General features: G+C 52.3%; 2 protein-coding genes across 2 annotated transcripts in view; one reads left to right on the top strand and one right to left on the bottom strand.

Annotated features, from left to right (window-relative positions):
* Window positions 1–34: 34 nt before the first annotated feature.
* On the bottom strand, window positions 35–34,917 carry rnpc3 (RNA-binding region (RNP1, RRM) containing 3; the record flags this gene model as incomplete). The annotated part of the gene is made up of 11 exons (XM_055666051.1): window positions 34,850–34,917; window positions 30,457–30,667; window positions 23,447–23,494; window positions 22,268–22,389; window positions 16,293–16,382; window positions 13,411–13,522; window positions 11,796–11,864; window positions 6,919–7,055; window positions 3,300–3,425; window positions 2,265–2,395; window positions 35–128 (listed from the first exon to the last, which is right to left on the bottom strand). Coding segments are annotated over exons 2-11 (1,094 nt in total), but the record flags the coding sequence as incomplete, so codon positions are not given.
* Window positions 34,918–54,477: 19,560 nt separating this feature from the next.
* The window catches only part of LOC129716177 (leucine-rich repeat and IQ domain-containing protein 3-like), a 49,981-nt gene continuing 32,369 nt past the window's right edge, over window positions 54,478–72,089 (top strand). The window contains 4 exon segments of the mRNA XM_055666050.1: window positions 54,478–54,604; window positions 60,195–60,473; window positions 66,680–67,000; window positions 72,016–72,089. The exon segment at window positions 72,016–72,089 is cut by the window's right edge and continues 60 nt beyond it. Of these exon segments, the coding sequence (XP_055522025.1) occupies window positions 54,545–54,604; window positions 60,195–60,473; window positions 66,680–67,000; window positions 72,016–72,089 (734 nt within the window). The 5' untranslated portion in view covers window positions 54,478–54,544.

Here is a 72,089-nt window from a genome sequence, read left to right on the forward strand (position 1 = left end):
ATCGGACGGTTATATCCCTTCTAACATCCCTCACCATTCCTCTTCCTCCGCCTCACTCCTCACGGTGACCGGGGCCGGCTGCATCTTGCCGAAGCCCAGACTCTGGGACTCGCCATCGTCCCGGCTCTCTGTGTGGGGCAAGTGTGTGTGAGGGCTACGTAACTACCCGCTCCCCAGGCTTGGGGCCTACTAACAGGCCCTTCCACCCAAACTCTGTCCAGTACACGGTGGTGCAGCGGGTAGAGCTGCTGCCTCACCGCGCCACCGACCCGGGTTCCATCCTGACTACGGGCGCTGTCTGTACGGAGTTTGCACGTTCTCCCCGTGACCTGCGTGGGTTTTCTCCAGGATCTCTGGTTTCCTCCCACACTCCACAGACGTGCAGGTTTGTAGGTTAATTGGCTTTGGGTATAAATTGGAAATTGTCCCTAGTGTGTGTAGGATAGTGTTAGTGTGCGGGGATCGCTGGTCAGGACGGACTCGGTGGGCCGAAGGGCCTGTTTCCGCGCTGTATCTCTAAACTAAACTAAAACTCAGTGGATCAGGCAGCATCTGCAGAAGGGTAATGTTTCGGCAAGGTTAGGGGTTGTGATTCTTGGAGTAAAGGGGGGAGAGCAGATGGAAAGATCAGAAGGGGTGGGGTGAAAGGGGTTGAATGGCAGAAACATAGACAATAAGTGCAGCAGCAGGCCATTCGGCCCTTCGAGCTAGCACCGCCATGCAAAGTGATCATGGCTGATCATCCAGAATCAGTACCCCATTCCTGCATTCTCCTCATATACCTAGATTCTGTTAGCCCCAAGAGCTAAATCTAACTCTCTCTCGAAAGCATCCAGTGAATTGGCCTCCACTGCCTTCTGTGGCAGAGAATTTCACAGATTCACAACTCATCTCAGTCCTAAATGGCCTGCCCCTTAATCTTAAACTGTGGCCCCTGGACTCCCCCAACATCAGGAACATGTTTCCTGCAATGAACATGGCCTGTCCAAATCTCTCAGAATTTTATATGTTTCAATAAGAGCCCCTCTCATCATTCTAAATTCCAGTGTATAGAAACATAGTCAATAGGTGCAGGAGTAGGCCATTCGGCCCTTCGAGCCTGTACCGCCATTCAATATGATTATGGCTGATCATCCAACTCAGTATCCTGTACCTGCCTTCTCTCCATACCCTCTGATCTCTTTAGCCACAAGGGCCACATCTAACTCCCTCTTAAATATAGCCAATGAACTGGCCTCAACTACCTTCTCCGGGAGAGAATTCCACAGATTCACCACTCTCTGTGTGAAAAATGTTTTCCTCATCTCCGTCCTAAAAGATTTCCCCTTATCCTTAAGCTGTGACCCCTTGTCCTGGACTTCCCTAACATCGGGAACAATCTTCCTGCATCTAGCCTGTCCAACCCCTTAGGAATTTTGTAAGTTTCTATAAGATTCCCCCCTCAATCTTCTAAATTCTAGCGAGTACAAGCCGAGTCTATCCAGTCTTTCTTCATATGAAAGTCCTGACATCCCAGGAATCAGTCTGGTGAACCTTCTCTGCACTCCCTCTATGGCAAGAATGTCTTTCCTCAGATTTGGAGACCAAAACTGTAAGCAATACTCCAGGTGTGGTCTCACCAAGACCCTGTACAACTGCAGTAGAACCTCCCTGCTCCTATACTCAAATCCTTTTGCTATGAATGCTAACATACCATTCGCTTTCTTTACTGCCTGCTGCACCTGCATGCCTACCTTCAATGACTGGTGTACCATGACACCCAGGTCTCGCTGCAACTCCCCCTTTCCTATCTGTCTTCGCCTAAAAACAATATTCAAAGGGGTTTGTTTCCAATCACGTTGAGGAAGAGTGTTTCACACACACAATGGAGGAAAAAGAATCGCCTCATCTATTTTAAATAGGTGACTCATCGTTAAATTAAAGCCTCTCCTCCCACACCGCAAACCGCAATAACTTTAGAGAAGAGATGTATGGAGTTTGTACGTTCTCCCCGTGACCTGCGTGGGTTTTCTCCACGTGCTCCGGTTTCCTCCCACACTCCAAAGACGTGCAGATTCGTAAGTTAATTGGCTTGGTGTCATTGTAAATTGTCCCCAGTGTGTGTAGGATAGTATTGATGTGCGGGGATCGCTGGTGGGCACGGCCCCGGTGGGCTGAAGGGCCTGTTTCCGCACTGTCTCTCCGCACTGGAGCCTACCAGCAGGGGGAACGTACATACCTGCTTGCTGCTCCCCTCCTGTGTCCAGCAGGGGGAACGTACATACCTGCTTGCTGCTCCCCTCCTGTGTCCAGCAGGCCGCTCACGTCGGCCGAGATGTGGAACTCGATCTTCTTCTGGCCCTGGGTCAGCGGGCAGGTCAAACACCCTCTGACGGGGGGCACGGCAGCGTGGGGAGCGAGGGGGGGGGGGGGGGAAGCACAGGTCATGGGTCAGAGCACCGTGGTAACCGCACCGCGGCTCCACTCACTGGCTGCAGACCCAGGGTCCAGTGGACGTGCAGGGGGTGACGGGGAGGTGAAGGGTACGGTGGGGGTCATGGGGAGAGTAGTCTACAACAGGCCGGGGTTGGGGGGGGGGGGGGGGGAGGGGGTCAGTGCACGGGGCCTTGGCCACGTGTGGGGGGGGGGGGGTTGGGGAGTGGGGAAAGGGGCTGTTAGTGAGCTCAACATGACGGAGAGGTTGGCCACGAGGGTTGTGGGGGGGGGGGGGGGGGGGGCTGAGCGTTCACCTCTGTGAGGGGGTCTTGGGCCACAGGGGTCACGGAGGGGTAGATGGGGGAGGGGGTCGAGGAGAGGGGGGGGAGACGGGAGGCCAGGGGGGGTGGGAGCTGGGTGATGGGGTCAGCGGGGGGGGTGGGGGGTCAGCGGGGGGGGCGTGGGCGTTAATGTCAGCGGGGGGGGGGGGGGGGGGGGGGGGGGGGGGGTCAACGTGTCCACCTCTGTGACGGGGTCTTGGGCCACAAGGGTTGTGTGGGGGGGGGGGGGTGGGGGGAGGGGAGGGGAGGGTCGGGGGGGGTGGGGTCAGCGGGGGGGGAGGGGTCAGCGGGGGGGGGGTGGGGGTCAGCGGGGGGGGGAGGGGTCAGCGGGGGGGGGTCAGCGGGGGGGGGTCAGCGGGGGGGTCAGCGGGGGGGGGGTCAGCGGGCCCACCTCTGGGGGGGTCTTGGCACAGGGGTTGTGAGGGCGGGGGAGGGGGGGGTCAGCGGGGTCAGCGGGCCCACCTCTGGGACGGGGGGGGTGGCCACAGGGGTTGTGGGGGTGGGGAGGGGGCGGGTGTCTGCGGGGGGGGTCAGCGGGCCCACCTCTGTGACGGGGTCTTGACCGGGCCGATCAAGTCCTTGATGCGCGGCTGCTTGCGAACAGACACTCGCTTCCTCTTGCGTGAGGGTCTCGGTGGCTGTGACGCCAGCCCCATCAGTCGCAGCATTCTGCAGGCACAGCAGCAACACAAGGTCATTAGGGATAGGAGAAGTATTAGGCCATTCGGCCCATCCACTCTACGCCATTCAATCATGGCTGATCTATCTCTCCCTCCTAACCCCATTCTCCTGCCTTCTCCCCATAACCCCTGACACCTGTACTAATCAACAATCTGTCTATCTCTGCCTTAAATATATCCACTGACTTGTGGCCTCCACAGCCGTCTGTGGCAAAGAATTCCACAGATTCACCACCCTCTGGCTAAAGAAATTCCTCCTCATCTCCTTCCTAAAGGAACGTCCTTTAATTCTGAGGCTGTGCCCTCTGGTCCTAGACTCTCCCACTAGTGGAAACATCCTCTCCACATCCACTCTATCCAGGCCTTTCATTATTCTGTACGTTTCAATGAGGTCCCCCCTCATCCTTCTAAACTCCAACGAGTACAGGCCCAGCGCCGACAAACGCTCATCGTATGTTAACCCACTAATTCCTGCGATCATTCTTGTAAACTTCCTCTGGACCCTCTCCAGAGCCGGCACATCCTTCCTCAGGTACGGGGCCCAAATTTACTCACAATTGCTCACACAGTGGGATGGGGATGGGACAGGGGCTGCAATAATGCAGCGGGACGAGGACAGTACAGCACGGGGACAGGCCCTTTGGCCCACCACGTCTGTGCTGGACATGATGCCAAGACACAAAAAGCTGGAGTAACCCAGCGGGTCAGGCAGCATCTGTGGAGAACGTGGATAGGTGACGTTTCGGGTCAAGACCCTTCTTCAGTTTCGAACGGAAACGGCACCTATTCCTTCTCTCCACAGATGCTGCCTGAGCCGCTGAGTTACTCCAGCATTCTGTGTCCGTCTCTGCCTATAGACTGCGGCTGGAGCTGTGTGTGTGTGCGTGTGTGTGTGTGTGTGTGTGTGGTGTGTGTGTGTGGGTGTGTGTGTATGTGTGTGTGTGTGTGTGTGTATGTGTGTGTGTGTGTGTGTGTGTGTGTGTGTGTGTGTGTGTGTGTGTGTGTGTGTGTATGTGTGTGTGTGTGTGTGCGCGCGTGCGGGTGTGTGTGTGTGTGGGTGGCGGGTGTGTGTGTGGGTGTGTGTGTGTGTGTGTGTGTGCGCGCGTGCGGGTGCGTGCGTGAGTGTGTGCGTGCGTGTCTGCGTGCGTGTGTGCGTGCGGGCGTGTGGGCGGGGGCGTGTGGGTGCGTGCGTGCGTGTGTGCGTGTGCGTGTGGGTGCGTGTGCGTGTGTGTGTGCTTGCGTGTGTGCGTGTGCGTGTGGGTGTGTGTGCATGCGTGTGTGCGTGTGCGTGTGTGCGTGTGTGTGTGCGTGTGCAGGGGCTGCTGTCGCCTGGCAGAGGAGGCTGTGGGAGTGAGGGTGAGCCCTGTCTCTGGGACCATGTCTACACACACACACACACACACACACGTACGTACACGTGGCTCTGCACGCAGCTTCTGAACATTAACCAGAGGAACCTTGAAGCAGACGGAGACTGAGAGCCACCCAGCTGATCACAGTGAGAAAAACACCAGCCTGTCAACCCAGAGCTGGGGATAGTCCAACCACAATCATCCCACCACAACCCACGTGCAGCGCTGAACTACTGTCTCCCTCAGTGGCCACCCTCGCACTATCCTTGATCAGACTCTGATCTTGACGGGGAGCTAGAGAGTTAGGTTTAACTCTTAGGGCTAACGGATTCAAGGGATATGGGGAGAAAGCAGGAATGGGGTACTGATTGTAGATGATCAGCCATGATCACATTGAATGATCGAAGGGCTGAATGGCCTACTCCTACACCTATTGTCTAGGTTTCTTAACCCCAGCAGTATGAACATTGACTTCTTTAACTTCAAGTAGCCCTTGCTTTCCCTCTCTCTCTCCATTCCCTCCCCGTCCCCCATTCCCCGACCAGTCTGCGTGTCTCCGACTACATTTTATCTTTCTTTGTTCTCGCCTTCTACCAACTAACGCTGATCTATTCTACATTTTCCTTGATCTCCGATCCCTTTCTCCTGTTTTCACACCTTGCACTTCCTTATCTATGTACCTCCCCATACACTATCATCAGTCTGAAGAAGGGTCTCGACCTGAAACGTCACCCGTTTCTTCTCTCCAGAGATGTTGCCTGTCCCACTGAGTTACTCCAGCATTTTGTGTCTGTCTTGATCGGCCTTTGCTGGCTTCACCTTGCACTAAACGTTATTTCCATATCATGTATCTGTACACCGTGGACGGCTCGATTGTAATCATGTGTTATCTTTCCGCTGACTGGTTAGCACGCAACACAAGCTTTTCACTGTACCTCGATACACGGGACAATAAACTAGACTGAACTGAATTGCACAGATTCACCACCCTCTGACTAAAGACATTTCTCCTCATCTTCCTAAAGGAACGTCCTTTAATTCTGAGGCTGTGCCCTCTGATCCTAGACTCTCCCACTAGTGGAAGCATCCTCTCCACATCCACTCTATCCAGGCCTTTCACAAATCGATGTCCCCCCCCTATAATATCATAGATGGCAAATTAAACTAATCCCATCGACCTGTACATAGTTCATGTTCTATTATTCCCTGTCTCTTCATGTGCCTGTCTTAAAGAGTCTTAAAACTGCCTGTCCCCCCAGAGTGCTGGAGTAACTCAGCGGGTCAGGCAGCATCTGTGGAGAACATGGATAGGTGGCGTTTCACAGAGTGCTGGAGTAACTCAGCGGGTGCAGCAGCATCTATGGAGCTAAGGAAATAGGTAACGTTTCGGGTCGAAACCCTTGCGGGTTTCGGCCCGAAACGTTGCCTATTTCCAGGAGGGTTTCGGCCCGAAACGTTGCCTATTTCCTTCGCTCCATAGATGTTGCTGCACCATAACTCAGCGGGTCAGGCAGCATCTGTGGAGAACATGGATAGGTGACGCTTCACAGAGTGCTGGAGTAACTCAGCGGGTCAGGCAGCATCTGTGGTGAACACGGATAGGTGGCGTTTCACAGAGTGCTGGAGTAACTCAGCGGGTGCAGCAGCATCTATGGAGCTAAGGAAATAGGTAACGTTTCGGGTCGAAACCCTTCCGGGTTTCGGGCCGAAACGTTGCCTATTTCCAGAAGGATTTCGGCCCGAAACGTTGCCTATTTCCTTCGCTCCTTAGATGTTGCTGCACCATAACTGAGTGGGTCAGGCAGCATCTGTGGAGAAGAACATGGATAGGTGGCATTTCACAGAGTGCTGGAGTAACTCAGCAGGTCAGGCAGCATCTGTGGTGAACATGGATAGGTGACGTTTCAGGTCCAGACCCTTTATCAGATTATCTTTGACGTAAACCAGCATCTGCAGTTCCTTCTTACACATTTTGCCTGCTGAACCCTCTAATCCCAGCACCGTTGTGGTGGCCCTACTCTGCACCGTCTCCAAAGCCTCCACACCCTGTAATGGGGGCGACCAGAACTGCCCCAATACGCCACGTGTGGCCCTACAAAGCTACATGGTGACTTGCCGACGTCAACATACCTCTCTTTATCCTCTTCGCTCCCACTTTCATACTCGGACTCCTCCTCGCTGGAGACTTCCATCTCTTCCTCTGGGATGGGGGGCTGATCGGGGGGGAAGGGGGGCATGGGCGGGGGGGCAGGGACATATTCCTCGTACTGGGGAAATAATCGAAGAACATTTATCAGATCACACTCGCGCAACACTGACCACCACAGCTGACCATGAGCGGAGTCAGGGGATATGGGGAACTGATTGGGGATGATCAGCCATGATCACATTGAATCCTGTACCAGTAGGATGAGGAACAGCTTCTACAATAATACCATCACATTGCTAAACTCGGAGTCCTGCCGATAGACCTCTCCGTCCACATTGTTCGGTTATTGTTTGATTATTCTGTACTTTTACTTTTATTTCTATATTTCACTATACTAGGGACTGACGCTAAACTGCATTTCGTTGTACCCATACCCGTATTTGTGCAATGACATTAAAGTTGAATTAAATTGAATTGAATTGAATGGCGGTGCTGGTTCGAAGGGCCAAATGGCCTCTACTCCTGCACCTATTGTCTACTGACCATGTGCAGTTGTGAAACCCATTCCTTCTCTCTGCAGATACAGGTACAGGAGCCTGAAACCTGTAATGTCCAGGTTCAGGAACAGCTTCTTCCCTACAGCCACCAGGCTATTCAAACACAACAAATAAGCTCTGAGCTCTGAACTGCTAAAGACTATTGCTATATCTGTCATTTATTGAACTTTTTATTTTTCCCCGTTATATACAATGTTTACATATTCACATATTCTGTTGTGCTGTAGCAAGTAAGAATTTCATTGTCCCGTCTGGAACATATCACAATAAAACACTCCTGACTCTCCACAGATTCTGCCCGACTCGCTGAGTTACTCCAGCATTTTGTGTCTTTCTTTGGCTTAAACCGGCATCTGCAGTTCCTTTCTACACATGCAATTGAGAAGCAAATCTAGTGCAGGAAGGGACTGCAGATGCTGGTTTACACCAAAGGTAGACACAAAATGCTCAATACTCAACGGTAGGCGGCGGCGCGACTTTCGTCAGCAGCGGCCTCTGCAGCCCGTCTGCGTTTTTATTATTTTTTGATTATGTTTTTATGTAGTTTTTATTATTTTATGTTGGGGTGTGTGGGGGGGGTGGGGGTGGGGGTGGGGTGGGAGGGAGTGGGGTAACTTTAAATCTCTCCCTGCACGGGAGACCCCGACCTTTTCTTTGTCGGGTCTCCGTTGTCGTTGGGGGGCTGCAACGAGGAGCGGCCTCCAACAGGAAGACCGGGGGCTCTGGTGCCGGCTACTCACCTCACCGTCGCGGAGCTGGCCGAGTCCAGAGCGGGTGGAGCGGTGGAGGAGTGCTGCTGCTGCTGCGGCCCGACCTCCGGAGATTCGGAGGCTGCAACTGCGGGTCTGGCGGACGGCAGCACCGGGAGCCCGCGGGTCCCTGGAGGGAGACCGCTTTTCAGGGCTCCCGCAATGGCGACTTCTCCCGCCCGAGTTGCGGGGTCGAAGAGCTCCTGGAGCGGGGCCTTACAGCACCGCCCCGCGCGGCTTGGAATGGCCGCGGGACTCTGCGAGCGCACGCCGGGGGCTCTAACATCAAGAACCCGGTGTGCGACCTTGCATCACCCGGCGTGGCTTTAATGGCCGCGGGCCAATCGCCATCGCCAGCCGGGGGGCTTTGACTTTGACTCTGACATCGGGGGGGGGGGGGGGGGAGGGATGCAGTGGAGAGATAAGTTTTTTTGGCCTTCCATCACAGCGATGTGATGGATGTTTATGTAAATTATGTTGTGTTTTGGGTCTATTTGTTTGTAATGTATGGCTGCAGAAACGGCATTTCGTTTGGACCTCAAGGGGTCCAAATGACAATTAAATTGTATCTTGAATCTTGAAAATGCTGGAGGAACTCAGTGGGACAGGCAGCGTCTCTGGAGAGAAGGAATGGGTGACATTTCGTGTCGCGATCCTTCTTCAGACTTGTTTAGTTTAGACTTGACGACAAACAGACTTAAATTGTTGAAGGTACACAAAAATGCTGGAGAAACTCAGCGGGTGCAGCAGCATCTATGGAGCAAAAGATTGTTGAATTGTTGAAATTCTCAGTTCAGATTCTGGTTTGCTTTGCTTTGTTTTTTAATTTATTTTATTTTTATTTTTATTTTATTATTAATTTTTTTTTTCCTTTGGTTTCGGGGGGTTTTGATTTTTCCTTTTTTCCTTTTCTTTTTGTCTTTTTATCTTTGTGCTTTTTTCCTTCTTTTATAAGTTTTCTTTTAAAGAGTTAACTATATTTACATAGAGACCGGGGAGGTCTATATTCAATGTGTATTTTGACACTGGACCGATAGTAGGCTGTACATGTTATTAATGTAGTCCTGTGTATCAATATCATTATTCTTTTTGCTGTTTTTATGTTTTATTTTTGTTTGTTTGGGGGAAAAAAAACAATAAAAAGATTTTAAAAGAAAGCAAGTTTAAAGTTGCAGTGCAGAAAGAGGCTTTTTGGCCGACCGAGTCCTCGCCGACCAGCGACCCCCGCACACCACCACTCCCCGACACATAGGGGGGACAATTTACATTTACACTGAGCCAATTAACCTACACACCTGTACGTCTCTGGAGTGTGGGGGGGGGGAAACAGGAGAACCCAGAGAAAACCCACACAGGTCACGGGGAGATCGTACAAACTCCGTACAGACAGCACCCGTGGTAAGGATTGACCCCGGGTCTCTGGCGCTGTGAGGCAGCAGCTCTACCCGCTGCACCACCGTGACGCCCCTGGCATCTCTGGGTGATAATCGCTCCGCGTCTTGGACAAGTTGGAGCGACTCATGGAAGGAGCATGTCCTGTCCTGAAGGGAAACCTAAACCGCTGCAGGTCTCACTCCTCCTCCCCTCCCCCCCCCCCCCCCCCCCCCCCTCCCCCCCCTCCACCAACAACCCTCAAACCCACCCTCATAGGGTCTCCTCCACCCTCTCACCATGCAGAAGCACACGCCTCAAACGCCCTACTAATCCCGGAGAAGCCTTTGATTAGGCCTCAAAAGAGTAGATGTGGAGAGGATGTTTCCACTAGTGGGAGAGTCTAGGACCAGAGGGCACAGCCTCAGAATTAAAGGACGTTCCTTCAGTAAGGAGATGAGGAGGAATTTCTTTAACCAGAGGGCGGTGAATCTGTGGAATTCTTTGCCACAGACGGCTGTGGAGGCCACAAGTCAGTGGATATATTTAAGGCAGAGATAGATAGATTCTTGATTAGTGCAGGTGTCAGAGGTTATGGGGAGAAGGCAGGAGAATGGGGTTAGGAGGGAGAGATAGATCAGCCATGATTGAATGGCAGAGTAGACTTGATGGGCCGAATGGCCTAATTCAGCTCCTATCTCTTATGAACCATTATGAGTGGATAGAGAACTGGCTTGCAAACAGGAAGCAAAGAGTAGGAGTAAACGGGTCCTTTTCACAATGGCAGGCAGTGACTAGTGGGGTACCGCAAGGCTCAGTACTGGGACCCCAGCTATTTACAATATATATTAATGATCTGGATGAGGGAATTGAAGGCAATATCTCCAAGTTTGCGGATGACACTAAGCTGGGGGGCAGTGTTAGGTGTGAGGAGGATGCTAGGAGACTGCAAGGTGACTTGGATAGGCTGGGTGAGTGGGCAAATGTTTGGCAGATGCAGTATAATGTGGATAAATGTGAGGCTATCCATTTTGGTGGCAAAAACGGGGAAAGCAGACTATTATCTAAATGGTGGCCGATTGGGAAAGGGGGAGATGCAGCGAGACCTGGGTTTCATGGTACACCAGTCATTGAAGGTAGGCATGCAGGTGCAGCAGGCAGTAAAGAAAGCGAATGGTATGTTGGCTTTCATAGCAAGAGGATTTGAGTATAGGAGCAGGGAGGTTCTACTGCAGTTGTACAGGGTCTTGGTGAGACCACACCTGGAGTATTGCGTGCAGTTTTGGTCTCCAAATCTGAGGAAGGGACATTATTGCCATAGAGGGAGTGCAGAGAAGGTTCACCAGAACTGATTCCTGGGATGTCAGGACTGTCTTATGAAGAAAGACTGGATAGACTTGGTTTATACTCTCTAGAATTTAGGAGATTGAGAGGGGATCTTATAGAAACTTACAAAATTCTTAAGGGGTTGGACAGGCTAGATGCAGGAAGATTGTTCCCGATGTTGGGGAAGTCCAGGACAAGGGGTCACAGCTTAAGAATAAGGGGGAAATCCTTTAAAACCGAGATGAGGAGAACTTTTTTCACACAGAGAGTGGTGAATCTCTGGAACTCTCTGCCACAGAGGGTAGTTGAGGCCAGTTCATTGGCTATATTTAAGAGGGAGTTAGATGTGGCCCTTGTGGCCAAGGGGATCAGGGGGTATGGAGAGAAGGCAGGTACGGGATACTGAGTTGGATGATCAGCCATGATCATATTGAATGGCGGTGCAGGCTCGAAGAGCCGAATGGCCTACTCCTGCACCTAATTTCTATGTTTCTATGAACATTAACCAAATACACTACCCTGCACAGTAACTGTTTGTGTCTATAGAACTTTGGAAAATGATCAGCAATGTGTCCATGTTTAACAAAGAACTGTAGATGCTGGAAAAATCGAAGGTAAACAAAAATGCTGGAGAAACTCAGCGGGTGTTAGTGTACGGGATACATTCAACTCTTCAGTCTGAAGATGGGTCTCGACTCTAGTCCTTCCCTCCATAGATGCGGCCTCACCCGCTGGGTTTCTCCAGCATTTTTATCTACCAATGTGTCCACGATATCTAGGGCCAGCCACCTCCTTGAGTAGCCTGGGATACAGACCATCAGGCCCTGGGGATTGGTTCTTTTCTCTTCACCTTACCATTGGGGGGCGAGCAGTGATGGGGCCAAATGGAGACGGCAAGTTCATCTTGTTCATCAGATGCAGCACCTGCAACAATTAGTCACATTAGTCACACGGCACAGAAACAGGCCCTTCGGCCCAGCTTTCCCATACTAACCAACAAGTCCCATCTACACTAGGCCCACATTTGGCCCATATCCCTCTAAACCTTTCCCATCCATTCCAGTTGCCTTGTCAACCTCAGGATTGGTTCAGCCATGATCACAGTGAACGGCGGTGCTGGCTCGACGGGCCGCATGGCCTACTCCTGCACCTATCGTCTATTGTCAATTCATCAGCCTGTGTTTAGCTTAGTTTAGATAGACACAAAATGCTGGAGTAACTCAGCGGGACAGGCAGCGTCTCTGGAGAGAAGGAATGGGTGATGTTCCGGGTCGGGACCCTTCCTCAGACTTTTTAAGTTTAGAGATACAGCAAGGGAACAGGCCCTTCGGCCCACCTAGTCCATGCAGACCTGTGTGATCCCCGTACACTAACACTATCCTACACACTAGAAAACCCACACGGTCACGGGGAGAACGTGCAAACTCCGTACAGACAGCACCCGTAGTCAGGATGGAACCCGGGTCTCTGTCGCTGTGAGGCAGCAGCTCTACCCGCTGCACCACCGTGACGCCCCCAAACTGTGTAAAGTTCAAAATATGTAGCCAAGTAGTTTTAGGGCGAGTGTGAAAGGCAGTTTGTATTAGAAAACATAGAAACATAGAAATTAGGTGCAGGAGGAGGCCATTCGGCCCTTCGAGCCTGCACCGCCATTCAATATGATCACGGCTGATCATCCAACTCAGTATCCTGTACCTGCCTTCTCTCCATACCCTCTGATCCCCTTGGCCACAAGGGCCACATCTAACTCCCTCTAAAATATAGCCAATGAACTGGCCTCAACTACCTTCTGTGGCAGAGAGTTCCAGAGATTCACCACTCTCTGTGTGAAAAAAAAGTTTTCCTCATCTCGGTTTTAAAGGATTTCCCCCTTATCCTTAAGCTGTGACCCCTTGTCCTGGACTTCCCCAACATCTTCGGGAACAATCTTCCTGCATCTAGCCTGTCCAACCCCTAAGAATTTTGTAAGTTTCTATAAGATCCCCTCTCAATCTCCATATTCCTTCGTTATCACCTCGTCCCCAGCCAACAATGAACCATTGTGGGCTCCACCTTTCGCCGAGTCATCAATGCCGACTCTGATGACTCGGGTAAGGTGGAGCCCACAATGGTTCATTGTTGGCTGGGGACGAGGTGATATGTTACGCGTAACAAAGATATCATGTGACAGGTCACATGTGACAATAAAATATCACTCATTCATTCAACATTTTATGCAAGTTCATGTGACGGCAGAATCAGGCCATTCGGCCCATCTAGTCTACTCCGCCATTCAATCATGGCTGATCTATCTCCCCCTCCGAACCCCATTCTCCTGCCTTCTCCCCATAACCTCTGACACCCGAATCTATCTATCTCTGCCTTAAAAATCACCACTGACTTGTGGCCTCCACAGCCGTCTGTGACAAAGATTCCCACAGATTCACCACCCTCTGGCTAAAGAAATTTATCGAACACAACACTGCCTCACCTGTACATAGAACTTGGGCACGCTGGCCATGGCATTGGCGATGTTGGCCAGGATGATGCTGGTTGGTGGCGGGTAAAGATACCTCAGGCACGGGTTTGTGGAGTAGCTCAGTCTGCAACAGAGAATGGACAAAGGACGTCAGTCCCACAGGAACCTGATACCACACCATCGCTACCAACAGTCACAACAGGACAATGGTGTCACAAGATTGATGCCGACAGTCACCACAAACAAAGCTCAGCGGGTCAGGCAGCATCTGTGGAGAACATGGATAGGTGACGTTTCACAGAGAGCTGGAGTAACTCAGCGGGTCAGGCAGCATCTGTGGAGAACATGGATAGGTGACGTTTCACAGAGTGCTGGAGTAACTCAGTGGGTCAGGCAGCATCTGTGGAGAACATGGATAGGTGACGTTTCACAGAGTGCTGGAGTAACTCAGCGGGTCAGGCAGCATCTGTGGAGAACATGGATAGGTGACGTTTCACAGAGTGCTGGAGTAACTCAGCGGGTCAGGCAGCATCTGTGGAGAACATGGATAGGTGACGTTTCACAGAGTGCTGGAGTAACTCAGCGGGTCAGGCAGCATCTGTGGGGAACATGGATAGGTGACGTTTCACAGAGTGCTGGAGTAACTCAGCGGGTGCAGCAGCATCTATGGAGCTAAGTAAATAGGTAACGTTTCGGGTCGAAACCCTTCCGGGTTTCGGCCCGAAACGTTGCCTATTTCCAGAAGGGTTTCGGCCCGAAACGTTGCCTATTTCCTTCGCTCCATAGATGCTGCTGCACCAGAACTCAGCGGGTCAGGCGGCATCTGTGGAGAACATGGATAGGTGACGTTTCACAGAGTGCTGGAGTAACTCAGCGGGTCAGGCAGCATCTGTGGAGAACATGGATAGGTGACATTTCACAGAGTGCTGGAGTAACTCAGCAGGTCAGGCAGCATCTGTGGAGAACATGGATAGGTGACGTTTCGAGTTGAGACCCTTCTTCAGTGTGGGAGTCAGGGGAAGAGGGGAATTAGAGATGTGAGAGGGTTCAGAACCATTCAGAGCCGACGTGGATCACTCAGGAACGATGGGTCACACAATTTTACAGCAGCATGAAGATTGATTTGTCGAACTTCAAGTGACCCTGTACCCCCTCTCCCCCCTGCCCCTCCCCCCCACCCTAGCCCCTTGTGTACCCCCTCTCCCCCCCACACCCTCTCCCCTCCCCCTCCCCCACCCTAGCCCTTGTACCCCTCTCCCCCTGCCCCCCCCACCACTGCCCCTACCCCACCCTAGTCCTTGCACCCCCTTCTCCCCCTGCCCCTCCCCACCCTAGCCATTGCACCCCCTCTCCCCCTTGCCCCTCCCCCACCCTAGTCCTTGCACCCCCTCTCCCCTGGTGCCCCTCCCCCACCCTAGTCCTTGCACCCCCTCTCCCCCCCCCACTGGGTGGGTCACCCCTCCCCCACCCTAGCCATTGCACCCCCTCTCTCCCCCTTCCCCCCCCCCCCACCTAGCCCTTGCACCCCCTCTCCCCCCCTGCCCCTCCCCCACCCTAGTCCTTGCACCCCCTCTCCCCCCCTTGCCCCTCCCCCACCCTAGTCCTTGCACCCCCTCTCCCCTTCCCCCTCCCCCACCCTAGCCATTGCACCCCCTCTCCCCCTGCCCCTCCCCAACCCTAGTCCTTGCACCCCCTCTCCCCCTGCACCCCCTCTCCCCCTGCCCCTCCCCCACCCTAGCCCTCTCGTGAACTTCACCGTTGGTATTCCTTCGTTATCACCTCGTCCCCAGCCAACAATGAACCATTGTGGGCTCCACCTTTCGCCGAGTCATCAATGCCGACGCTGATGGCTCGCATAAGGTGGAGCCCACAACGGTTCATTGTTGGCTGGGGACGAGGTGATATGTTACGCATAACAAAGATATCACTGTGACATGTCACATGTGACAATAAAATATCACTCATTCATTCAACATTTTATGCAAGTTCATGTGATAGCAGAATTAGGCCATTCGGCCCATCTAGTCTACTCCGCCATTCAATCATGGCTGATCTATCTCTCGCTCCTAACCCCATTCTCCTGCCTTCTCCCCAAAACCCCTGACACCCGCACTAATCAACAATCTATCTATCTCTGCCTTAAATATATCCACTGACTTGTGGCCTCCACAGCCGTCTGTGGCTATGAATTCCACAGATTCACCACCCTCTGGCTAAAGAAATTCCTTGAGACACAAAATGTTGGACTAACTCAGTGGGACAGGCAACATCTCTAGAGAGAAGGAATGGGTGATGTTTCGGGTCGAGACCCTACTTCACACTCGAAAGAAATTCCTCAGCTCCTTTCTTAAAATTCTTAAGGGGTTGGAAAAATTCTTAAGGGGTTGGACAGGCTAGATGCAAGAAGATTGTTCCCGATGTTGGGGAAGTCCAGGACAAGGGGTCACAGATAGGATAAGGGGGAAATCCTTTAAACCCGAGATGAGAAGAACTTTTTTCACACAGAGAGTGGTGAATCTGTGGAACTCTCTGCCGCAGAGGGTAGTTGAGGCCAGTTCATTGGCTATATTTAAGAGGGAGTTAGATGTGGCCCTTCTGGCTAAGGGGATCAGGGGGTATGGAGAGAAGGCAGGTACGGGATACTGAGTTGGATGATCTGCCATGATCATATTGAATGGCGGTGCAGGCTCGAAGGGCCGAATGGCCTACTCCTGCACCTAATTTCTATGTTTCTATGTTTCTAAAGGAACATCCTTTAATTCTGAGGCTGTGCCCTCTGGTCCTAGACTCTCCCACTAGTGGAACCATCCTGTCCACATGCACACTATCCAGGCCATTAGCCATGGGGCTGCCACACAGAGCCACACAAGGTGGACCATGGCAACAATACTCACCCCAAACTGGGAGCAATGCCATTCTCTATAACTGGTAATTTAGGTTTTACAATCTCCTTCTCATCCTTGCCGCTTGAAGATTTGTCTGTCCTATAAATAAAAACAGATGATCATGGTTACAGAGTTACAGAGATAGGTTGAATAAGTTAGGTCTTTATTCTCTGGAGCGCAGAAGGTTAAGGGGGGACTTGATAGAGGTCTTTAAAATGATGAGAGGGATAGACAGAGTTGATGGGGACAAGCTTTTCCCTTTGAGAATAGGGAAGATTCAAACAAGAGGACATGACTTCAGAATTAAGGGACAGAAGTTTAGGGGTAATATGAGGGGGAACTTCTTTACGCAGAGAGTGGTAGCGGTGTGGAATGAGCTTCCAGTGGAAGTGGTGGAGGCAGGTTCATTGGTATCATTTAAAAATAAATTGGACAGGCATATAGATGAGAAGGGAATGGAGGGTTATGGTATGAGTGCAGGCAGGTGGGACTAAGGGGAAAAAAAGTTGTTCGGCACGGACTTGTAGGGCCGAGATGGCCTGTTTCCGTGCTGTAATTGTTATATGGTTATGGGAGAAGAAGCGTGCAAGCTTCCAACCAATTGAGCGGGAGGAGCGGGTGGAGCTGCTGCCCGACTGGCTGTGCCAGAGACCCGACATGCAATCCCCATCTCAATGCTTCAATCGGCACTCAGGTAGCGTGAGTTATTTTATGCGTACAGTTCAGTGGAGGGTATTACGATTCATACACGCTGCACAATGGCAGTCGCGTTAGTGTTGGCTGTTTTAAGTCTGTAGTTAATGTTGTTTTAAAGCCCTTGTCCCACCGTGCGAGTTCACCCAAGAGCTCTCCCGAGTTTTAAAAAACATCAAACTCGTGGTAAGCAGGTAGAATGGACGTAGCGGGTACGTCGGAGCTCGGGGACGGATCGGGAAACGTGGTAACTCGTGAAGATTTTTCAACATGATGAAAAATGTCCACAAGTAAAATATACTCGGGATGGAAAAATGTGATACTTTTTAACTCCTAGTTATACCGTAGTAGCTCGTGAGTTTACCGTGCGTAGTGGGACCTGGTGCCCTATATCACTATTGTATGTTCATAGAAACATAGAAAATAGGTGCAGGAGTAGGCCATTCGGCCCTTCGAGCCTGCACCGCCATTCAATATGATCATGGCTGATCATCCAACTCAGTATCCTGTACCTGCCTTCTCTCCATACCCCCTGATCCCTTTAGCCACAAGGGCCCACATCTAACTCCCCTTTAAAATATAGCCAATGAACTGGCCTCAACTACCTTCTGTGGCAGAGAGTTCCAGAGATTCACCACTCTCTGTGTGAAAAAAGTTTTCCTCATCTCGGTCCTAAAAGATTTTCCCTTTATCCTTAAACTGTGACCCCTTGTTCTGGACTTCCCCAACATCGGGAACAATCTTCCTGCATCTAGCCTGTCCAACCCCTTAAGAATGTTGTAAGTTTCTATAAGATCCCCCCTCAACCTTCTAAATTCTAGCGAGTACAAGCCAAGTCTATCCAGTCTTTCTTCATATGAAAGTCCTGCCATCCCAGGAATCAGTCTGGTGAACCTTCTCTGTACTCCCTCTATGGCAAGAATGTCTTTCCTCAAATTAGGAGACCAAAACTGTACGCAATACTCCAGATGTGGTCTCACCAAGACCATGTACAACTGCAGTAGAACCTCCCTGCTCCTATACTCAAATATCATGATGGAAATAAGAACATTCTGTATATTCATTATCTTTGAATTGTACTTTTATGTAATCCTCCCATAATTTCTGAGTTCCATCTCACAATATCTATCAGACACACAGAATGTTACAAGGTAATATCTTGCCCAAACTCAGTTGTATCTTTCTCAATAAATATCACAAAATATGCCATTGTTTCAGCCACATTATGACAAAATATAGAATGTGGTTTATTTGTTATCGGTCACCCCCAGCCCAGAAATAACAGTACCCTGTACTTACAAAATTCTTAAGGGGTTGGACAGACTAGATGCAGGAAGATTGTTCCCGATGTTGGGGAAGTCCAGGACAAGGGGTCACACAGTTTAAGGATAAGAGGGAAGTCTTTTAGGACCGAGATGAGAAAATCATTTTTTACACAGAGAGTGGTGAATCTGTGGAATTCTCTGCCACAGAAGGTAGTTGAGGCCAGTTCATTGGCTATATTTAAGAGGGAGTTTTATGTGGCCCTTGTGGCTAAAGGGATCAGGGGGTATGGAGAGAAGGCAGGTACAGGATACTGAGTTGGATGATCAGCCATGATCATATCGAATGGCGGTGCAGGCTCGAAGGGCCGAATGGTCTACTCCTGCACCTAATTTCTATGTTTCTATGAGAGAAGGCAGGTACATGATACTGAGTTGGATGATCAGCCATGATCATATCGAATGGCGGTGCAGGCTCAATGGGCTGAATGGCCTCTACTCCATAGTCCGTTGATCCATATCCAGCATAATGTTGCGATAATTGCATAAAAAGTCTAAGACATTTGGTGTGGAATGATAATCCATCTCATTGAGGCAAGTCCCAAGTTAGAGATACTTTTCCCCCAGCCCCAATCCCCCTCGCCCGATCTTCATTGAACCTACCATTTGACCGATCTTTACTCAGCTGCTGTAACGTTTTCTTCCTATCAAATACTGTTTTATAACTCTCCCACCTGTCCACGTGGAGAGCATGCCTGGTTGGAGATGCTATCTAAATCCAATTTCTTGTTATTGACTAAGATCATTTCTTTGCTTTTGCAGAATATTTGTTCAGGCTTCTGAGAAAATTTGAAAGCAACATAATAATCAATATACTAATCGCGTTAAAAAGGTTGGATCCGGCAAATATAAATTGAGAGCATCTTGTATCCGAGGCGCAGTGAAACCATGTTAAATGTCGTTTAACCTGTCATAGTCTTTAAACAAAGGAGGGATCTTTCACAAGTGGTTCAACCGATTGGCAATTAACAACCTGCGTTATTGTGACATGATGGATGTCGTTCAAGTCGCTATATAAATGCAAATATATGGTATTTTATCCTAGCATTCCCCCCCCCTACCACCACACAAGAAGCGTAACTTGAAGCGTTTGCATTTGGAGAAGTTCGATACGGACCAGGAATTAAAATTAATAGCTGTGAATCGATTAACAGCGAGCTACATGGTGAGATTGAAACACCTGTCAGAGGGCTAAGAAATAACCCTGAGTCAACCAGGTGTGAAAATTACACTGAATCGAACGATGATAGAAAATGCGAGGGTATCAACTCATCGTGATACTGCTGTGAAATATTTAAGTAGAAAGTTGTATTTTACTTCGGAGTCACGTGAGTGACTACGTGAAGAACCCCGCTTACGACGCATGCGTGTTATATAACAAACCAGTTATTGAACCTGGAAGAATTGCAGAAACAATTTTAAGTTCTGCATATAATTCACCGCATAAATAGGGGCAATAATTGGATTTAATATTTTACAGTTGGGTTTCAATATCGTATTATGTTTAATGATGTTAACATCATTTCTCCCCACAACCAAGGCAGTTGTGAAGCATAGACTCGTTCCACGGCATGAGGTCACAGAGCTTTGAAATCTTCACGTAGTCACTCACGTGACTCCGAAGTAAAATAGTAAGATTAAACGAGAACTTACCAGTTTGAAGTTTGATCTTTATTTTATGAGGAGGAACGTTGAGGGATTACGTGCCCTCCGCTCCCACCCTCCTATGATCATATCAAAAACTGGTATCTCTTTCATAATCTTACTATGTGAGGTCAATATAGGATATCTGTGACCTCACACCGCTGCTTTGAAGGATGACACGCATGCGTCGTAAGCGGGGTTCTTCACGTATTCCCTCAACGTTCCTCCTCATAAAATACAGATCAAACTTCAAACTGGTACGTTCTCGTTTAATCTTACTATTTTATTTCAAAGTGGGAATTTTAAGATTGTCCCAGGGACAGAGATGCTACGTAGAGATTTTGATAGGAAGCAAACGTTACAGCAGCTGAGTAAAGATCGGTCAAATGGTAGGTTCAATGAAGATCGGGCGAGGGGGATTGGGGGTGGGGGAAAAGTATCTCTAACTTGGGACTTGCCTCAATGAGTACTGAGATGGATTATCATTCCACACCAAATGTCTTAGACCGTTTATGCAGTTATCACAACATTATGCTGGATATGGATCAACGGACTATGTATGGTACATGCTGTAAATTAGTCAAACAAATGTTCTTCTTTAGGTACTGTTGTTTCTGGGATGGGGGTGACTGATTACAAATAACCCACAATCTATATTTTGTCATAATGTGGCTGAAACAATGGCATATTTTGTGATATTTATTGAGATAGAAAGATACAACTGAGTTTGGGCAAGATATTACCTTGTAACATTCTGTATGCCTGATAGATATTGTGAGATGGAACTCAGAAATTATGGGAGGATTACATAAAAGTACAATTCAAAGATAATGACTATACAGAGTGTTCTTATTTCCATCATGATATTTGAGTATAGGAGCAGGGAGGTTCTACTGCAGTTGTACAGGGTCTTGGTGAGACCACACCTGGAGTATTGCGTACAGTTTTGGTCTCCTAATCTGAGGAAAGACATTCTTGCATAGAGGGAGTACAGAGAAGGTTCACCAGACTGATTCCGTGGGATATCAGGATTTTCATATGAAGAAAGACTGGATAGACTCGGTTTGTACTCTCTAGAATTTAAAAGGTTGAGGGGGGATCTTATAGAAACACAGAGAGTGATGAATCTCTGGAATTCTCTGCCACAGAAGGTAGTTGAGGCCAGTTCATTGGCTATATTTAAGAGGGAGTTAGATATGGCCCTTGTGGCTAAAGGGATCAGGGGGTATGGAGAGAAGGCTGGTACAGGATACTGAGTTGGATGATCAGCCATGATCGTATTGAATGATCGAAGGGCCGAATGGCCTACTCCTGCACCTATTTTCTATGTTTCTATGAACATACAATAGTGATATAGGGCACCAGGTCCCACTACGCACGGTAAACTCACGAGCTACTACGGTATAACTAGGAGTTAAAAAGTATCACATTTTTAAATCCCGAGTATATTTAACTTGTGGACATTTTTCATCATGTTGAAAAATCTTCACGAGTTACGACTTTTCCACAGTACCCGCCGTTAGCGTTACGAGCCGCTCAGAGACATCCCGAGCTCCGACGCACCCACTACGTACATTTGGTGTGCTCTTGGGTGAACTCGCACAGTGGGACAGGCAGGGCTTTTAGTGTAACTTTAGTGTTAGTTTAGGTTAGCTGTTGTGTGTGGTGAGACTGTGGAGCTGCTTAAGGCAGCTCGTTGCTGCCCCCCAGTGGCATGGCTGGGCAGTGCCGGCACAGGGAGCACTGCTCACTGAAACCTTCACACTAAACCTTCACCTCCCCTCCCCATCTCACCCACAGAAACAAGGGGCAACTCCAGCACCTCACCACCCACTCCCCCCCCCCCCCCCGCAGAGAATCACCCCCCTCACTCCCCCCCCCCCCCTCCCACTCCTGCTTGCCCCCTCCAGCACCTCACTCCCCATATACAGAGGGCTTCTCCCTCACTTCCGGCACACCACCCCTCTCTCCTCTCCCCCCTCTCACAGTGTGTGGCTCTGGGTGTCGGTGCTGGACGTTGGTGGAGGGGTATCGAGGGCGGTGGTGGGGTCGGCGCTGGTTGTGGGCCGGAGATCGGACACGCCCTGTGGCAAGGGTCAGCGCGCTGCCCACTGCCTGGTCACCCAGACCCCAGCGGTCCCCTGCCACAGAGTGTCCATCACACGGACCCTGAGGGGCCCCAGTTCCAGCGTGGACCCCTGCCCACATCCCCGCGGTCCCCAGGCACAGAGAGAGTCGGGGCGAGGCACGGGGCACGGTGGCGGCGGCACGGGGCACGGGGAACGGGGTACGGTGGTGGCGGCGGCAGGGATGGGCGTTACGTACGGTTTGCTGCCTCCAGACCGCTGCTCCGAGTCCGGTGTTGCCGCTGGCCCTTCCTGCTCCTTGGCAAACTCCACCACCAGCGTGTGGCCCAAACATCGCAACTGGTGCAGCCGGGACAGCGCCTACAACACACACGTCACACAAACATGCACGCACACGCCACCGTCACACACAGGCACACGTCACACATGCACACACACACCACATCACACATACATGCACGCACACGCCACCATCACACACGTCACACATACATGCACATACACGCCACCGTCACACACGCAGACACACACACGCACACACACGCCACGTCACACATGAACGCACACGCCACCATCACACAGGCACACGTCACACACGCACACACGCACATGTCACACATGCACACACACGCCACGGCACATATACATGAACGCACACGCCACCGTCACACACGCAGACACACACACGCAACCGCACACATGCATGAACGCACACGCCACCGTCACACACGCACACACACCACCATCACATGCACACGTCACACACACACACGTCACACAAACACACGCCACGGTCACACACACACGTCACACAAGCAAACACACGCCATGGGCACACACGTCACACACACACGCATGCATGCAAACATGCACCACAGGCACACACGCAAACACACACAGATGCACACGCACAGACACACACAGACAACAGTCATTAGTCATAGGAGCAGAATTAGGCCATTCGGCCCATCTAGTCTACGCCGACATTCAATCATGGCTGGCCTATATCTCCCGCTCAACCCCATTCTCCTGCCTTCTCCCCATGACCCCTGACACCCGCACTAATCAAGAATCTATCTATCTCTGCCTTAAATATATCCGCTGACTTGTGGCCTCCACAGCCGTCTGTGGCAAAGAATTCCACAGATTCACCACCCTCTGACTAAAGAAATTCCTCCTCATCTCCTTCCTAAAGGAACATCCTTTAATTCTGAGGCTGTGCCCTCTGGTCCTAGACTCTCCCACTAGTGGAAACATCCTCTCCACATCCACTCTATCCAGGCCTTTCACTATTCTGTACGTTTCAATGAGGCCCCCCCCCCCCCCCCCTCATTCTTCTAAACTCCGTCACTCTGGTGAATCCCGTTTACTGAGGCCTTCAGAATGGTGGTGGGTTTAACACTGACACAACACCTACCTTGGCCGCTGCATGGGTGGACGAGAAAGTGGCAAAAGCCGTATGTTTCTGCAAAAGAGAACAATTGTACACATTTAGTTTACACATTCAGCGCAGAAACTGCCCCTTCAGCCCACCGAGTCCCCACCGACCAGCGATCCCCGCACATTACCACGGGCGGCGCAGCGGGTAGAGCTGCTGCCTCACAGCGCCAGAGACCCGGGTTCCATCCCGACTACGGGTGCTGTCTGTACGGAGTTTGTACGTTCTCTGCCTGGGTTTTATCCGGGCGCTCCGGTTTCCTCCCACACTACAAAGACGTGCAGGTTTGTAGGTTAATTGGCTTGGTGTATGTTGAAAACAAATTGTCCCCAGTGTGTGTGGGACAGTGTTAATGTGCGGGGATCGCTGGTCGGTGTAGACTCGCTGGGCCGAAGGGCCTGTTTCCATGCTGTATCCCTAAACTAAACTATCCCACACACACTCGTGATAATTTACATTTACACCAGCTAATTAACCTACAAACCTGCACGTCTTTGGAGTGTGAGAGAAAACCGGATGTCTTGGAGAAAACCCACGCAGGTTACGGGGAGAACGTGCAAACTCCGTACAGACAGCACCCGTAGTCGGGATGGAACCCGGGTCTCTGGCGCTGTGAGGCAGCAGCTCTACCCGCTGCTCCACCGTGCCACTGGTAGTGCTGCTGCCTCAATAGACAATAGACAACAGGTGCAGGAGTAGGCCATTCGGCCCTTCGAGCCAGCACCGCCATTCAATGTGATCATGGCTGATCATCCCCGTTCCTGCCTTCTCCCCATATCCCCTGACTCCGCTATCTTCAAGAGCCCTATCTAGCTCTCTCTTGAAATTATCCAGAGAACTGGCCTCCACCGCCCTCTGAGGCAGAGAATTCCTCGGTGACAGAGAGACAGGTTAGTTTAATTCCCCCCCTCGATTCCACCCCTCACCCACACACTGGGGGCAACTTACAGCGGCCCATTAACCCCCTCAACCCGCACGTTATTGGGATGTGGGAGGAAACCGGAGCACCCGAGGAAAACCCACGCGGTCACAGGGAGAACATGCAAACTCCACACAGACAACAATAGAGGTCGGGATCCATTCCCAGTCTCTGGAGCAGTGAGGAAGATGCTCTATCAGTGGCTCCACTGGGTCACCCTGAGTAATGTCTATTCATCGTGTTGCTGCTTGTGGGACTTGCTGTGAATAGAGCAGAGAGTGGTGGATACTGGCCGGTCCATCACAATACTGACCCCCCCACCATCGAAGGTCCATCACAGTACTGACCCCCCCACCATCGAAGGTCCATCACACAGTACTGACCCCCCCACCATCGAAGGGATCTACAGGAGTTGCTGCCTCAATAAGGCAGCCAGTATCATCAGAGACCCACACCACCCTGGCCACTCTCCCATCTCGCTGCTACTATCGGGGAAGAAGGTACAGGAGCCTGAAAACCGTGACCTCCAGGTTGAAGAACAGCTTCTTCCCAACACCATCAGGCTGTTGAACACTGCACAACACTAACCTCTCATTACCCTTTCCCCTGACTAGTCTGAGGAATGATCTCGACCTGAAACGTTACCTTCCTTCTCTCCAGAGATGCTGCCTGTCCCGCTGAGTTACTCCAGCTTTTTGTGTCTACAGCAACTATGATTTTCTCTGCACTGTGGCTGCACTCCGGACCTCAGTTAGCATCTTTATGACTACCTAGTACTGCAGATTATGATGTTATATTATTGATTTTGTATATTATTGCACCTTTTTATTGCAGTTGCAAGCCTGTGAAGCTGCAACAAGTAAGAGTTTCATTATTCTGTTGCCGGATCAGATGACAATTAAATAGTTGACTGGAGACTCAACAACTGACTGCGTTTAAGAGGATTTTGGATACATGGATATGCAGGGAATGGCAGTATAGAATGGATTAGGTGCAGGCAGATACAGATTGGTCTCGCCATCTTGCTCAGCACACACATAGTGGGCCGAAAGGCCTCTTCTTGTGCTGTACTGAAGATGCACACATAATGCTGGAGTAACTCAGCAGGTCAGGCAGCATCTGTGGAGGGAAGGAATGGGTGTTCATATGTGATGGGGTAGAATTAGGCCATTTGGCCCATCAAGTCCTTCACCGCCATTCAATCATGGCTGATCTATCTCTCCCTCCTAACCCCATTCTCATGCCTTCTCCCCATAACCCCTGACACCCGCACTAATCAACAATCTATCTATCTCAGCCTTAAATATATCCACTGACTTGTGGCCTCCACAGCCGTCTGTGGCAAAGAATCCCACAGATTCACCGTCCCTCCGGCTAAAGAAATTCCTCCTCATCTCCTTCCCAAAGAAACGTCCTTTAATTCTGAGGCTGTGCCCTCTGGTCCTAGACTCTCCCACTAGTGGAAACATCCTCTCCACATCCACCCTATCCAGGCCTTTCACTACTCTGTACGTTTCGATGAGGCTCCCCCTCATTCTTCTAAACTCCAGCGAGTACAGGCCCAGTGCCGACAAACGCTCATCGTATGTTAACCCACTCATTCCTGGGATCATTCTCGTAAACCTGCTCTGGACCCTCTCCAGAGCCATCTCACGATGTGTTGGGTGGAGACCTTCTTCAGACTGTTGTACTGTTCTATGTTCAAGTAAGTAAGTTTATTGGCCAAGTATTCACATACAAAGAATTTGCCTTGGTGCTCCGCCCACAAGTAACAACATGACATACAGTGACAGTTACGAATGACTCAGAAAACACTAAACATTAATAATAATAAAACATTAATAATAAAACACCATTGATCAAGCATGTAAACCAACAAAATACCAGATCAAAGGGAGGCTACAGATTTTTGGCTGTCGTAGAGCAACTACTCGTGGATAAAAGCTGTTTTTATGTCTGGCTGTGGCAGCTTTGACAATCCGGAGTCGCCTTCCAGAGGGAAGTGATTCAAAGAGTTTGTGGCCAGGGTGAGAGGGGTCAGAGATGATCTTGTCCACTCACTTCCTGGCCCTTGCAGTGTACAGTTCACCAATGGAGGGAAGGTTGCAGCCAATAACCTTCACAGCTGATCGGACAATTCGCTGCAGCCTCCAGGTGTTGTGCTTGGTGGCTGAGCCAAACCAGACCATGATGGAGAAGGTGAGGACAGACTCTACGATGGCCGTGTAGAATTGGACCATCATTGCCTGTGGCAGATTGTGTTTCCTCAGCTGCCGTAGGAAGTACATCCTCTGTTGTGCCTTTTTGACTGTGGAGTTGATGGTAGCCCCCCCACTTAAGGTGTGATTGTAATTGTTAAATATTTTATATCAGGGGACTGAGAGCAATGCACGGTATTCAGGCTCAGTCTAGACTCAAGAGTCAATAGTGTTTTATTGTCAGGTGTCCCAGATAGAGGCATGACGTTCGAGCTTGCAGCAGCACGACACAATATGGAGACATAGAAACATAGAAATTAGGTGCAGGAGTAGGCCATTCGGCCCTTCGAGCCTGCACCGCCATTCAATATGATCATGGTTGATCATCCAACTCAGTATCCCGTACCTGCCTTCTCTCCATACCCCCTGATCCCCTTAGCCACAAGGGCCACATCTAACTCCCTCTTAAATATAACCAATGAACTGGCCTCAACTACCCTCTGTGGCAGAGAGTTCCAGAGATTCACCACTCTCTGTGTGAAAAAAGTTCTTCTCATCTCGGTTTTAAAGGATTTCCCCTCTATCCTTAAGCTGTGACCCCTTGTCCTGGACTTCCCCAACATCGGGAGCAATCTTCCTGCATCTAGCCTGTCCAACCCCTTAAGAATTTTGTAAGTTTCTATAAGATCCCCCCTCAATCTTCTAAACATGGTGAACTGTAAACAATACAATAAATAATCACAAACACATACATATACATGGATCATCTATATGTAGGGGGGGTGGGAGATTGCAACCTTCACGTGGTCCACCCTGTTTCGACGAATGCAATCAACCCGGCGTGCACAATCAAATAAGATCAAATAGAACAAGTTGTCCTACATCGTTAGGCTGTGCCGCTGTAAGCAAGAAGAAGGTAGACGAAAATGCTGGAGAAACTCAGCGGGTGCAGCAGCATCCATGGAGCGAAGGAAATAGGCAACGTTTCGGCCCAAATCATAAGGAAATAGGCAACTTCTCCAGCACTTTTGTCTACCTTCGATTTTCCAGCATCTGCAGCTCTTTCTTAAATACGCACGAAGATCTCTATATATATACACACACTCATTCACACACACACACACACTAATAGTGCAACAACAGTGTTAGTTCAGAGTGTGTTTGAGGTTATCGTGTTTAATGCTGAATGGCTGTTGGGAAGAAGCAGTTGCCTGGAGCAGGACGTTCCAGTTTTCAGGCTGGTGTACTTTCTTGCCACTGGTGTGTGGCCAGGATGGTGTGGGCCTGTGACAGACAATGCTGGCTGCAGTCTGAAGACGTCTGTGTGTCTCTGTGTCGTCAGTAGTGCTGTGTGCGGGAGGAGCGGTGTGTGGGGGTCTGTGGCCAGGGTGCTGTGGGTCTCTGGGAGACGATGCTGGCAGCACAGTCACCGTCTGTGTGTCTCTGTGCCGTCAGTAGAGCAGTGTGCGGGAGGAGCGGTGTGTGAGGGGTTATTGGGAGGTGTGAGAGAGGAACATATGTTGTGGATGGTGGAGGCACAGAGCTGCTGCCGGCAGCTGACAAGATGCTGCAGCAAAGGTCACTGCAAAAATAAACCTCATGGTGTAGGAGGCAACAGGCTGATGCGATTACAAGGCTGGCTGACAAACAGCAACATCAGCCATACAAATCTGGTGAGCACCATCAGTGTAGTTTATTGTCCCGTGTACCGAGGTACAGTGAAAAGCTTTTGTTGCGTGCTAACCAGTCAGCCGAAAGACAATACATGATTACAATCGAGCCGTCTACAGTGTACAGATACAGGATCACGTTTAGTGCAAGGTAAAGACAGCAAAGTCCGATCAAGGATAGTCCAAGGGTCCCCAATGAGGTAGTGAGTAGTTCAATACGAAAGATAGATACAAAATGCTGGAGTAACTCAGCGGGACAGGCAGCATCTCTGGAGAGAAGGAATGGGTGACTTTTCGGGTCGAGACCCTTCTTGAGAACCCTCACTTCTAATCCTAATGCATGGTCTCAACCTGAAGCATCACCCATTCCTTCTCTCCAGAGATGATGAGTTCCTCCAGCATTTAGTGACTGTGTTCGGTTTAAACCAGCATCTGCAGTTCCTTCCTACACAGTAGGTCAGGACCGCTCTCTAGTTGGTGAGAGGACGGTTCAGTTGCCTGATAACAGCCGGGAAGAAACTGTCCCTGAATCTGGAGGTGTGAGTTCGTTTTCACACTTCTGTACCTCTTGCCCGATGAGAGAGGGGAGAAGAGGGAGTGACCGGGGTGAGACTGGTCCTTGATGATGCTGCTGGCCTTGCCGAGGCAGCGTGAGGTGTAGATGGAGTCAATAAAATTCAAGATCCTTCTTTTATGTTAACAAAGCCCTTAACGGGCTTGCCCCCACCTACATCAAAAGTCTGCTTACCCACCACACCACCTATGGGGGGAGGGTGTGTGTGTGTGGGGGGTGGGGGCGTGTGTGGAGGGGAGGGGATGTGGGGGGGAGGACGTTTGGGGGAGGGGATGTGGGGGGGGGGGGGGGGGGGGGAGTACATTGAGGGAAGGTGAGACAGTGGCAGTGGCTGGCCAGTGACAGTTGAATCAGAGCCCGGCAGGGGTGTTGGGTCAGCAGATGCCTGTGGGGATGGGATGGATGGAGATAGTCACAAGGTCATAAGTGACAGGAGCAGAATTCAAACCATCAAGTCTACTCCACCATTCAATCACGGCTGATCTATCTCTCCCTCCTAACCCCATTCTCCTGCCTTCTCCCCATAACCCCTGACACCCGCACTAATCAACAATCTATCTATCTCTGCCTTAAATATATCCACTGACTTGTGGCCTCCACAGCCGTCTGTGGCAAAGAATTCCAGATTCACCACCCTCGACTAAAGAAATTCCTCCTCATCTCCTTCCTAAAGAAACGTCCTTTAATTCTGAGGCTGTGCCCTCTGGTCCTAGACTCTCCCACTAGTGGAAACATCCTCTCCACATCCACTCTATCCGGGCTTTTTGTTATTCTGTAATATTCTAACCCGCCCATTCCTGGGATCATTCTTGTAAACCTCCTCTGGACCCTCACCAGAGCCGGCACATCCTTCCTCGGATATGGAGCCCAAAATTGCTCACAATACTCCAAATGCGGCCTGACCAGCGCCTTATAGAGCCTCAGCATCACATCCCGTGTTTGTATACAAGCCCTCTTGAAGGACAGAGGCAGTTGGTAGACCTCCCCACCATCGAAGGTCCATCACAGTACTGACCCCCCCACCATCGAAGGTCCATCACAGTACTGACCCCCCCACCATCGAAGGGATCTACAGGAGTCGCTGCCTCAATAAGGCCGCCAGCATCATCAGAGACCCACACCACCCTGGCCACTCTCTCATCTCGCTGCTACCATCGGGGAAGAAGGTACAGGAGCCTGAAAACCGTGACCCCCAGGTTGAAGAACAGCTTCTTCCCAACAACCATCAGGCTGTTGAACACTGCACAACACTAACCTCAGCAACTATGATCTCCTGTGGACTGTGTCTGTGGTTGCAATACTGTCCATCGATTTGTACTAGTATAGTTTCCCAGTATTACGGTTATTAATTGATTGTATTGCTGATTATTGTATATTTATTTGTGGGTTATTGCAAGCTGCAGCAAAGGTTTCACTGCTGGTTGATATGGCCATTACACACTGGTGACTCTTATCTTCACATCAGCGTCCCACGCTTTGGCCAGTTGTGTTCGATCGTACAAGTTTGGCAAACACTAGTTCCTCGTTCACCTTCTCCACACATTAAACCAACAGACCGAATAAAGTCTCCCAAAGTTTCAGTCATATGTGGCGATCATAGAGCCACCGCCACTCTGTTGCAGACTTACCAGCCTTCCTTTGTCTGCTAACGCTCTCACCGACTTGGCCCCAAAATACTTCAGCAGCTCCACCTTCTCGCTGCAGGTCAGCTCGGACGGGAGATGCCTCACCAGGATGGTCTTGTTGCCGCTGACCCAAGCAGGCGGGCTCCCCACACAGCCCGACACAGCCATGCCTCTCAGATGACCAATACTGCACTCTGGCCACTGTGACTGCACACTGTGAACAGATGGGAGACTTGTCAGGGGAGCTGGTGCAAGGGGCAGGGAGGGGGGGGGGGGGGTGCAGGGGAGGGGGTACAGGAGAGGGGGGTGCAAGGGTTATGGGGTGCAGGGGCGAAGGTGGGGGTGCAGGGGAGAGGGGGGGGGAGGGGGGGGGGGGGTGCAGGCGAGGGGGGGTAGGGGGGGCAGGGGAGGGGGTGTAGGGGGAGGGAGGGGGGCAGGGGAGGGGGTGCAGGGGAGGGGGGGGCAGGGGAGGGGGGGGGGGAGGGGGTGTAGGGGAGGGGGGTGTAGGGGAGGGGGGGCAGGGGGGGGGGGGGGGAGGCGGCAGGGGAGGGGGGGCAGCCGGGGGGGGGGGCAGGGGAGGGGGGGGGGGGGGGAGGGGGTGCAGGGGAGGGGGTGTAGGGGAGGGGGTGGGGAGGGGGTTGCAGGGGAGGTTGCAGGGGGCAGGGGGGGTGCAGGGGAGGGGGGGGGGGTGCAGGGGAGGGGGTGCAGGGGGGGGGGCAGGGGAGGGGGGTCAGGGGGGGGGGCAGGGGGTGCAGCAGGGGCAGGGGGGTGCTGCAGGGGAGGGGGGGGTAGGGGAGGGGGCAGCAGGGGAGGGGCAGGGGGGTGGCAGGGGGGGGGGCAGGGGGGGCAGGGGAGGGTGCAGGGGGGGTGCAGGGGGGGGAGGGGGGGGTTGCAGGGGAGGGGGAGCAGGGGCAGGGGGGTGCAGGGGAGGGGGGGTTGCAGGGGGGGGGGCAGGGGAGGGGGTGCAGGGGGGGGGGGTGCAGGGGGTTGCAGGGGGAGCAGGGGAGGGGGGGGGTGCAGGGGAGGGGGGGGGGGGTGTAGCAGGGGAGGGGGGGGGTGCAGGGGAGGGGGCAGGGGAGGGGGGGGGGGGGGGGCAGGGGAGGGGGGGTGCAGGGGGAGGGGGTGTAGGGGAGGGGGGGCAGGGGAGGGGGGGGCAGGGGAGGGGGAGGGGGCAGGGGAGGGGGTGCAGGGGAGGGGGGTGCAGGGGAGGGGGGTTGCAGGGGAGGGGGGGCAGGGGAGGGGGGGCAGGGGGGGGTGGGGGGGAGGGGGTGGGGAGGGGGGGCAGGGGGCAGGGGGGGTGCAGGGGCAGGGGGGGGGGTGCAGGGGAGGGGTGCAGGGGGGGGGGGGGGGGAGGGGGGGCAGGGGAGGGGGGGGCAGGGGAGGGGCAGGGGGGGCAGGGGGGGCAGGGGTAGGGGGGGTGCAGGGGGGGGGGGGTGCAGGGGAGGGGGGGCAGGGGAGGGGGGGGGGGGTGTGCAGGGGCAGGGGGGCAGGGGAGGGGGGCAGGGGGGGGGTGTGTAGGGGGAGGGGAGGCAGGGCAGGGGAGGGGGTTGTAGGAGGGGGGGGGGGGGGGGCAGGGGAGGGGGCAGGGAGGGGGGAGGGGGTGCAGGGAGGGGGAGGGGGTTGGGGGGGGTGTAGGGGAGGGGGGGCAGGGGGGGGGGTAGGGGAGGGGGGGCAGGGGAGGCGGGGAGGGGGGGCAGGGGGGGGGGTGCAGGGAGGGGGGGGGCAGGGGGAGGGGGGGCAGGGGGGGGGTGCAGGGGGGGGGGGGGGCAGGGGGGGGGGGGGGGGGGGGGGGGGGGCAGGGGAGAGGGGGGTGGGCAGCGGGGGTGGGGGGGGGGTGGGGGGGGAGAGGGGGGGGGGGGTGAGGGGGGGGGCAGGGGGGGAGGGGGGTAGGGGGGCAGGGGAGGGGGGGTAGGGGAGGGGGGTAGGGGAGGGGGGGGAGGGGGGGGGGGGGGGGGGGGGGGGGGGGGGGGGGGGGGGGGGGGCGGTGGGGGGGGGGGGGGGGGGGGGGGGGGGGGGGGGAGGGGGGGGGGGGGGGGGTGTGCAGGGGGGAGGGGGGGAGGGGGGGGGGCACAGGGGAGGGGGGGCAGGGGAGGGGGGTGGGGGGGGGGTGCAGGGGAGGGGGTGCAGGGGAGGGGGGGCAGGGGAGGGGGGTGCAGGGGGAGGGGGGGTGCAGGGGAGGGGGGGTTGTAGGGGAGGGGGGGCAGGGGAGGGGGGTAAGGGGGAGGGGGGGCAGGGGGGGGGTGCAGGGGAGGGGGGGGGGCAGGGGAGGGGGGGCAGGGGAGGGGGGGCAGGGGAGGGGGGGTGGCAGGGGGGGGGGTGCAGGGGAGGGGGGGCAGGGGGGGGGGTGGGGGAGCAGGGGAGGGGGGGCAGGGGAGGGGGGGGGGGGGGTGTAGGGGAGGGGGTGCAGGGGAGGGGGGGCAGGGGAGGGGTGGGGAGGGGGAGGGGGGGCGGTAGGGGAGGGGGGCAGCCGGGGAGGGGGGGGGGGAGGGGGAGGGGGGCAGGGGGAGGGGGGGGGCGGGGGGGGGTGTAGGGGAGGGGGGGGAGGGGGGACAGGGGAGGGGGGGCAGGGGTGTAGGGGGTGTAGGGGAGGGGGGGCAGGGGGGGGGGTGCAGGGGAGGGGGGGGGGGGGGGGGGGGGGGGCAGGGGGGGGGGGGGGGGGGGGGGGGTGTAGGGGAGGGGGTAGGGGGGGGGGTGGGCAGGGGGGGGGGGCAGGGGAGGGGGGGGCAGGGGAGGGGGTGGCAGGGGTGGGGGGGGGGGGGTGTGGGGGAGGGGGCAGGGGGGGGGTGTAGGGGAGGGGGGGGCAGGGGAGGGGGGTTTGTTGGGGAGGGGGGGGGGGGGGGGGGGGGGGGGCGAGGGGCAGGGGGGGGGGGGGGGGGGGGGGGGGGAGGGGGGGGGGGGGGCGGGGGGGGGGGGGGGGGGGGGGGGGGGGGGGGGGGGGGGGGGGGGGGGGGGGGGGGGGGGGAGGGGGGGGGGGGGTGTAGGGGAGGGGGGGCAGGGGAGGGGGTGTAGGGGAGGGGGGGGGGAGGTAGGGGAGGGGGGGCAGGGGGAGGGGGGGCAGGGGAGGGGGGGTGTAGGGGGGGGGGGCAGGGGGAGGGGGTGTATAGGAGGGGGGGCAGGGGGAGGGGGTGTAGGGGAGGGGGGGGCAGGGGAGGGGGTGTAGGGGAGGGGGGGCAGGGGAGGGGGGTAGGGGGGGGGGGGGTGCAGGGGAGGGGGGGCAGGGGGGGGGTGTAGGGGAGGGGGTGTAGTAGGGGAGGGGAGGGGAGGGGAGGGGGGGATGGGGAGGAGAGGAGATGGGGAGGGTAGAGGGGGGGAGTTAGGGGAGGGGGGGGGGGCGGGGGGGGGGGGGGGGGGAGGGGGGGGTAGGGGAGGGGGGGGGTAGGGGGGGGGGGTGTAGGGGAGGGGGGGGGCGAGGGGGGGGGGGTGGTAGGGGAGGGGGGGCAGGGGGGGGGGGGGGGGGGGGGGGGCAGGGGAGGGGGGGCAGGGGGGGAGGGGGGGCAGGGGGGGGGGGGGGTGGGGGGGGGGGGGGGGGGGGGGGGGTAGGGGGGGGGGGGGGGGGGGGGTGGGTGGGGGAGGGGGGGGGGGTAGGGGAGGGGGGGGGAGGGGAGGGGGGAGGGGAGGGGGGGGGGGGGGGGGGGGGGGGGGGGGGAGGGGGGGCAGGGGAGGGGGGGCAGGGGGAGGGGGGGGCAGGGGAGGGGGGGCAGGGGAGGGGGGGGGCAGGGGAGGGGGGGCAGGGGGGGGGGGCAGGGGAGGGGGGCAGGGGAGGGGGGGCAGGGGAGGGGGGCAGGGGAGGGGGGGGCAGGGGAGGGGGAGGGGGGGGGCAGGGGAGGGGGGAGGGGGGGGGGGGGGCAGGGGGGGGGTAGGGGAGGGGAGGGGGGGAGGGGAGGGGGTGTAGGGGAGGGGGGGCGGGGGGGGGGGTAGGGGGGGCAGGGGAGGGGGGGGGGTGTGGGGGAGGGGGGGCAGGGGGGGGGGAGGGGGGGCAGGGGGGGGGGGCAGGGGAGGGGGGGGGGGGGGGGGAGGGGGGGGCAGGGGAGGGGGGGCAGGGGAGGGGGGGCAGGGGGGGGGGGCAGGGGAGGGGGGGCAGGGGGGGGGGGCAGGGGAGGGGGGGGGGGCAGGGGAGGGGGGGCAGGGGAGGGGGGGGGCAGGGGGAGGGGGGGGGGGGGGAGGGGGGGCAGGGGAGGGGGGGCAGGGGAGGGGGGGCAGGGGAGGGGGGCAGGGGCCACTGTTCCTCGATCAGGGGGAGCTGGCTCAGGGGGAGGGAGTGCAAGGGTCAGAGTTCAGGAGTGAGAGGTGGTTCAGGGGGGGGGGGAGGTCCTCTCTCTCCCCCCGCGGGTCAGGGGTCAGGGTGCGGGGGTTATTGGGGCCTCTCTGGGGGTTCACCAGCCCCCCCCCCACTCACCGCGCTCCCCGTGTGCCGCACGCATGCGCCGCTGCCCCTCTTATGCGTCAGACGTCAGCGCGTAGACCCACCTCCACGTGTACGTCAGCGCGTAGACCCGCCTCCACGTAACGTGTCGGCCCCGGCGCCGCGTGATCAGCATTTGCACCCCGTGTACAATGCACCCTGTACCCCATGTACAATGCACCCTGTACCCCATGTACAATGCACCCTGTACCCCATGTACAATGCACCCTGTACCCCATGTACAATGCACCCTGTACCCCATGTACAATGCACCCTGTACCCCGTGTACAATGCACCCTGTACCCCATGTACAATGCACCCTGTACCCCATGTACAATGCACCCTGTACCCCATGTACAATGCACCCTGTACCCCATGTACAATGCACCCTGTACCCCATGTACAATGCACCCTGTACCCCGTGTACAATGCACCCTGTACCCCGTGTACAATGTACAATGCACCCTGTACCCCGTGTACAATGCACCCTGTACCCCATGTACAATGCACCCTGTACCCCGTGTACAATGCACCCTGTACCCCGTGTACAATGCACCCTGTACCCCGTGTACAATGCACCCTGTACCCCGTGTACAATGCACCCTGTACCCCGTGTACAATGCACCCTGTACCCCGTGTACAATGCACCCTGTACCCCGTGTACAATGCACCCTGTACCCCGTGTACAATGCACCCTGTACCCCATGTACAATGCACCCTGTACCCCACAATGTACAATGCACCCTGTACCCCATGTACAATACACCCTGTACCCCATGTACAATGCACCCTGTACCCCGTGTACAATACACCCTGTACCCCGTGTACAATGCACCCTGTACCCCGTGTACAATGCACCCTGTACCCCGTGTACAATGCACCCTGTACCCCGTGTACAATGCACCCTGTACCCCGTGTGTACAATGCACCCTGTACCCCATGTACAATGCACCCTGTACCCCGTGTACAATGCACCCTGTACCCCATGTACAATGCACCCTGTACCCCATGTACAATGTACACCCTGTACCCCATGTACAATGCACCCTGTACCCCATGTACAATACACCCTGTACCCCATGTACAATGCACCCTGTACCCCATGTGTACCCCGTGTAATGCACCCTGTACCCCGTGTACAATGCACCCTGTACCCCGTGTACAATGCACCCTGTACCCCATGTACAATGCACCCTGTACCCCGTGTACAATGCACCCTGTACCCCGTGTACAATGCACCCTGTACCCCGTGTACAATGCACCCTGTACCCCGTGTACAATGCACCCTGTACCCCGTGTACAATGCACCCTGTACCCCGTGTACAATGCACCCTGTACCCCGTGTACAATGTACCCCGTGTACCCCGTGTACAATGCACCCTGTACCCCGTGTACAATGCACCCTGTACCCCGTGTACAATGCACCCTGTACCCCGTGTACAATGCACCCCGTGTACAATGCACCCTGTACCCCGTGTACAATGCACCCTGTACCCCGTGTACAATGCACCCTGTACCCCATGTACAATGTACCCCGTGTACAATGCACCCTGTACCCCGTGTACAATGCACCCTGTACCCCGTGTACAATGCACCCTGTACCCCGTGTACAATGCACCCTGTACCCCATGTACAATGCACCCTGTACCCCATGTACAATGCACCCTGTACCCCAGTACAATGCACCCTGTACCCCGTGTACAATGCACCCTGTACCCCGTGTACAATGCACCCTGTACCCCGTGTACAATGCACCCTGTACCCCGTGTACAATGCACCCTGTACCCCGTGTACAATGCACCCTGTACCCCGTGTACAATGCACCCTGTACCCCGTGTACAATGCACCCTGTACCCCGTGTACAATGCACCCTGCACCCCGTGTACAATGCACCCCGTGTACAATGCACCCTGTACCCCGTGTACAATGCACCCTGTACCCCGTGCACACTGCACCCTGTACCCCGTGTACAATGCACCCTGTACCCCGTGTACAATGCACCCGTACCCCGTGTACAATGCACCCTACAATACCCCGTGTACAATGCACCCTGTACCCCGTGTACAATGCACCCTGTACCCCGTGTACAATGCACCCTGTACCCCGTGTACAATGCACCCTGTGCCCCGTGTACAATGCGCCCTGTACCCCGTGTACAATGCACCCCGTGTACAATGCACCCCGTGTACCCTGTACCCCGTGTACAATGCACCCCGTGTACAATGCACCCTGTACCCCGTGTACAATGCACTCTGTACCCCGTGTACAATGCACCCTGTACCCCGTGTACAATGCACCCTGTACCCCGTGTACAATGCACCCTGTACCCCGTGTACAATGCACCCTGTACCCCAGTGTACAATGCACCCCGTGTACCCCGTGTACAATACACCCTGTACCCCGTGTACAATGCACCCTGTACCCCATGTACAATGCACCCTGTACCCCATGTACAATGCACCCCTGTACCCCCCTGTACAATGCACCCTGTACCCCGTGTACACTGCACCCTGTGTCCAGTGTACACTGTACCCCGTGTACAATGCACCCTGTACCCCGTGTACAATGCACCCTGTACCCCGTGTACAATGCACCCTGTACCCCGTGTACAATGCACCCTGTGTACCCCGTGTACAATGCACCCTGTACCCCGTGTACAATGCACCCTGTACCCCGTGTACAATGCACCCTGTACCCCGTGTACAATGCACCCTGTACCCATGTACCCCCGTGTACAAGGTACCACCCGTGTACAATGCACCCTGTACCCCGTGTACAATGCACCCTGTACCCCGTGTACAATCCACCCTGTACCCCATGTACAATGCACCCTGTACCCCATGTACAATGCACCCTGTGCCCCATGTGCAATGCACCCCGTGTACAATGCACCCCTGTACACCCCATGTACAATGCACCCCGTGTACAATGCACCCTGTACCCCGTGTACAATGCACCCTGTACCCCGTGTACAATGCACCCTGTACCCCATGTACAATGCACCCTGTACCCCGTGTACAATGCACCCTGCACCCCCATGTACAATGCACCCTGTACCCCATGTACAATGCACCCTGTACCCCCTGTACCCCGTGTACAATGCACCCTGTACCCCATGTACAATGCACCCTGTACCCCATGGACAATGCACCCCTGCACCCCGTGTACAATGCACCCTGTACCCCATGTACAATGCACCCTGTACCCCATGTACAATGCACCCTGTACCCCGTGTACAATGCACCCTGTACCCCGTGTACAATGCACCCTGTACCCCGTGTACAATGCACCCTGCACCCCATGTACAATGCACCCTGTACCCCATGTACAATGCACCCTGTACCCCATGTACAATGCACCCTGTACCCCGTGTACAATGCACCCTGTACCCCATGTACAATGCACCCTGCACCCCGTGTACAATGCACCCTGTACCCCACAATGCACCCTGTACCCCATGTACCATTCACCCTGTACAATGCACCCTGTACCCCATGTACAATGCACCCTGTACCCCATGTACAATGCACCCTGTACCCCATGTACAATGCACCCTGTACCCCATGTACAATGCACCCCATGTACAATGCACCCTGTACCCCCTGTACCCCGTACAATGCACCCTGTACCCCGTGTACAATGCACCCTGTACCCCGTGTACAATGCACCCTGTACCCCATGTACAATGCACCCTGCACCCCGTGTACAATGCACCCTGTACCCCGTGTACAATGCACCCTGTGCCCCGTGTACAATGCACCCTGTACCCCATGTACAATGCACCCTGTACCCCGTGTACAATGCACCCTGTACCCCGTGTACAATGCACCCCGTACCCCGTGTACAATGTACCCCGTGTACAATGCACCCTGTACCCCGTGTACAATGCACCCCCCGTGTACAATGCACCCTGTACCCCAATGTACAATGCACCCTGTACCCCCCTGTACAATGCACCCTGTACCCCGTGTACAATGCACCCTGTACCCCGTGTACAATGCACCCCGTACCCCGTACCCCATGTACCCCGTGTACAATGCACCCTGTACCCCATGTACAATGCACCCTGTACCCCATGTACAATGCACCCTGCACCCCATGTACAATGCACCCTGTACCCCGTGTACAATGCACCCTGTACCCCATGTACAATGCACCCTGTACACCATGTGCAATGCCCCCTGTACCCCATGTACAATGCACCCTGTACCCCATGTACAATGCACCCTGTACCCCATGTACAATGCACCCTGTACCCCATGTACAATACACCCTGTACCCCATGTACAATGCACCCTGCACCCCGTGTACAATGCACCCTGTACCCCGTGTACAATGCACCCTGTACCCCATGTACAATGCACCCTGTACCCCATGTACAATGCACCCTGTACCCCATGTACAATGCACCCTGCACCCCATGTACAATGCACCCTGCACCCCATGTACAATGCACCCTGCACCCCATGTACAATGCACCCTGCACCCCGTGTACAATGCACCCTGTACCCCGTGTACAATGCACCCTGTACCCCGTGTACAATGCACCCTGTACCCCGTGTACAATGCACCCTGTACCCCGTGTACAATGCACCCTGTGTACAATGCACCCTGCACCCCGTGTACAATGCACCCTGCACCCCGTGTACAATGCACCCTGCACCCCATGTACAATGCACCCTGTACCCCATGTACAATGCACCCTGCACCCCGTGTACAATGCACCCTGCACCCCGTGTACAATGCACCCTGCACCCCGTGTACAATGCACCCTGCACCCCATGTACAATGCACCCCGTGTACAATGCACCCTGCACCCCGTGTACAATGCACCCTGCACCCCATGTACAATGCACCCTGCACCCCGTGTACAATGCACCCCGTGTACAATGCACCCTGTACCCCGTGTACAATGCACCCTGCACCCCGTGTACAATGCACCCTGTACCCCGTGTACAATGCACCCTGTACCCCGTGTACAATGCACCCCGTGCACCCCGTGTACAATGCACCCTGCACCCCGTGTACAATGCACCCCGTGTCCCATGTACAATGCACCCCGTACACCGTGTACAATGCACCCTGTACCCCATGTACAATGCACCCTGCACCCCGTGTACAATGCACCCTGTACCCCATGTACAATGCACCCTGTACCCCATGTACAATTGACCCTGTACCCCGTGTACAATGCACCCTGTACCCCGTGTACAATGCACCCATGTACAATGCACCCTGTACCCCGTGTACAATGCACCCTGTACCCCGTGTACAATGCACCCTGTCCCCCGTGTCCAATGCACCCTGTACCCCGTGTACAATGCACCCTGTACCCCGTGTACAATGCACCCCGTGTACAATGCACCCTGTACCCCGTGTACAATGCACCCTGTACCCCGTGTACAATGCACCCTGTACACCGTGTACAATGCATGTACACCCTGTACAATGCACCATGTGTACAATGCACCCTGTACCCCGTGTACAATGCACCTGTGTACCATGTACAATGCACCCGTGTACCCCGTGTACAATGCACCCTGTACCCCGTGTACAATGCACCCTGTACCCCGTGTACAATGCACCCTGTACCCCGTGTACAATGCACCCTGTACCCCGTGTACAATGCACCCTGCACCCCCCTGTACCCGTGTACAATGCACCCTGTACACCCATGTACCCGTGTACAATGCACCCTGTACCCCGTGTACAATGCACCCTGTACCCCGTGTACAATGCACCCTGTACCCCGTGTACAATGCACCCTGCACCCCGTGTACAATGCACCCTGTACCCCGTGTACAATGCACCCTGTACCCCGTGTACAATGCACCCTGTACCCCGTGTACACTGCACCCTGCCTACAATGCACCCTGCACCCCGCACCCAATGCACCCTGCACCCCGTACAATGCACCCTGCACCCCGTGTACAATGCACCCTGTACCCCGTGTACAATGCACCCTGTACCCCGTGTACAATGCACCCTGTACCCCGTGTACAATGCACCCTGTACCCCGTGTACAATGCACCCTGTACCCCCTGTACCCCGTGTACAATGCACCCTGTACCCCGTGTACAATGCACCCTGTACCCCGTGTACAATGCACCCTGTACCCCGTGTACAATGCACCCTGTACCCCGTGTACAATGCACCCTGTACCCCGTGTACAATGCACCCTGTACCCCATGTACAATGCACCCTGTACCCCATGTACAATGCACCCTGTACCCCGTGTACAATGCACCCTGTACCCCGTGTACAATGCACCCTGTACCCCGTGTACAATGCACCCTGTACCCCGTGTACAATGCACCCTGCACCCCGTGTACAATGCACCCTGTACCCCGTGTACAATGCACCCTGTACCCCGTGTACAATGCACCCTGTACCCCGTGTACAATGCACCCTGTACCCCGTGTACAATGCACCCTGTACCCCGTGTACAATGCCCGTGTACAATGCACCCTGTACCCCGTGTACAATGCACCCTGCACCCCCTGTACCCCATGTACAATGCACCCTGTACCCCATGTACAATGCACCCTGTACCCCGTGTACAATGCACCCTGTACCCCGTGTACAATGCACCCTGTACCCCGTGTACAATGCACCCTGTACCCCGTGTACAATGTACCCTGTACCCAATGCACCCTGTACCCCGTGTACAATGCACCCTGCACCCCAATGTACAATGCACCCTGCACCCCGTGTACAATGCACCCTGTACCCCGTGTACAATGCACCCTGTACCCCGTGTACAATGCACCCTGTACCCTGTGTACAATGCACCCTGTACCCCGTGTACAATGCACCCTGCACCCCGTGTACAATGCACCCTGTACCCCATGTACAATGCACCCTGTGTACAATGCACCCTGTACCCCGTGTACAATGCACCCTGTACCCCGTGTACAATGCACCCTGCACCCCGTGTACAATGCACCCTGTACCCCATGTACAATGCACCCTGTACCCCGTGTACAATGCACCCTGCACCCTATAGAAACATAGATAATAGCTGCAGGAGTCGGCCATTCGTCACTTCGAGCCCGCTAATCAAGGCTGATCATCCAGAATCAATACCCATTTCCTGTTTTTTCCCCATTAGCCCTAAGAGCTAAATCTAACTCTCTCTTGAATACATCCAGTGAATGAGCCTCCACTGCCTTCTGTGGCAGAGAATTCCACAGATTCACAACTCTCTGGGTGAAAAAGTTTGTCCTTTCATTGAATTTCATTGTCCTATCTGGGACACATGACAATAAACGCTCTTGAATCATGAATCTTGAAATGGCCGCCCCCTTATTCTTAAACTGTAACCCCCTGGTTCTCCATGTTCCATGTCCATGTTCTCCAGAGATGCTGCCTGACGAGGGTCGCCAACATTCTCGCTCCCAAATCAGGGACAAAGGGTCAAAATACGGGACAAATTCCCCACGGCAATCCGTTGAGCGACTGGGCCGTGACTGGGTGAATGATGAGTTGGCCCCGGGTGCTGGACTGTACACAAAGCCCAGCCGGCGGGACCAGCTGAGGAGTTTTGGCCCGGGGGCCGCGTGCACAGTCCGGCGCCTCGTCCAACTCGTGAACCGATGATCGGCCGTGAGAAGGAGGGGCGGTGGTGGTGTCGGCGGTCAGCGAAGGTCCGAAGGTCGGACAGCTGGCCGGTACTGCCGACCCCCGCACCCTGTACGGGGTACATGGGCGAGGCGCCCATGCTGCAATGCTGCTGCACTCATGGGCTGCACTACGTCGGGACGGGTGAGGCGGGGCCGGACACAGCGCTCCGACCCGACAGTCCCCTCGACCCGAGTAGTAGCGGTCAAATACGGGACGAGGGCACTCGGCATTATTATCTAAATGGTGGCCGATGTGGGAAAGGGGGGAATGCAGCGATACCCCAACTGTCATGGTACACCAGTCATTGAAGGTAGGCATGCAGGTGCAGCAGGCAGTGAAGAAAGCGAATGGTATGTTAGCTTTCATTGCAAAAGGATTTGAGTATAGGAGCAGGGAGGTTCTACTGCAGTTGTACAGGGTCTTGGTGAGACCACACCTGGAGTATTGCGTACAGTTTTTGGTCTCCAAATCTGAGGAAGGACATTATTGCCATAGAGGGAGTACAGAGAAGGTTCACCACAGACTGATTCCTGGGATGTCAGGACTGTCTTATGAAGAAAAACTGGATAGACTTGGTTTATACTCTCTAGAATTTAGAAGATTGAGAGGGGACCTTATAGAAACTTACAAAATTCTTAAGGGGTTGGACAGGCTAGATGCAGGAAGATTGTTCCCGATGTTAGGGAAGTCCAGGACAAGGGGTCACAGCTTATGGATAAAGGGGAAATCCTTTAAAACCGAGATGAGAAGAACATTTTTCACACATGAGAGTGGTGAATCTGTGGAATTCTCTGCCACAGAATGAAGTTGAGGCCAGTTCATTGTGTATATTTATGAAGGAGTTAGATGTGGCCCTTGTGGCTAAGGGGATCAGACCGTATGGAGAGAAGGCGAGGCGATAGGCTACTGAGTTGGATGCTCAGCCATGGGCATACTACGTGGGGACGTGCAGGCTCGAAGGGCCGAACGACCTACTCCTGCACCGAATTTCTAACGGTTTAATGGGACAAGGGCGATCCCGTACGGGGGCAAACCGATATAGCCCAATATACGGGATGTCCCGGCTAATACGGGACAGTTAGCGACCCTATGTCGGACCCACTGAGTTACTTCAGCATTTATGTGCTTATCTTCGGTTTAAACACCTATAGTTCTGTCCTATGTATACCTCCTCTGGCAGATTGTTCCATACATCCACACCTTTACATCAATGACCCCATGGACGTCCCTGGCCAGGACTTGTCCCAAAAGCAGTGGACAACCCTCAACCGCTTGAGGACAGGCATCAGACGCTATGGAGCGGCGATGAGGAGGTGGGGCCTCGTGGACAGTGAGCGCCTCCTGCGAGTGTGGGGACCCAACGCAGACAGTGGAGCACATCGTCACCAGTTGCCCACGAGGTCTGTTTGACCTGGACCATGACATGTTGGCCTGGCTCACCTCAACGGAGCTGCAGGTCTAAAGAACACACAACAGAAGAAGAAGACCACCTTTCCCCCCTCACCTTAAACTTATCCACTACAGGTACAGATCAGCTCCCAAGTACCTCCCCCGACACATAGTCTTTGTCACATTCGGAGCTCTCACACCTTCCACAGGCTGTCTGTGTAGTGAAGACTGATGTACCGTTCCCCACCTGTAGCCCAGCTCCACCTCCTGTCTGAAGGAGGGATCGACCCGAAACGTCACCCATTCCTTCTCTCCAGACATGCTGGCTGTCCCACTGAGTTACTCCAGCATTTTGTGCCTAGCCACCTCCCAGATCTCCCCTCTCCCCTCTCCTCGCTCTGACATGCTGGCTGTCCCACTGAGTTACTCCACAACCTCATCTCTGTCCGTAGCCACCTCCCGGATCTCCCCTCTCCCCGCTCTGATCTCTCCTCTCCCTGATCTCCCCTCCACAACCTCATCTCTATCCGTTTGCAAACACATTGTCATTTGGACCCCTTGAGGTCCAAACGAAATGCCGTTTCTGCAGCCATACATTACACACAAATAGACCCAAGACACAACATAATTTACGTTTTACATAAACATCCATCACATAGCTGTGATGGAAGGCCAAAAAAACTTATATCTCCACTGCACTCTCCCCCCCCCGATGTCAGAGTCACTCAGCAAAGCCCCCAGCTCTGCGATGGCGATTGGATAGGTGCCGTTTCAAAGCCACGCTGGGTGTAACTCAGCGGGTCGCATCTATGGAGTCTTGGTGTTAGGTAACGTTTCGGGCGAAACCCGTAAGGGTTTCGGCCCGAAACGTTGCCTATTTCCAGAAGGATTTCGGCCCCGAAACGTTGCCTATTTCCTTTGCTCCATAGATGCTGCTGCACCATAACTCAGCGGGCCAGGCAGCATCTGTGGAGAACATGGATAGGTGATGTTTCACAGAGTGCTGGAGTAACTCAGCGGGTCAGGCAGCATCTGTGGAGAACATGGATAGATGAGGTTCACAGAGTGCTGGAGTAATTCAGCGGGTCAGGCAGCATCTGTGGAGAACATGGATAGGTGACGTTTCACAGAGTGCTGCAGTAACTCAGCAGGTCAGGCAGCATCTGTGGAGAACATGGATAGGTGACGTTTCACAGAGTGCTGGAGTAATTCAGCGGGTCAGGCAGCATCTGTAATGAGAAGGAATTAATGACAGTTTGGGTCGAGTTTGAAGAAGACTCCACTATCTTTAAGAGCCCTATCTAACTCTCTCGAAAGTATCCAGAGAACCGGCCTCCACCGCCCTCTGAAGCAGAGAATTCCACACTCTCACAACTCTCTGTGTGAAAAAGTGTTTCCTCGTCTCCGTTCTAAATGGCTTCCCCCTTATTCTTAAACTGTGGCCCCTGGTCCTGGACTCGCCCAACATCGGGCACATGTTGCATGGAATGGTGGACTAGACTTGATGGGTCGAATGGCAAAATTCTGCTCCGAGAACATCTTGCAGTTATGAGCATGAGGACGTGCAAACTCCTCACAGACAGCACTCCATGTCAAGATGGAACCCGGGTGTCTAGCGCTGTGCCACTCTAACTTCTTTGCTGAAGCTTCCGCAAGCAGCTGGGTTGTTACGAGCTGGCGAGCTGGCGACTAGTGCCTGCCCATTGATGCTGCTCCCATTGACATTCCACCCTTTAGGTCACCCAGAGAACCTTGGCTGTGACTTGCCTTCTCTGCTCCTTCTTGGGAAAGGCAGCGAGACTGCAGCTGAAACCTCTCCCCCTCCACGACACCCCACTGTGCCAGGATTCCTCTCGACTTGGCACCTCTGCCAGCGACTATTTTTACCTTGGAGTGGCCTGCTTCCTGTTGCAGAGTTACTGCTGCTGTAAACCTTGTGATCCTCAGCTCCAGCTCCCAGACGCTCCCTGTTGATGCCTTCTCCATGTGGCCTGGCTTCCTTCCCAGAACAAGTCTCGGTCTGTTGCCTACCTTCTTGGCCCAGGATCACCCTGATGAAGAAAGTTCTCCTGCACACACTTCACAAATCCTGCCCTCTCCTCGCCCCAACCGTTAACTCTTGCTTCTCTCCCCATCCATGCTGACTGACCAGTTCACTGGAGAACATGGACCTTCTTCAGGCTGACTTGTGGTCGGGGGGGGAGGGGAGGGGGGGGCATGACAAAGCCTGGCGAATGATAGGTGGATACAATAGACAATAGGTGCATGAGTAGAGGCCATTCGGCCCTTCGAGCCAGCACCGCCATTCAATGTGATCATGGCTGATCATCCTCAATCAGTACCCCGTTCCTGCCTTCTCCCCATATCCCCTGACTCCGCTATCTTTAAGAGCCCTATCTAGCTCTCTCTTGAAAGCATCCAGAGAACCGGCCTCCACCTCCCTCTGAGGCAGAGAATTCCACAGACTCACCACTCTCTGTGAGAAAAAGTGTTTCCTCGTCTCCGTCCTAAGTGACTTACCCCTTATTCTTAAACGGGTGAGTGGGGGGTTAGAAACATAGAAACATAGAAATTAGGTGCAGGAGTAGGTCATTCGGCCCTTCGAGCCTGCACCGCCATTCAATATGATCATGGCTGATCACCCAACTCAGTATCCCGTACCTGCCTTCTCTCCATACCCCCTGATCCCTTAGCCACAAGGGCCACATCTAACTCCCTCTTAAATATAGCCAATGAACTGGCCTCAACTACCCTCTGTGGCAGAGAGTTCCAGAGATTCACCACTCTCTGTGTGAAAAAAAGTTCTTCTCATCTCGGTTTCAAAGGATTTCCCCCTTATCCTTAAGCTGTGATCCCTTGTCCTGGACTTCCCTAACATCGGAAACAATCTTCCTGCTTCTAGCCTGTCCAACCCCTTAAGAATTTTGTAAGTTTCTATAAGATCCCCTCTCAATCTCCTAAATTCTAGAGAGTATAAACCAAGTCTATCCAGTCTTTCTTCATAAGACAGTCCTGACATCCCAGGAATCAGTCTGGTGAACCTTCTCTGCACTCCCTCTATGGCAAGAATGTCCTTCCTCAGATTTGGAGACCAAAACTGTACGCAATACTCCAGGTGTGGTCTCACCAATACCCTGTACAACTGCAGTAGAACCTCCCTGCTCCTATACTCAAATCCTTTTGCAATGAAAGCTAACATACCATTCGCTTTCTTTACTGCCTGCTGCACCTACATGCCTACTTTCAATGACTGGTGTACCATGACACCCAGGTCTCGCTGCATCTCCCCCTTTCCCAATCGGCCACCATTTAGATAATAGCCTGCTATTGGTTGACAGACCAAAGATGAGAAGACAAACAGTGTTAGATAAGGAGAGCAATGGGTGTGATTCCACGAGGGGGGGGAAGGCGGAGGGAATTGTTTGAAGGTCAGTCCCCAAAATTGTAGAATTCACCCTTCACCGCTGTGTGTGAACTGCCCAAGCGGAATATGAGGTGCTGTTCCTCTAGTTTGTGGCTGGGCCTCACTCTGGCAATGGAGGAGACCCAGGACAGAGAGGTCAGTGTGGGAATGGGAGGGGGAGTTGAAGTGTTCAAGAAGGAACTGCAGATGCTGGAAAATCGAAGGTAGACAAAAATGCTGGAGAAACTCAGCGGGTGCAGCAGCATCTATGGAGCGAAGTAAATGGGCGACATTTCGGGCCGAAACCCTTCTTCAGACTGATGGGGGGTGGGGGGGAGAAGGAAGGAAAAAAGGGAGGAGGAGGAGGAGCCCGAGGGCGGGGGGATGGGAGGAGACAGCTCGAGGGTTAAGGAAGGGGAGGAGACAGCAAGGGCTAGCAAAATTGGGAGAATTCAACGTTAATGCCATCAGGATGCAAACTGCCCAGGCGGAATATGAGGTGCTGTTTCAAGAAGGAACTGCAGATGCTGGAAGATCGAAGGTACACAAAATTCAAGAAATGATTCAAAATTCAAGAAAGGGGAGTTGAAGTGTTTGGCGACTGGGAGATCCAGCAGGCCTTGGTGGACCGAGCGTGGGTGTTCAGCGAACTGGTCACCGAGTCTATGCTTGGTCTCGACGATGTACAAGAGGCTGCATCGGGAACACCTGATGCAGTAAATGAGGCCATTTCATTGTCGTATGAACCAGGAAGAGACACATGGACATTCCTACTGACTGCAGCGTAATATGCCCACTGAAGCAGGAACACAGAAATAAATAATCAGCAACATAATAAATTAATAATCAGCAATAGGAGGAAAATAGAGCAAATCCGCAGTCCGTGGAAGATCACGTGTTGCTGAGGTTAGTGTTGTGCAGTGTTCAACAGCCTGATGGTTGTTGGGAAGAAGCTGTTCTTCAACCTGGAGGTCACGGTTTTCAGGCTCCTGTACCTTCTTCCCCAGGGCTTTCTGCCCTATTATTTAAGTATTGTATCTATTTATGTATGACTGCAGGCACGAAATTTCGTTCAGACTGAAAGGTCTGAATGACAATAAAGGAAATTCAATTCAATTCAATATATATCTTTCTTTCTTAAGCCCCCATCGATCATGGCTGAACATGGGTTGTAGAACGCCTGCCTGTGCGTGACTTTGTTTAACGTGAGGAGACTGGTGCACAGACAGCCACCCCACACGGTCCTTGACAGATCTGGGTCAGGATCCAGTGGCGTGGTCCAAGACGACCGGAGACCCTTTTCTGCCGCAGCCTTCATCCGCCTTCCCAGCCGTTGTGACGTTAGCTCCACTAAGGTCAGCCATCGTCCTCCGCCTGTTCCACCGTTGAGGTCTTGGTTGGATTGGCTCTTTGTCAGGGACCTCCCCCTCGACCTTACCGCCATGGGTGGCCCTACCAGGAGCGTAGCTCCAGACGGCATCGCTCTCAGGATCTCAGGGCCACACAAGCTTCTCCACCACGACACGGTCAAGTCAAGTCAAGTCAAGTCAAGTTTGTTTGTCACATACACATACGAAATGTGCAGTGAAATGAAAGTGGCAATGCTCGCGGACATTTGTGCAAAAAGACAAACAACAAAACAACCAAACAAATTATAAACACAATCATAACACACATATTCTTTTACATAATAAATAATGGAAGGAAAACGTTCTGTAGAGTTAGTCCCTGGTATACTAGTATCTACATAATAGTATACATACACACACATCGGCCTGAAACATTACCCTTCTCCTGCCCCGCTGAGTTACTCCAGCACTTTGCATTTATGTATGTGTGTGTGTGTGTATGTGTGTATATATAAATATATATATATAACTTTATTTTAGCTTATTATATTGTTTACAGAGCACTATGTTTACACAGTAAGGAACTGCAGGTGCCGGTTTAAACCGAAGATAGACATAAAATGCTGGAGTAACTCAGCGGGATAGGCAGCATCTGTGGAGAGAAGGAATGGGTGACGTTCTGGGTTGAGACAAACTTCACATATTGTGTTGTGCTGCTGCATAGTAAGAGTTTGATTGTCCTGTCTGAGACAAGTGACTATAAAACAGTCTTGTTCAAGAAGGAACTGCAGATGCTGGAAGAATCGAAGGTAGACAAAAATGCTGGAGTAACTCAGCGGGTGAGGCAACATCTGTGGAGCGAAGGAATTGGCGACGTTTCGGGTCGAGACCCTTCTTCAGAGACTCTTGAATCTTGAGATGAAACACTCCCATCAACTCCCCCTCACAATCCACCCCTCACCCACAGACAGGGGGCCCATTAACCCCCCAGCCCGCACGTCTTGTGGGGGGGGGAGGGGGAGATCCGGAGCATCTGGGGAAACCCACATGGTCACAGGTTGGATTGAAACAGTGGGTTGGGAGACAGCGACTCACTACACTGCCCATTTCATAATTAACGTCAATCACAAACAGACACAGATGGGGCAAAAGCTCATTAGTTTTCTCCTTCATGTTTGTGTGAAGGTGCATTGTCCTGAAACGTGAGCATTTTCTCTTCCTTCACAAGCTCCCACCTGCTGAGTCTTTCCAGGATCTTCTGATTTTATTTCAGATTTCCAGCACCTCCAGTTTGTTTTGATATCCAACCTCAAACGCAAGGTGTTCGTGGATGGAAATTCTTTACGCCTCAGGGGACAAAAACTCCAGGCTGAGATCCAACAAAACAAAAAGCTGTGACTGACAAAAAGTGTGGGATTCTTTGCCACAGACGGCTGCAGAGGCCAAGTCAGTGGATATATTTAAGGCAGAGATAGATAGATTCTTGATTAGTCTGGGTGTCAGGGGTTACGGGGAGAAGGCAGGAGAATGGGGTTAGGAGGGAGAGATAGATCAGCCGTGATTGAATGGTGGAGTGGACTTCATGGGCCAAATTTTGCTCCTCTAATGTACGAACTGACGATGGATAGTTCAGAGGTGATCCAGCTCCTCGTTGATACCAGAGGCATGGATGCCTCAGTGTTACCGACACTCCTGATACCCAATGGATATGGACTCATCCTGGCAAGAGACAAGAAGGTCCAGAGATCCATAGACTCTGGATGGACCAGTCTCATCCTTGCTGAGGAAGGGGTTGAAAAGAGCATATGTCAGAAGGAAAAGCAGGAGGCTTGTGGAGCAGATGGCATCCCTACTGATGTTGTGAAACTTGGCGGGCACCAGTTGACAGACTGCTCTCTCTCGTCTCTGCTCAGAGCAACACAGACTGGGGCAACTGAGATGCCTTAATCTGGCCCATGTTCACCAACGTAGTGAAGGGAAGCAGGAACAGGCTATTCGTGCCCTTGCACCTGGTCTGCCACGCAGTAAGATCACGGCTGATCTTATACATTCACCTTGAACATCAGACAGGGGCAGAGCCGCTGCCTCACGGCACCAGGGACGAGGGTTCGATCCTGAGCTCCGGCACTGTCTGTGTGGAGTTTGCACCTTCCCCCTGTGACTGCGTGAGTTCGCTCCATGTGCTCCGGTTTCCTCCCACACTCCAAAGACGTGTGGGGCGGGTGGGTTAAAGGGCCGCTGTAAGCTGCCCCCACAGTGTGGGTGGAGGGTGGACTGTGGGGTGAGTGTAGATGAGTGGTTGATGGTCAGGAGATGACCTGCAGGGGAATGGGTGAAGAAGGGTCTCGACTCGAAATGTCAGTTAGAGTCATAAAGTGATACAGCATGGAACTGGTGACTTGGATAGGCTGGGTGAGTGGGTAAATGCATGGCAGATGCAGTATAATGTGGATAAATGTGAGGTTATCCACTTTGGTGGCAAAAACAGGAAAGTAGACTATTATCTGAATGGTGGCCGATTAGGAAAGGGGGGAGAAGCAACGAGACCTGGGTGTCATGGGACACCAGTCATTAAAAGTAGGCAAACCTCTGAAGAAGGGTTTCGGCCCGAAACGTTACCTATTTCCTTCGCTCCATAGATGCTGCTGCTCCCGCTGAGTTTCTCCAGCATTTTTGTGTACCATTGAAAGCAGGCATGCAGGTGCAGCAGGCAGTGAAAAAAGCAAATGGTATGTTAGCTTTCATAGCAAAATGATTTGAGTATAGGAGCAGAGAGGTTCTACTGCAGTTGTACAGGGTCTTGGTGAGACCACACCTGGAGTATTGCGTACAGTTTTGGTCTCCTAATCTGAGGAAAGACATTATTGCCATAGAGGGAGTACAGAGAAGGTTCGCCAGACTGATTCCTGGGATGTCAGGACTTTCATATGAAGAAAGACTGGATAGACTCGGTTTGTACTCGCTAAAATTTAGAAGATTGAGGGGGGATCTTATAGAAACTTACAAAATTCCTAAGGGTTTGGACAGGCTAGATGCAGGAAGATTGTTCCCGATGTTGGGGAAGTCCAGAACAAGAGGTCACAGTTTAAGGATAAGGGGGAAATCTTTTAGGACCGAGATGAGGAAAACCATCTCATATTATATACCAAAATATTTATTTTTTAAATTAGACTCTAACATTACAAATTATATTTGGGACTATAGATCACATAGAATCACAAAAAAACACTTATGTAAACCAAAAGAGGTCAGGGGACTTTCACTTCCGAATTTTATGTATTATTACTGGGCAGTGCATATTAAGAATATGATTTATTGGTTGGATAGTTCTACACAACAGACAGAATGGATATAAATGGAGAAGGAGGATTGTCATCCTTGTAATATAGGAACGATCCTCTTCTCCCCAAAAAAACTGAATAACACAATGTATAAGAAGAACCCAATTATATATGGTACAATAAGAATTTGGAAACAAATAAAATTATCTTTAAAATTAAGAAATCTATCACTGTTAATGCCAATAGCGAATAACCCTTTATTTAAACCATCCCTTATTGATAAGACATATAACCAATGGGAAATTCTCGGAATTAGAAGGATCGGGGATATGCACGAAATGGGAAACCTACTATCATTCCTACAATTACAATTAAAATTTAAATTGAAAAACAACCAATATTTTAAATTTCTTCAGATTTGCGATTTCGTGAAAAAATATATACAAGGATATCAAAAAGTAACTCCTGACATTGGAAGAAGCAATGAATATTGAAGCTGACTCACAATTTTTTTAATCATATTTATATAATAGTATTCTAAATATAGATCTACCATCGACAGAGGTACTTAGAGAAGAGTGGGAACGGGAACTAATGATAAAAATTACGAAGGTTGCATGGGAAAAGTATTTGATATATATTCACAAATGTTCAATTAATGTAAGACATAATCTAATATAATTTAAAATTGTACATAGATTATATTATTCAAAAACAAGATTGAACAAATTTTATCCAAATATATCCGCCACTCGTGATAAATGTCTAACCCAAAAGGCAACTATAACAATGTTTAAGAAGGAACTGCAGATGCTGGAGAATCGAAGGTACACAAAAAAGCTGGAGAAACTCAGCGGGTGCAGCAGCATCTATGGAGCGAAGGAAATAGGCAACGTTTCGGGCCGAAACGTTGCCTATTTCCTTCGCTCCATAGATGCTGCTGCACCCGCTGAGTTTCTCCAGCTTTTTTGTGTACCAGGCAACTATAACACACTCCTTAGTTTCCTGCATAAAACTTTATAGATTTTGGAATGATATTTTTGAAATATTTACAATATTATTCAAGACAAGAATGGAACCTAATACTGAAATGATTATATTTGGTGTAATGGAAGATGGGAATAAATTGAACACATCTCAAAATCTATTCCTTAACTATGGTTTAATAATAGCAAAAAAATTAATACTTAAATTTTGGAAGGGTACATCAATACCAACGCTTAAAATGTGGATTGCAAGTATGTTGGACACGGCTCATCTTGAGGAAATGCGATTCCTCCTAATGGATAAATCAGACCAATTCATAACGAGTTGGTCTCCATTCGTCGTTTTTTTGGAATCATATGGTGCAACACAATTGTAAAAAATAACTGTTTCAGGACTGGATGAGGGTTGGTCAAGATTATAAATAATGATCTCCTTTTCTTCTTTATTTTATTTTCTTTTCTCTATTTTCTCTCTCAACTTTCTTCATTTACTCGTTTTCTTTCTTCACACAATATATATTTCACATCTTTCTATCCTTTACTATCTAACTTCTTTTTCTTATTCTAATCTTTTTTCAATGTAAAAAAAAAAAAAGAAGTTGTACATAAAATGTATTATGAAAATATATATTAGGCACTTTGGTGCCATATGACTGTACTTACTTCTAGTAAAATAAAATATTTAAAATAAAAAAAAAGACTCGGCTTGTACTCGCTAGAATTTAGAAGATTGAGGGGGGATCTAATAGAAACTTACAAAATTCTTAAGGGGTTGGACAGGCTAGATGCAGGAAGATTGTTCCCGATGTTGGGGAAGTCCAGAACAAGGAGTCACAGTTTAAGGATAAAGGGGAAATCTTTTAGGACTCCATCCTTCCTACCCAAACCATTGATCGATCCTTCTCCCCCCACAGATGCTGCTCGACCCCCTAAGTTCCTCCAGCAGGTGATGGTAGCTCCACATTCCAGCCGTGTCTCTGGCCGGTAACAGACTGGACTTTGGCAGTGGTCAGTGTTGGACAGGTCACGGATGGGTCAGCTAGTGACTGAACCTGTAGCTGGGAATGAGCAGCCTCGCTCACTCACACCCAGCGGGGCACGATCAAGACATAGACAGACGTGGAGGAAGGAACTGTAGATGAAATATGTATACATGATGGCCTGGTGCTCATCTGTGGGATCATAGTCTAGGGGCTCACACTGAAGATAGACACACTCGATGGGTCGAATGGGCTCAAACTTCAGCAGACCCACTAGGGGGGGGCGGGTTCTGTCCAAGGGGCGGGGTCTGGCCACGGGGAGGGGCCAGGTTAAGGGGCGGGGTCTGAGCAAGGGGCGGGGTCTGGTCAAGGGGCGGGGCCTGGTCAAGGGGCGGGGTCTAGTCAAGGGGCGGGGCCGTTCTTTATTTCTTTCTCTAGTCAAGGGGCGGGGTCTGGTCAAGGGGCGGGGCCTGGTCAAGGGGCGGGGTCTGGTCAAGGGGCGGGGTCTGGTCAAGGGGCGGGGCCTGGTCAAGGGGCGGGGCCTGGTCAAGGGGCGGGGTCTGGTCAAGGGGCGGGGTCTGGTCAAGGGGCGGGGCCTGGTCAGGGGGAGGGGTCGGGGCGGCGCAGGCGCGGTGGCGGCGTGCTGGAGCCGTTGCCCCGGGTAACGCGGCCTGCTCCATGAAGCGCGTCAAGAGCCTGCGGGTTCCCGCCGCCGCCACCAGCGCCACCGCTCGCCAGGTCGGTCTCCAGGGCCCGAGCCGCGGCGCCTGGGGTCAGATGGCGGGGTCACCATTAATGGGTCCTTCCTCTGTGGGTCGCCACTTTGTGTGTGGTGATGTTGGGTGCTGTCCTGCAGGGTGTTGGGTGCTGTCCTGCAGGGTGGGGTCAGGCTGGGTTCTGTCCTGCAGGGTGGGGTCAGGTGGGGTGCTACTGTGCAGGGTGGGGTCAGGCTGGGTGCTGCCCTGCAGGGTGGGGTCAGGCTGGGTGCTGCCCTGCAGGGTGGGGTCAGGTGGGTGGTACTCTGCAGGGTGGGGTCAGGCTGGGTGCTGCCCTGCAGGGTGGGGTCAGGCTGGGTGCTGCCCTGCAGGGTGGGGTCAGGCTGGGTGCTGCCCTGTAGGGTGGGGTCAGGCTGGGTGCTGCCCTGCAGGGTGGGGTCAGGTGGGTGCTGTCCTGCAGGGTGGGGTCAGGTGGGTGCTGCCCTGCAGGGTGGGGTCAGGTGGGTGCTGCCCTGCAGGGTGGGGTCAGGCTGGGTGCTGCCCTGCAGGGTGGGTCAGGTGGGTGCTACCTGCAGGGTGGGGTCAGGTGGGTGCTGTCCTGCAGGGTGGGGTCAGGGTGGGTGCTGTCCTGCTGGGTGGGGTCAGGCTGGGTGCTACTGTGCAGGGTGGGGTCAGGCTGGGTGCTGCCCTGCAGGGTGGGGTCAGGTGGGTGCTACTGTGCAGGGTGGGGTCAGGCTGGGTGCTACTGTGCAGGGTGGGGTCAGGTGGGTGCTACTGTGCAGGGTGGGGTCAGGCTGGGTGCTGCCCTGCAGGGTGGGGTCAGGTGGGTGCTGTCCTGCAGGGTGGGGTCAGGTGGGTGCTGCCCTGCAGGATGGGGTCAGGCTGGGTGCTGCCCTGCAGGATGGGGTCAGGCTGGGTGCTGCCCTGCAGGGTGTGATCAGGTGGGTGCTGCCCTGCAGGGTGGGGTCAGGCTGGGTGCTACTGTGCAGGGTGTGATCAGGTGGGTGCTGTCCTGCAGGGTATTATCAGGTGGGTGCTCTGTAGCAGTTGTCACTCTGTGGGCCGGCTTTGCTTGCAGAGGAAGTCTGTGGGCCTGGGCTTTGCTCTGGTGAGGTTTCACATTGTGGGTCGGTCTTTATTATGGGCAGGGTCACAGTGACAGGGTCTTCACCACGAGGTGTCAGTCTGGGCGGGGATGTGTGGTGGGATGAAGTTGGGTGGACCTTATGTGTGAAACTGGCCCTTCGGCCCACCAGGTCCATGCCAATCTACACTATTCCCACTTCCCCATATTAAGGCCCATATCTTTCAATACACGCTCTAATCAAATGCCTCTTAAACATAGTGACTGCATCTGATTCTATCACCTCATCTGGCAGTGCGTTTGTTATCAGCCATCCTTTGTGTGAAAAACACCCATCAGATCCCTTTATAATCTCTCCCTGTCATCTTAAACCCTTGCCTTCTTGTTTTTGAATCTTGTTTTTGATTTCACCCGAGTCCATTTGGAACCGGAGTTCAACAACTGCTCACCATCAATCTCTGTCATTGATCCAGAAGCCCTGATCTTTAGTTACTAATCCACTAATCATGATAAATATATGCTTGGTGGACTGTCACCACTTGCAGGCACCCTCTCTGACACGGACTCTCATATTACCAAGTGCCCTCGAAACCGGGTTAGCCATGGAAGTCAACAATTAATTTGTAACCTGGAGTCGATGCGATTCTTTCCGTGCAACATAACCAGACCATTTCCCCTGGGGCATCATCCCATTTGTTGATGATTTCCTGCTGCCTTCTTCCTTGTCACAGTTCTTCCCTTTTATTGTTCCTGCTATTCAGCATTTTTCTTGTAGCTAAGTACAATAACAGCATTTGGACAGGTACATGGACAGGGAAGATTTAAAGGTATTTAGTTTTGTTTATTGTCACGTGTACTGAGGTAGAGTGAAAATCCTTTTTGCTGCATAGTCTCCAGTCAGCGGAAAGACTATACCTGATTACAATCAAGCTGCCCACAGCGTATATATACAGGATTAAGGGAATAATGTTTAGTGCAAGATAACAGCCCAGTAAAGCCTGAATAAAGACAGACTACGGGTTTCCATTGTGATAAATGGGAGGTCAGGACCGCTCTCTATTTGGTAATAGGATGGTTCACTTGCCTGATAACAGTTGGGAAGAAACTGCCCCTGAATCTGGAGATGTGCTTTCATCCAGGCAAATGGCTCCAGAGAAAAAATATCCAAGTTCGTCCAACATAGAAACAAGGAACTGCGGATGCTGGTTGATAAACACCAAAGATAGACACAAAGTGCTGGAGTAACTCAGCAGGTCAGGCAGCATCTCCGGAGAGAAAGGATGGGTGATGTTTCAGGTCACAGCCCCTCTTCAGTCAGATGAAGGGTCCCAACCCAAAGCACCACCTATCCTTTTTCTCCAGAGATGCTGCCTGACCTGCTGAGTTACTCCAGCACTTTGTGTCCATTTTTCTTCATAGCTAATACCCTCTATTCCAGGCAACATTTGGGTGAATGTCCAACACCCTCTACAAAGCCGCTACACCCTTCCTGTAAAAGGGTGACAGGTATAGCACACAATGGCTAAACCACATTTTTATACAGCTGTAACATGACTTTAGTTAACTCTGGAATTTAAAAGGATGAGAGGGGATCTTATTGAAACATATAAGATTATTAAGGGTTTGGACACGCTAGAGGCAGGAAACATGTTCCCGATGTTGGGGGAGTCCAGAACCAGGAGCCACAGTTTAAGAATAAGGGGTAAGCCATTTAGAACGTAGAGAGTGGTGAGTCTGTGGAATTCTCTATCTCAGAGGGCGGTGGAGGCAGGTTCTCTGGATGCTTTCAAGAGAGAGCTAGCTAGGGCTCTTAAAGATAGCAGAGTCAGGGGATATGGGGAGAAGGCAGGAACGGGATACTGATTGGGGATGATCAGCCACGATCACATTGAATGGCGGTGCTGGTTCAGATTCAGATTCAGATTCAATTTTAATTGTCATTGTCAGTGTACAGTACAGAGACAACGAAATGCATTATTCGAAGTTCGAAGGGCCGAATGGTCTACTCCTGCACCTATTGTCTATTATCTACTCAATGCTATTATTACCTACTGATAAAGGCAAGTGTACACTCTTTCAGTAAGATCACCCCTCAGTCTTCTGAACTCCAGAAAATATAGATGTAATTTTTTTGCTACCTGAGATAGGATAACCCTCTCATCTTGGGAATTGGCATTGTTTAGTTCCTGTGGACTGCCTCCAATGACAGTGTCGTCTTTCGTGAATAAGCGACCAGATGCAGCACAATACTCTCAGCGTGACCTCACCCACACTTAGTCAAAGCCATGTCCTGGCAGCAGAACAATGAAATTCTTCCACGCTGCAGTTTTACAGGCCCATTATCGTAAGAACACACGGATAAATATACAAAAATCAATGATACAATAAATTAATAATTAGTCATACAAGGTTACCAGACCATAATACTGCAAAACCAAAGTCCGTAGGGCAACCAAAACAAAGTCTGCAGTGGGTCTGGGATGCTGAGGTAGGGGAGAGGTTAGTGTTGCCAGGTTAGTGTTGCTGAGGTTAGTGTGCAGTGTTCAAGCGCCTGATGGTTGGAGGGAAGAAGCTGTTCTTGAACCTGGAGGTCACGGTTTTCAGGCTCCTGTACCTTCTTCCCCGATGGTAGCAGCGAGATGAGAGGGTGACCAGGGTGGTGTGGGTCTCTGATGATGCTGGCGGCCTTTTTGAGGCAGCGCTTCCTGTCAGTTCTTTATTTTTCATATTGTCCCATAAGGTATTGCCGTACCGAAGCACGATCCCAGATTAGTAGAAGGAGCATAGAAATAGTCCAGTGCGACCCCAGGCAAAAGTGGCCAGGCTTTGGTTCCATTTAGAAAGTCGTGCGTGGTGCGTGCGCGCGGTCTGCTGGAGTTACGCCTGATCCAGGCGAGTACCAGGCTGCTACAGGGCCTCCAGCAAACCCGTTGTCCCTCACCTTGCCCAGCCACCTTCAGCCTTTGTGCCCCGGGGAACCCCCCCCCCTCCCCATTCCATCCTCCGGTCCGTTTCTCCGGTCCTCAGTGGACGAGCAGGGGCCGGATCGGTGGCTCCCTGCACAGACCCTGACCCTGCCCTCCCCTCCTGCCTTCCTCAGTCTTCTGGGAAAGTTGATGAGCTGAGCACAGATCTCCAGACTTATGCACGGCTGGGATGTTGCTGAGTTTTAACAGAATCTTCCAAAGTCGAACCTTCTTCAGTAAACGCCAATGCTCTTTGCCTTCTGAGCCACCTGTAGCATCTGCCCGCCAACGTAGATCCCCCTGTCTTTTGGACAAAACGTCAAGTCCTGGAGGAACTCAGCGGGTTAGGCAGCATCTGTGGTCGGAAGGGACCATTCTTGTCCCGACCCAAAGCCTCGTGTGTGCCAGTTCCCTCCACAGATGCTACCTGAGTTCCTCCGGCACTTTGCGCTTTGCTGAAGATTTCAGCATCTGCAGTTGCTTGTAATCCTCCTTGTCCTTTTTGTTGATCCGCAAGTGTCCTCGAATGCGATAATAATCTGCTTTTAGATTCCAACATTTCTTTTCCCCGTTGAGATGCTCACTCTTCAACCAAGTGTGTCTCTCTCTTTGTCTCTCTTCTTGTGGATAATCACTCTCAAGGGCTTGGAGTGTTTCATTTCATGAGGGCTGCACATGACTGCACTGGGTTGTGTGCAGAGGCTGATGCAGTGTGGCGAGGTACACTAGGTGGCAGTCACTGACTAACACATCCCACATCACAGGAGGATCTGTAGTGGAGAAGCCAGCAGTGATTAAAAATACCTATTAAAAAGTGATTTGCTACATTCTGGGATCAGAAGGTCGTGCAATGAAGATTGAATGAAATGGGCCTACACTCTTCAGGGGAATGAAAGCTGATCTCATTGAAATGTATGAGACCTTGGAGAGATTGACAGGGTGGATGTGGAGAGATGGCTGCAGAGCACAGGACGAGGAGTGGGACAGAGATTTCTTCATTCACACCCTTGCTAATCACTGTAATAATCGGGCACAGTCAGTGTTTTCAAAGTAAAGTACGTGGCAAGCGCAATTTACTGAGGGCAATGGGGTGATAGTGACATAGTCCGACAGCACAGAAACTGGGCCTTCAGCCCAACATGTCCATGCCGACCAGGATGCCATATCTATGCAGCCAGCTGCCAGAGGAGGTCAGTGAGTCAGGTACTGACTGCACCAACATGTGGATTAGTACGGGTGTCAGGGGTTATGAGGAGAAGGCAGGAGAATGGGGTTAGGAGGGAGAGATAGATCAGCCACGATTGAATAACAGAGTAGACTTGATGGGCAGAATGGCCTAATTCTACTCCTATCACTTATGACCTTTGCACAGTTCTGTGGATAGGGAAGGTCAAGAGTGATACGGGCCAAATGTGGACAGGTGGGGCTAGTTCAGTTAGGGAAGTTGGTCAGCATGGTTGAGTTGGGCCGAAGGGCCTGTTTCGCTGCCGTGTGTCTGTGATTCCTCCTGTTGCATGTCTAAGTCTTTTTGCTTTCCCTGTAAGAGCGTTGTGTCTCCACAGATGTTGTCAGAGCTGAAGCGATTGGTGGACAACACACACCTGGTGTCCCCTTCAATCTCGTTGATCTTGTCGTGTGGGGAGATGGTGCACATGAGCAAGGAGAAGAAACTGAATGAGATTGTGGTGGTGAACATGTCGGCATGTTACCTGATCAACATGGGCTACTTGACCAACTGCTCCGCTCTGCGTGTCTGCATTCTGCCCAGGAATTACATCTCCAAGATGGATGCTCTCTCAAACTGTCCCAATCTAATCAAGCTGGATCTCCATAGCAACCATGTAAGTGAGGCAGGATGTGTGATCTCCGTATAACCCAGTGGTACAGTCACAAAGCTGCCGCTCGCTGCCAATCAGTGTCCTCACTGGATGTTTGCAGCAGCTATTTACACAGAGAGGGAGTCTCCATGCTGTCCCTGTGATCGTGGCCTGACTGGCCTCATTATGTCCCCTCTACGGTCCACGGCACTTGATCAGCAGCCCATAGAGTCTCTGCAGACTGGCACTGCAGTGTGAAGAGGAGGGAGAGTTGCTCCCAGACTACAGGGCAGAGGACCAGAGTCTGACTCTCGCAGGATTTGAACCCTGACCTCCTTCCACCCACCTCCACGTGAAATGGAGACGATGTCGCAAGGACGCTGTTGACAAACAGGGCATCTATATAAAACTAGGAGACCATTCTGCCCGACGGGAGAGGGGAGGAGAGGGAATTGTATTGTATTGTATATCTTTATTGTCATTTCCTGAGTATTCACATACCCAGAGGAAACAAAAAAACGTTGCTCAACCAGGGTGTGAGTGGTCCTCGATGATGTTGGCTGCTTTCCCGAGGCAGCATGAAGTCTAGATGGAGTCAGTGATGGGGAGTGTGGTGTGTGTGATGGACTGGGCTACATCTACAATGGTGGAGTGTGGTCTGTGTGGGACTGGGCTACATCTACAATGGTGGGGAGTGTGGTGTGTGTGATGGACTGGGCTACATCTACAATGGTGGGGAGTGTGGTGTGTGTGATGGACTGGGCTACATCTACAATGGTGGGGAGTGTGGTGTGTGATGGACTGGGCTACATCTACAATGGTGGGGAGTGTGGTGTGTGTGGGACTGGGCTACATCTACAATGGTGGGGAGTGTGGTGTGTGATGGACTGGGCTACATCTACAATGGTGGGGAGTGTGGTCTGTGTGGGACTGGGCTACATCTACAATGGTGGGGAGTGTGGTGTGTGTGGGACTGGGCTACATCTACAATGGTGGGGGTGTGGTGTGTGTGGGACTGGGCTACATCTACAATGGTGGGGAGTGTGGTGTGTGTGTGATGGACTGGGCTACATCTACAATGGTGGGGAGTGTGGTGTGTGATGGACTGGGCTACATCTACAATGGTGGAGAGTGTGTGATGGACTGGGCTACATCTACAATGGTGGGGAGTGTGGTGTGTGATGGACTGGGCTACATCTACAATGGTGGGGAGTGTGGTGTGTGTGATGGACCGGGCTACATCCATACACTCTCTGCAATTTCTTGCGGCCATGGGCAGGGCTGTTCCCAAACCAAGCGGTGATGGAAGTCGATGGGAGAGCTTCCACGGTGCATCTGTAGAAGTTGGTGAGAGTTGTTGTCGACATGCCAGGTTTCCATCACTAATTCCTGCCCTGGATTGAGAAGCCGACTGAGGGCAGATGTGCTGCTGGTTGTGCCACCCCTCTAATGCAATGTTAACCTATCTATACACAGCTGGATGGTGACCACTGACACAGCTGGATGGTGAAGCTACAATAATGACCATATGAGGATGAACCAGATAGCTGACAGCTGCCAACCCCCCTAAAACAGATGATGTAACTTAAGGTCATAAGTGTTATCAGAAGAATTAGGACATTCGGCCCATTAAGTCTACTCCGCCATTCAATCATGGCTGATCTATCTCTCCCTCCTAACCCCATTCTCCTACCTTCTCCCCATAACCCCTGACACCCGCACTAATCAAGAATGTATCTATCTCTGCCTTAAATATATCCACTGACTTGTGGCCTCCACAGCCGTCTGTGGCAAAGAATTCCACAGATTCACCACCCTCTGACTAAAGAAATTCCTCCTCATCACCATCATAAAAGAACGTCCTTTAATTCTGAGGCTGTGACCTCTGGTCCTAGACTCTCCCACTAGTGGAAACATCCTCTCCACATCCACTCTATCCAGGCCTTTCATTATTCTGTACGTTTCATTGAGGTCCCCCCTCATTCTTCTAAAGTCCAGCGAGTACAGGCCCAGCGCCGACAAACGCTCATCGTATGTTGGTTGGGGCTACACCATTTCAAAGACCCGGGTTCGATCCTGACTTCTGGTGCTATCTATGTGGAGTTTGCACGTTCTCCCTGTGACCGCTTGGGTTTCCCCCGTGTGCTCCGCTTTACTCCCACGTCCCAAAGACAAGTAAGGGTAGTGACGGTGATTAGTGCGGGTGTCAGGGGTTATGGGGAGAAGGCAGGAGAATGGGGTGGAGAGTGAGAGATAGACCAGCCATGATTGAATGACGGAGTAGACTTGATGGGCCGAATGGCCAAATTCTGCTCCTTGAACTTATGAAGGTGCGGGGTGGGGGGGGTTTAAAGGGCCGCTGTAAATTGCCCCCGGTGTCTGGGGGGGGTTGATGTGAGTGGGGGGAGGGGTTGATGGGAGTGGGGGGGGGGGGGGGGTAAGTTAGTGGGGAGTGAGATTGGTCTGTGAGTTAGCACAAAATTGATGGAACAAAATGGCCTCCTTCCCAGGAAATACAAATTGTCATATGCTGAGAGAATGGAGCGGCTGGGCTTGTACACTCTGGTGTTTAGAAGGATGAGAGGGATCTTATTGAAACATATAAGATTGTTAAGGGCTTGGACACGCTAGAGGCAGGAAACATGTTCCCGATGTTGGGGGAGTCCAGAACCAGGGGCCACAGTTTAAGAATAAGGGGTAAGCCATTTAGAACGGAGACGAGGAAACACTTTTTCACACAGAGAGTTGTGAGTCTGTGGAATTCTCTGCCTCAGAGGGCGGTGGAGGCGGGTTCTCTGGATACTTTCAAGAGAGAGCTAGATAGGGCTCTTAAAGATAGCGGAGTCAGGGGATATGGGGAGAAGGCAGGAATGGGGTGCTGATTGGGGATGATCAGCCATGATCACATTGAATGGCGGTGCTGGCTCGAAGGGCTGAATGGCCTACTCCTGCACCTGTTGTCTATTGTCTATTGTTTTCACCAAGTCTGCATGTGCCTGGCTCCCCTGCTTCCTTCATTGTTATCCTGGCTACACCTGAAAACAAGACTGTGTGTGAAGTGCTTTGGGAAGTCCTGCAGGTGTGAAAGATTTATCACAGTTACGCAAGCTATAAATCTTGCATCAGTAGCAATGGAATGTTCTCTCTTGTCTTCTGCTCACTACTTGCTCACACAGTAGAACTTCAGTTCATGCAGTGCCTCTCATTCCCATCAGTCCTTCAAACCACTTCAAAAGAAATAGACAGCGGTCCTGGCCTCCCATCTTCCTCATTGTAAACCCTCGGACTATCTTTAATCGGACTTTACTGGACTTAATCTTGCACTAAATATTATTTCCTTTATGCTGTATCTGTACACAATGGACGGCTCGATTGTAATCATGTATTGTCTTCACGCTGACTAGATAGACATAGACATAGAAAATTGGTGCAGGAGGAGGCCATTCGGTCCTTTGAGCCAGCACCGCCATTCATTGTGATCATGGCTGATCGTCCCCTATCAATAACCTGTGCCTGCCTTCTACCCATATCCTTTGACTCCACTAGCCCCTAGAGCTCTATCTAACTCTCTCTTAAATCCATCCAGTGACTTGGCCTCCACTGCCCTCTGTGGCAGAGAATTCCATAAATTCACAACTTTCAGGGTGAAAAGGTTTTTTCTCACCTCAGTCTTAAATGACCTCCCTTTTATTCTAAGACTGTGGCCCCTGGTTCTGGACTCGCCCAACATTGGGAATATTCTTCCTGCATCCAGCTTGTCCAGTCCTTTTATAATTTTATATGTTTCTATAAGATCCCCCCTCATCCTTCCAAACTCCAGTGAATACAAGCCTAGTCTTTTCAATCTTTCCTCATATGACAGTCCCGCGATCCCAGGGATTAATCTCGTGAACCTACGCTGCACTGCCTCAATCACAGGGATGTCCTTCCTCAAATTAGGAGACCAAAACTGTACACAATACTCCACATGTGGTCTCACCAGAGCCCTATACAATAGCACGCAACAAAATAGGTTTTCATTGTACCTCACGTGAATTCCAGTGACGCAGCGGGTAGAGCTGCTGCCTCACAGCATCAGAGACCCGGGTTCCATCCTGACTACGGGTGCTGTCTGCACGGAGTCTGTACGTTCTCCCCGTGACCAGCGTGGGTTTTCTCCGCTTTCCTCCCACACTCAAAGGATGTACAGTTTTGTAGGTTAATTGGCTTGGTATAATTTGTAAAATTGTCCCTGGTGTGTTAGTGTGCGAGATCGCTGGTCGGCTCAGACTTGGTGAGCCGAAAGGCCTGCTTCTGCGCTGTATCTCTAAACTAGGTCATAAGGGATAGGATAGAATTAGGCCATTCGGCCTATCAAGTCTACTCCGCCATCTCCTGCACTTATTTTCTATGTTTCTATGTAGAGGATTTTGGCCAGGTCCTTGGAGCTACTGGCATCACTTCGGCTAAGAGGGTCTTAAAATGCCTAAACATGCAGTTGGGGTTCAATGTAACATCTTGTCAGTCCGTCCTGCAACCTCTGAACCATTGACTCTGTGTATAGTGTAGCCGTGTGCGTGTGCCTGTCACAGCTAGCAGCGGCAGAATGGGCCGAGTGGTCACTCGGTCTGTCCAAGCCCCCATGAAACTGGGTAATCATAGTAAGTCTTGGCAAAGTAAGACCCCTCTCTGGCCCCTCTCACCCTGGCCACAAACTCTTTGAATCACTTCCCTCTGGAAGGCGACTCCGGACTGTCAAAGCTGCCACAGCCAGACATAACAACAGCTTTTTTCCACGAGCAGTAGCTCTACTCAATAACCAAAAATCTGTAGCTTCCTTTTGCTCTGGTATTTTATGTAATTCACATGTTTAATCAATAATGTTTTATTATTAACGTTTAATGTTTTATGTGTCATTCCTACCTGTCTGTATGTCATGTTGTCACTTGCGGGTGGAGCACCAAGGCAAATTCCTTGTATGTGAATACTTGGCCAATAAACTTATTCATTCATTCATTCATCACGGTGGTGGAGGCAAGGAGTCTCGCCACGTCTGAGAAGTATCTGGCCAGGAACTTGAATCACCGAGACAGAGCAAGTTACTGCCCAAGTGGTGGGGATGGGGTTAGCATAGAAGTGTGCATGATGGCTAGTCCAGACACAGTGGGCCGAAGGGCCTGCGTATCCCGATGCTTGTATTACGCAACATTTGCCTTCAGTGGAAACATTTTCCCGATGTTGGGGGAGTCCAGAACCAGGGTCCACAGTTTAAGAATAAGGGGTAAGCCTGAGACGAGGAAACATTTATTCTCACATAGAGTTGTGAGTGGAATTCTCTGCCTCTGAGGGCCGGTTCTCTGGTACTTTCAAGAGAGAGTTAGATAGGGCTCTTAAAGATAGCGGAGTCAGGGGATATGGGGAGAAGGCAGGAACGGGGTACTGATTAGGGATGATCAGCTATGATCACATTGAGTGGTGGTGCTGGCTTGAAGGGCCGAATGGCCTACTCCTGCACCTATTGTCTATTGAACTACATAGACTATTATTATTATTATTGCACTACTATTTGTTTTTTTATGTGTACGAATGTGTGCGTGTGTGTGCATTCAAGAAGGAACTGCAGATGCTGGAAAATCAAAGGTAGACAAAAGTGCTGGAGAAACTCAGTGGGTGAGGCAGCATCTATGGAGCGAAGGAAATAGGCAACGTTTTGGGCCAAAACCCTTCTGGTGTGTGTATATATGTATGTGTGTGTGTATATATGTGTGTATATATTGCGCGTGTGTTTATATATGTATATGTGTGTGTATATATGTGTGTGTATATATTGTGTGTAGTGATATGTTTATGTGTGTGTATATGTGTGTGTGTATATGTGTGTGTGTGTGTGTGTGTGTGTGTGTGTGTGTGTGTGTGTGGGTTGGTGGTTGGATGATCAGCCATGATCATATTGAATGGCGGTGCAGGCTCGAAGGGCCGAATGGCCTACTCCTGCACCTAATTTCTATGTTTCTATTATACAATACAGCACTCTTGACTCTTGACTTGATGGGCTGAATGGCCGAATGATGACTGATGACCTGATGAATGTTTATCTGTGTGTTGCTGCATTAATGGGCTTGTTAATCTGCCGCAAATGAGATTTCATCGTGCCGTGGCCAGTAGGTGTGACAATGAAAGACTCTTGACTCTTGACGGAATGACTTTGCCTCACTGACGGCCTGTCTCTGTTTCTGCACCCCCTCTCTCAGATTACCGAGATCCCAGACGAGTTATTCTGGAGGGAGATGAAGTGTCTGCAGGTGCTGTATCTCCACAACAACATCATTGGTGACACGTGCAGCATCGAGGCGCTGAGCGGCTGCCCACAGCTCACCGTGCTGACCCTGTACGACACCCCCATCAGCCTGGTGCCAACGTACCGCCACTTTGTCGTCAACAGCATCTGGAGCCTGAAAGCGCTGGACAACTTTGTCATTGCCGACGAGGAACTGATGGAGGAATGGCCGGGGAATGACAAGTTCAAGGCTCTGGGCCCGCAGTACTCTCTACAATCCCCTGCATCATCCCAGGTCAGTGCCTTGACTGGTGTTGAGGGGAAGGAATAATTAAACAGAAATAATTGGACACTGACAGAAGCACGGAAATAAACAGGGAGGAATATGCAGAGAATGTGTCAGGACTGAAGGGGAGGGTTAGGGTGCACTCTCCAGCTGGAAGCTGTGTGCTGTAATTATTCACCCACAGGCTGCTGAAGGATGACGGCTGCTCTTCTGTTGAAGGTGCATCCTGTGCAGTTGGGGTCCCAGATGCATCATAGACTGATTCAGCACAGGAACAGGCCCTTCGGCCCATCCAGTCCATACCGACCTCCAACCACCCGAATAGTGAAATGCCTGGATAGAGTGGATGTGGAGAGGAAGTTTGCACTAGTGAGAGAGTCTAGGACCAGAGGGCACAGCCTCAGAATTAAAGGACGTTCCTTTAGGAAGAAGATGAGGAGGAATTTCTTTGGAATCTGTGGAATTCTTTGCCACAGACGGCTGTGGAGGCCAAATTAGTGGATATATTTAAGGCAGAGATAGATAGATTCTTGATTAGTGCGGGTGTCAGGGGTTATGGGGATAAGGCAGGAGAATGGGGCTAGGAGGGAGAGATAGATCAGCCATGATTGAATGGCGGAGTAGACTAGATGGGCCGAATGGCCTAATTCTACTCCTATCACTTTGGACCATATGAAACATCTCCTGTACATTTCCATCCACAGATGCTGCCCGACCCTCTGTTCCTCCAGCACTTGGATTTATATAATGACTGATTCTACATGTTTATCCCATATTTATGTAATTAGCTGAATGTAAATTCTCTTATTGCCGGGTTGGGAATCAGATTGATGTGATGATAATCAGTGTTGAGGGTGGAGTTGTAACCATGACATGACCATTAGGATGCAGTGCCCGCAGCTCTCTGTCACTTTGACAACGTCTTACTACAGTAGTCCCATAAAGAAACATTATCACCAGTTAGAACATTTTTATTCTTTTCCTGACTCCAATACGTTGCTCTTAATTTATTTTCCTATTTTCAGCCTGACCCTGTTGCCGCATCTTTTGCTGCATTTGTTGCAATAGTTGGACGGCAGCGTTGCCCTGCTGCGTCACGACAGCAGAGACCTGGGTTTAGTCCTAACCTTGGGTCAGCAGTGTCTCTCACCCCGTGGGTTTCCGCCCGTTGCTCCTGTTTCCTCCCACATCCCAAAGACGTGCGGGATTGGTGGGTTTAGCTTAGTTTAGTTCAAAGATACAGCGCGGAAACAGGCCCTTCGGCCCACCGAGTCCGCACCGACCAGCGATCCCCGCACACTAACACTATCCCACACACACTAGGGACAATCTTTACATTTACACCAAGCCAATTAACCCACAAACCTGCACGTCTTTGGAGTGTGGGAGGAAACCGAAGATCTCCAAGAAAACCCACGCAGGTCACGGGGAGAACGTACAAACTCCGTACAGACAGCACCCGTGGTTAGGATGGAACCCGGGTCTTTGGCGCTGTGAGGCAGCAGCTCTACCCGCTACACCACCGTTAACTGGCCGCTGTAAATTGCCCGAGTGTGTGTGGGTGACGGATAGAATCTTGAAGGCTGATGGGAATGTAGAGAAAAATAAAAGTGGGAATAGGATAAATAGGTGACTGATAGAGTCAGGTGACTCTCTGGAACTCTCTGCCACAGAGGGTAGTTGAGGCCAGTTCATTGGCTATATTTAAGAGGGAGTTAGATGTGGCCCTTGTGGCTAGGGGGATCAGGGGGTATGGAGAGAAGGCAGGTACGGGATACTGAGTTGGATGATCAGCCATGATCATATTGAATGGCGGTGCAGGCTCGAAGGGCCGAATGGCCTACTCCTACTCCTGCACCTAATTTCTATGTTTATATGATAGCATGGGCGCAGTGGGCTGAAGGGCCTGCATGGCCACTCTAATTTGGATCATGTCCCTCTCCCCATTATCCCTGTCGTCAATACTCATTATTGCCCTTCAGTGAGCAGTATCTTTGGTAGAAACCAGCATCTGTATTATCTGAGGATATCTGAGGGGGAGATTCTTCAGCCAGAGAGTGGGGAATATACGTGGAACACACAGCTGGGGACAGAGTTGGAAGCAGAGCCACTGACTGCACTAACATCTGTCTCAACCAGCTCTTGATTTATTCAGCCATTGTAGGCTGCAAATGTCTTGGCTACAGGAAGATGGAACTCATTGCCACAGACGGCTGTGGAGGCCACAAGTCAGTGGATATTTTAAAGAAAGTGAATGGTATGTTAGCTTTCATTGCAAAAGGATTTGAGTATAGGAGCAGGGAGGTTCTACTGCAGTTGTACAGGGTCTTGGTGAGACCACACCTGGAGTATTGCGTACAGTTTTGGTCTCCAAATCTGAGGAAGGACATTATTGCCATAGAGGGAGTGCAGAGAAGGTTCACCAGACTGATTCCTGGGATGTCAGGACTGTCTTATGAAGAAAGACTGGATAGACTTGGTTTATACTCTCTAGAATTTAGGAGATTGAGAGGGGATCTTATAGAAACTTACAAAATTCTTAAGGGGTTGGACAGGCTAGATGCAGGAAGATTGTTCCCCGATGTTGGGGAAGTCCAGGACAAGGGGTCACAACTTAAGGATAAGGGGGAAATCCTTTAAAACCGAGATGAGGAGAACTTTTTTCACACAGAGAGTGGTGAATCTCTGGAACTCTCTGCCACAGAGGGTAGTTGAGGCCAGTTCATTGGCTATATTTAAGAGGGAGTTAGATGTGGCCCTTGTGGCTAAGGGGATCAGAGGGTATGGAGAGAAGGCAGGTACGGGATACGGAGTTGGATGATCAGCCATGATCATATTGAATGGCGGTGCAGGCTTGAAGGGCCGAATGGCCTACTCCTGCACCTAATTTCTATGTTTCTAGTCAGCACGGGCGCAGCGGGCCGAATGGCCTGTTTCCCCCACTATTTGTTTGACATGTTGATTCTCCCCCTGGCTTCGTCCAGCTCCGGACTCTACCCCTTCCCTGTTGGAATTGCCACGTGACTGGCAGCTGTGGCGTTGGATGCCTGGGCTGCTGCTTGTCCAGCTCCCTCCTGCAAGCCCTTTCACCCCCTCCACACTCAGCCTGACAAAGCATTTGGTCGGCCGTCTGACAACTGTTTAGCAGGCTTGCTGTCAAATCTTGCTAAATAGCACTTGTGTGAGGTGCCTTGTGATAAGTCGCCGTGCTGAAGGTGGTATGTTAATGTGTTTCTGCAGCATTAGTACAAAGTAGCCCTGCTATCAGCACAAGCAATTACTTTCTAATTGGATAATATTAAGTGGAATCTTTGAAAATTATCAGAATTTCCCAAATTGCCTGAAGGTGTCACTGAAAGGAAGAAGGTGCTTACATCATGTTCACATTGCAGTAGCAGCAATGAACAGGTATTTAGACAGTCACACAAACAAGCTGGGAAGGGAGGGATACACAGCAAATGCAGACAGATGTGCCGTTTATATCACCTGTTCCCCTGCTCCACTGTTCAAGGTGAACACGCCTTACCCTGCTGATCAATTTAAATATGCAAAGATATAGGAGCAGAGTTAGGCCATTCGGCCCATCGAGTCTGCTCCACCATTCAATCATGGCTGATCTATCTTTCCCTCTAAACCCCATCTTCCTGCCTTCTCCCCATAGCCTTTAACGTCCTTACTAATCAAGAGCCGAACAGTCTCCGCTCAAAACACACACAATGACTTGGCCACCGCAGCCGTCTGTGGCAATGAGTTCCACAGATTCACCGCCCTAACTTGCCTGGATGCCAAACATAAGGGACAGTAGCAGGCTTGAGGGGCCGAATGGTCTGTGTCAGCTTCACCATGCAGTGTTTTGGCTGCTTGAGCCTCGCCTTCCAGCTCTTTAATGTTTCAAACTGGAGTCAAGGTGTGATAGAGTCATCCAGCATAGAAAGAGGAACTGCAGATGCTGGTTGCCTGGATAGACTTGGTTTATACTCTCTAGAATTTAGGAGATTGAGAGGGGATCTTATAGAAACTTACAAAATTCTTAAGGGGTTGGACAGGTTAGATGCAGGAAGATTGTTCCCGATGTTGGGGAAGTCCAGGACAAGGGGTCACAGCTTAAGGATAAAGGGGAAATCCTTTAAAACCGAGATGAGGAGAACTTTTTTCACACAGAGAGTGGTGAATCTCTGGAACTCTCTGCCACAGAGGGTAGTTGAGGCCAGTTCATTGGCTATATTTAAGAGAGAGTTAGATGTGGCCCTTGTGGCTAAGGGGATCAGGGGGTATGGAGAGAAGGCAGGTATGGGATACTGAGTTGGATGATCAGCCATGATCATATTGAATGGCGGTGCAGGCTCGAAGGGCCGAATGGCCTACTCCTGCACCTAATTTCTATGTTTCTATGTTTCTATGACACCTGAACATAGAAACGTAGACAATAGGTGCAGGAGTTCCAGCCCGCACAGCCATTCAATGTGATCATGCAGGCGGGGTGGTTGGGGGGGTGGGGATATTGTGGAGGTGCAGGAGGCAGGATGGTCAATCTGAAATATTAACGCTGGCTCTCGGCCTCTCTCCACAGATGCTGCCTGACTGATTTATAATTTCCAGCACTTTCTGCTTTTATGCCAGATTGTGAACCCTTGCAGGGGGTGGGTACAAGATTTCTCCCGTGTTCTCTGCGCCCCTTGGTCACCTCCTTTACCTGTGCTCTCAGCTCTGGGATGGATGTTCTCACTGCTCCTCCCGTCTCCTGCACAAGGTGCTCCCTCTAAGCTGCCAGCTTCATTAGTGTTCGTCTGTGACAGATTGTGTCTGATTTACTCTCCTCTGACACCCCTGGTGCATTGTGCAACGTCAGCATTGCTGAAGTGCTGACTGTTGCTGCTGTTGACAACGCGGGGATATTGAAGTCGACACCAGCCTTTCTTCCCTCAACTCATGCCAATGAGTTCTTCTCCATCGTACGTGTCAACCCGGGCTCTCCCCGGCGGATCTGCCTGCACCAGCCGCTGATACTGTGACCTCTCCCGCAGATCTCCACCTGGCGCAGTGAGCTGGACAACGTCCAAAAGCTGGTGGGCATCGTCAACAACATCCTTGCCCATCA

This window comes from Leucoraja erinacea, unplaced genomic scaffold (assembly GCF_028641065.1).
Source record: "Leucoraja erinacea ecotype New England unplaced genomic scaffold, Leri_hhj_1 Leri_179S, whole genome shotgun sequence".
Taxonomy (NCBI): domain Eukaryota; kingdom Metazoa; phylum Chordata; class Chondrichthyes; order Rajiformes; family Rajidae; genus Leucoraja; species Leucoraja erinaceus.